This window comes from Primulina eburnea, chromosome 6 (genome assembly GCF_022965805.1).
Source record: "Primulina eburnea isolate SZY01 chromosome 6, ASM2296580v1, whole genome shotgun sequence".
Classification (NCBI taxonomy): Eukaryota; Viridiplantae; Streptophyta; class Magnoliopsida; order Lamiales; family Gesneriaceae; genus Primulina; species Primulina eburnea.
Genome location: NC_133106.1, coordinates 20412802 through 20484890, shown reverse-complemented (window position 1 = coordinate 20484890; position 72089 = coordinate 20412802). Strand labels below are relative to the sequence as shown.

The 72089-nt window shown below is 37.9% G+C and overlaps 2 protein-coding genes across 4 annotated transcripts; both read left to right on the top strand.

Annotated features, from left to right (window-relative positions):
• The first annotated feature begins 26470 nt into the window (after window positions 1-26470).
• Window positions 26471-34129, top strand: LOC140833856 (uncharacterized). 3 transcript variants are annotated; one of them, XM_073198314.1, is made up of 11 exons: window positions 26471-27187; window positions 28375-28639; window positions 28834-28996; window positions 29114-29855; window positions 30021-30447; window positions 30595-30776; window positions 31319-31478; window positions 31741-31965; window positions 32062-32412; window positions 32898-32999; window positions 33544-34129. In XM_073198314.1, exons 1-11 carry the CDS (start codon window positions 26676-26678, stop codon window positions 33757-33759), a joined length of 3345 nt encoding a protein of 1114 aa, XP_073054415.1. In that variant the 5' UTR covers window positions 26471-26675; the 3' UTR covers window positions 33760-34129. The 3 variants fall into 3 exon arrangements, with proteins under 3 accessions (XP_073054415.1, XP_073054416.1, XP_073054414.1); XM_073198315.1 differs by having other exon boundaries at window positions 26472-27187; window positions 28825-28963; XM_073198313.1 differs by having other exon boundaries at window positions 26472-27187; window positions 28825-28996.
• A 13282-nt stretch (window positions 34130-47411) lies between these two features.
• LOC140835371 (uncharacterized) lies at window positions 47412-49245 on the top strand. The gene is made up of 5 exons (XM_073200861.1): window positions 47412-47976; window positions 48024-48133; window positions 48341-48537; window positions 48932-49082; window positions 49213-49245. Exons 1-5 carry the CDS (start codon window positions 47412-47414, stop codon window positions 49243-49245), a joined length of 1056 nt encoding a protein of 351 aa, XP_073056962.1.
• Window positions 49246-72089: the final 22844 nt, after the last annotated feature.

Genomic DNA, 72089 nt, shown 5'->3' with positions numbered 1-72089 from the left:
TAATGGATTCTCTGCAAGCTATGTTTGGTCAGCAATCTAGTCAATCCAAGCATGAGGCCATTAAGAATGCCATGAATGCTAAGATGAAGAAAGGCCAATCAGTTGGAGCGCATGTTTTGAACATGGTTAACTACTTCACAGAAGCTGAGACACATGGTGCGACCATAGATGATGGCACACAAGTGAGCATAATTCTGGAATCATTGCCACCTACTTTCCTGCAATTCAAGAGTAACTATGTCATGAACAAGCTTAATTATAACATGACACAATTGCTCAACGAGTTGCAAACTTTTGAGGCCATTTCCATTGGAAAAGTCCAAGAAGGTGAGGCAAATGTTGTCAAAGTTAAGTCACCTTCCTCCAAAGCTAGTTTGAAAAGGAAAAATAAGGGGAAAGGAATGGGAGCTCCCAAAAAGCAAAAGAATTGGAATGGTTCCAATGGCAAAAAGAAGGGTGACACTGCAAAGCCTAAAGGAAAATGTTTTCACTGTGGGATCGATGGTCATTGGAAAAGAAACTGCCCCAAGTATCTCGCTGACCTAAAAGAAAAGAAGAAAGGTAAATATGATTTACTTGTTCTAGAATCTTGTTTAGTAACCATTGATTCTTCTATATGGATAGTTGATTCGGACACTACTAATCATGTTTGTTGTTCTTTGCAGCTACTTAGTTCTTCTGAAGATCTTGTTGATGGGTCCTTCACGATGAGAGTTGGCAATGGTGCAGTAGTTTCGGCAAGAGCAATGGGAGTTATTAAACTTAGATTTATGATAGACATTTGGTTTTTAACAATGTTTATTTTATTCCTAGTTTTCGTAGAAATTTGATTTCTGTTTCCAAGTTGCATGAACAATTTTATTCGCTTTCTTTTGATAATAATGAGATTGTTATTTTGAGAAATGGTCATATGATTTGTACTGCTTCAATCGAAAATGGACTATATATTCTAAGACCAAACGAATAACCACTGCTTAATGTCGAAATGTTTAAAGTAGAACATCCCAAACATAAAAAACAAAAGGTTTCTCATGAGGATAAAACATATCTATGGCACCTAAGGTTGGGGCATATATCCTTAGAAAGATTAAACAGACTTGTAAAGGATGGTCCTTTAAGAGAGCTAAGTGTTGGCACTCTTCCTGTTTGTGAATCTTGTTTAGAAGGAAAAATGACTAAGAGACCTTTCTCCGCAAAGGGCAATAGGGCCAAGGAACCACTAGAGCTTATACATAGTGTTGTATGTGGTCCTATGACTACACAAGCTAGAGGTGGTTATGAGTATTTTGTCACTTTTATTGATGATTACTCAAGGTATGGATATATTTATCTCATGCATAGAAAATCCGAGACTTTTGGAAAGTTCAAAGAATTTCATGCGGAAGCCGAAAGGCAACTAGGTAAATCTTTAAAGTGTCTTCGATCAGATCGAGGCGGCGAGTATCTTGATACCGAGTTATAAGATTATTTGCTAGAGCATGGTATTTTATACCAACTCACTGCACCAGGTACACCTCAGCAAAATGGTGTTACTGAAAGGAGAAATCGCACTTTGCTTGATATGGTGAGATCTATGATGAGCTACTCATCAGTGCCAATCTCGTTTTGGGGTTATGCAATAGAGACGGCCACTTACATTCTGAATGCAATGCCATCGAAGTCAATCCTTAATACACCTCTAGAGTTGTGGAATGGGAGAAAACCTAGTTTATCTCATTTTCGCATATGGGGATGCCCGACACATGTTCTGCAAGGAAAGACTAGAAAATTGCATCCACGTTCAAAAGTGTGTTTGTTCGTGGGATACGCCAAGGGAACGAGAGGAGGTTGGTTTTATGATCCTCAAGATAATAAGGTAATTGTATCGACAAATGCCATCTTTCTTGAAGATGATTATATGGCTAACTTCAAGCCTCGAAGTAAGACAGTACTCGAGGAGTTACTCAATGATGAGATCATTCGAATTCCAAGTAAAATTATTAAGGAAACCATTAATGATACCATTGAACCAAGTCAAGAAATCATACCACCTCGACGTAGTGGGAGGGTAGTTAAACCACCCCTCCGCTATCGTCAAGACGAAGAGGCAAATGTTGCTGTCACCGATGGGATGGAAGATGATCCATTGTTATTTCAACATGAAATGGAAGATCCTGACAAAGAAAGGTGGCTTGAAGCTATGAACCAAGAAATGGAGTCGATGTACTCTAATTCTGTCTGGATTCTTGTAGATACACCTGAAGAGGTTAGACCTATTGGGTGTAAATGGATCTATAAGAGAAAGAGAGGTGTAGATGGGAAAGTAGAGACTTTCAAAGCAAGATTGGTTGCAAAGGGTTATACCCAAAGAGAGGGAGTCGATTATGAAGAGACTTCCTCGCATGTAGCCATGCTTAAATCTATACGCATCTTACTTTCAATTGTTGCTCATTTTGACTATGAGATATGACAGATGGATGTCAAGACGGACTTTCTGAATGGTCATCTAGACGAGGAAATCTACATGAAGCAATTAGAGGGTTTTATAGTCCAGGCCAAGGCAAAAGGTTTGCAAATTGCTTAGATCCATTTATGGACTAAAGCAAGCCTCGAGATCATTGAACCATAGATTTGATGAAACAATCAAATCTCATGGCTTTGATCAAAGTGTTGATGAGCCTTGTGTATACAAGCACATCAAAGATGGAAAAGTGGTGTTCATTGTGCTTTACGTAGATGACATTCTTCTTATTGGGAATAATGTTGAAAAATTGTCTACAGTAAAAAGGTGGCTAGCCAAGCAATTCAAAATGAAAGATTTGGGAGAAGCAAATTATATTCTTGGAATTCGAATCGTTCAAGATCGTAAGAACAAATTGTTGGCATTGTCTCAAGCCACTTATATTGATAAGATGATATTGCGTTATAGAATGCAAGATTCCAAAAAAGGTTATCTACCAACCCGACATGGAATCGTCCTCTCTAAGGAGCAGTGTCCTAAGACACCGCAAGAAGTCGAGGACATGAGACGTGTTCCCTATGCCTCTGCAGTGGGCAGCCTTATGTACGCAATGATGTGCACTAGGCCAGACATATGTTATGCTGTGGGGATAGTCAGTCGTTCAGTCAAATCCTGGTTTGGATCATTGGATAGCGGTAAAGAATATTCTCAAGTATCTTCGAAGAACGAGAAATTATATGCTTGTCTATTCAGGTGGAGACCTTAAAATAGACGGTTACACTGATTCTGACTTTAAATCAGATAAAGATACTCGAAAATCGACGTCTGGATCAGTGTTTACTCTTGGTGGCGGTGCCATAGTCTGGAGAAGCATCAAGCAATCCAGCACAGCCGACTCGACCATGGAGGCCGAATACATAGCTGCTTCTGAAGCTGTGTGGCTTAAGAAATTCTTATCTGATTTGTAAGTTGTTCCAAATATGAATAATCCACTCAGTTTGTGGTGTGACAACAGTGGTGCAGTGGCTTATTCGAAGGAGCCTCGTAGTCACAAGAGATCGAAGCATATAGAAAGAAAGTACCACTTGATACGAGAGATAGTGCAAAGAGGTGACGCTTCTATTCTCAAGATTGTGTCTGCTGACAACATCGCTGATCCATTCATCAAGACACTGCCTACAAAATTGTTTGAGAGGCATATGCTAAATCTAGGACTTAGAGACATGTCTCACATGCTTTAGTGCAAGTGGGAGATTGTTGGAGATAGTGTCCTTAAAGCATTGTAATTAGATTATGTTTTTATTATTAATAAAAACGACATTTATTATTGAACATGTTTGCATGAAATATTATTGTCATGAATATCATAGTAAAATCCCTAGTTTATTGGATTTAACCATGATTTTAGTATATATAAAAGTTATATATACACGAGGATTAAAATTATGGATGATAAACTTAAATTAAGTCCGTGATGAAATTAATTAAAATATGGGATCTTTAATTAAAACATCACTAATGCGGCCCATGAATATTATGAATGTGACAGTCTTATCCGGAACGTCGATGTAAAGACAACTAGATGGGGGCATTTATATGTAATGAAATTATGTAGGACTAGGACCGATTTAATTAGATATTTCATAATAAATTCCGTTGTTAAATATGAAATTCTATTTAAATCATAAGATGATCATATATGGACAAATCTTAATCCTGGTGTGATTATAAACTCCTGTTCATTTCAATATGATTCTTAATTTGCTTGCTTAAAATTTGCAATTGTGCATTTTTCATTACTTGCATTTTAGATTTATATTTGAAATAAATGGCTGAGAATATGAATTCACAGACATGGAATTCATTCTTTCTTGCAAGAAGTAGAAAGACGATTCTCTCATTTGTTAATTCTGGAACTGAGTGTTGGGCCCAACTAATTTATAATTAAGTTATAAATTAAACCACTCACTAGTGAATTAATGGTAAATGAGGATAAAAAGTAATTGAAGAGGTAAGATATTTCATAATGAATGGTAATCCATATGTAATGATTATATCAATGGACTGCTCAATTTCGTAGAGTAAGATATTTCATAATGAAGAAGAATGCAATTCCATATTTTTCGTGGAGTAATTATGGAATTAATAAATTAGATAAATTAATTAAAGAGTTTAATTATTTATTTAATTTATTGAAGCTTCTAATTATGAATCCATGGTCCCTGGTACGCCTTTCAAATTAATGACGAATTAAAAATGCAATTTAGAAATCATGTATGGATATGGAAAAATGTTTCCATATCTCCAAAAGTTTGGAGATAAATATAATTGATAATGAGATATTAATTATATTAAATAATAATTATGAGATAATTATATATTTGGATTATTATGATAATATCCAAAAGTTGATTATAATATCTTTAATTTATTGTGAATAAATTATAGATATTATTTGCTATCTGAAAATAAGTAAGAATAAGATTCTAATTTATTTTGATAAGATCCTAGAAATCCTATTTAATATCTTTAATTTATTATGAATAAAATTTAGATATTATATCTAAATAAGTTAAAATAAGATTCTAATTTATCTTGATAATATCCTAAAAATCTTATTTAATATCTTTAATTTATTGTGAATAAAATTTAGATATTATTTAACATCTAAATAAGTTAGAATAAGATTCTAATTTATTTTTTATAAGATTTTAGAAATCTTATGATTTTTTAAAATAGTTTTAAAATACATAAAATATATTATTCAAACCAAATAAAATCTTGGCCTATCCTAGATGTGCCAGTCGATTTTTTTGGAGTCCAAATTGGGATAAGATATGGATTCTTGGTTTTGAATTAATTTAAATAGGATCCTAGGCGGTTTCAAGAAAAACAACATTTTCTCTACTTTTTCATGAGTTGAAAATAAAGTAGAGAACAAAATATAAAATTTTGATTTCTAGCATTTGCGTTTTTGAGAGCCCACACACTACCGTCGATAGGAAGGATCGTACTGGAAGGCAGTGGTTTCTACGCATTCGCGAAAAAAGAAAAACTACAAGAGGTTAATTTTTTAATAAATTTTTTTTAAAATTCGTTGTTAATTTATATTCATATGTTCGATTATAGTTTATGAAATTATATAATCGCTTCTGCTGTGTTTCGATTTGATCGAAAATAATTTTTTTGCCAGAATTGTTTCGGAGGCTATATAATTTCCAACAATTTACATATAATTTTTTTTTTTTTGAAAAAAATGAGCCACCCGAGCTAAATCTCGGGTATACTTGCATGTGGCTCCGCCACTGAGGACACCGCATTAATTAGGACAATTGTTCATGACGGAATCCTTAGCATCCACAATTCCACCTGGAGTTATCTGAAAAACTTGTTTCTGTCAAGGAAACGAGCAAAGAAATGTAACATTCTACATCCATGCCAATATTGGTGAGAAATATGCCTGAAAAAGGCTGCAACTTGAGATTGTTAAATGGAGAAACTGAACACGAACATCATAGACACAATCATCTAGAAAATGAAAGTAAAATTAACCAAAGAATATCAATAGAATTTTAAATTCCATCATAAAAATAAGATATCAGCATGTAAGGATTAAATTCAACTAAAACATATCAGACAACAAGTTCGACATTAAAAGTTTCATAGTTCAATAACCTGTGTGGAAACACGAGAGTAATAGAAGTTTACGAACAGCGAAACTTGCAGAACACAATTGAAATTCATTGTTTCACAAAGTTTTCAGTCATAATGGAACAATAGCTGGTCATCACCTGAATTCCCAAAAGTTTCTGTAATAACCAGAGTTTCGATCCCACCTCTATAAAGCGTGACAACTGGGGAGTTAACATGCTTGCATACTTAAAAAATTTTAATTTTGATGTTCGAAACGTTTCTTGAGTGTCATATGAATTAAAATATCCATATGGTATTTAGAATTGTTTATCTTGACATATTTAACATCGTCTTCGACTATTCCGGTTTTTAAGTGGATATAGCACTTCTTGTTAATCTTTTCAAAACGGGTCTCCTTTATTTTATCGTCAAATTAAGTCAACGATCAGAGAATTTGTTCTTTGTTTGGATCGCACTAGAGATCTCAAACAATTTCTGCGTTGAGAGCCCGAATATTAGAAATACGGAGGCTGTGCAGCGGCAACGGGGCAGAGGCGATGGGAAGCACGCGGCCGAATTCTTTTGATGAAAAAATCAAGTGGCCGAAATATTGAGAGGGAGGAGTGGAGAAATTTTGTTGTGTTGTGTATTTTGTAATCGTGTTAGGTATATTTTTATCAACCTTTGATAACATATTTATTAAATTACACATTGATAAGTGCAAGATTTGCACTTAAATTATATTAGAATCCATTTTGAATTATGCTTGTTTCGATCAGAATTATGCGTTTTTTGGTTTGTTTCTGTTGTCATTACAGGAATGGGGAAAATAGCGAAGACGAAGCCAAGTGGACCAAGAAGTGCACGACCATGAGCACGCCACCGGACAGATGTGTGCGCGCGGCCGCGCCACTTCACGCGCAGGCGCGTGTGCACCCATACAAAAACATGACCAGAGAGGCGCGCGACATCTCGTGCACCAGCGCGCGCACGATACAACTTGAAGACCCGAGAGGCGCGCGCCACCGCGCCACATCTCGCGCTAGGGCGCACACACAGCTGAAGCAAATGAGCAGAAGCTCGCGCGCGACCGCACGAGATCATGCGCAGCCGCGCGCGCACATGCACGGCCAGACACAGCAACTCGCACGCCACCGCGCGCGCGCCGCGTCCAGAAAAAGTATAAAAGCGCGATCGCTATGTCAGAAAAGGAGTTAGCCGCCGTGGGGAGAAATCACACGAAAATACACCATCTTGGGAAGGAAAAGAAGGGAGAAACGGAGCGCATACACGAGACGAAGATTCAGAGTGTGAAGAGCAGTTGCAAATACGAAGAACGACGGATCTGGGGACAGCGACGACGCTCCAGATTTGTTATCTTTTCATTTGTTTCTTTATTTTATTGCGTGACGATGTGTAGAATCACAAACATGTCTTGTTTTCTCTTGGATTTTGTGATGAACTAAATTTTCATTCTAGAGGTTGACGTAGCTTTGTCTTTACGATGATTTGACGTGGATATTTTTACGATTGGATTCCGTTTTATTTAATTGTGTTCTCCACTCTTATTTCATTGCAACTTACTGGTCATAAATTGTATGTTGTGATTAATTCTACAACTCGGGAGATGGACTAGGATTATAGATCACTAGAGGCACATCGTGGGATGTTTATATCGTTCGGAAGGCGTATAACTTTTGCGAGGCTTAGGTAAGAACATTGATTGCATCTATCAATTAAACTTAGATTTGTATTAGGAATAATTGGATCGAAGTTTGAATGATACAGTTATTCGTCACTTGGGAAAGGAGGAATAAAATACGCAAGTGTTCTTGGCCACTAAATAATAGGAATTCAAGAATTTAAATGCTACCAGGAAGAATAATCATAGAAACTTAGTGAAATCATTCCTCTAGATATTTTCTATCACTAATATTTCTCTGGTCGGTAATTCGATTTATTGCTTAGTCGCTTTTTAATTGTTTCAAACAAACCAACCTTTTATTTGATTTTTCTAAATAAAGTTGAGACTATTTTAATTACGAGCACTGATATACATTTTTACACACACTCCTCGTGGGATCGATATCTGTACTCTAACCAGTAATAAAACTTGACACCGTACACTTGCGGTAGTGAAGACACGCGACAAGTTTTTGGCGCCGTTGCCGGGGAGTGTCAAATTCGAATTTATATCAGTATTGTTACCAATTAGTCTAGATTTTAATTTAGAGTCTTTATTTTTGTTTTCTTTTATATTGATTGAGTTTTTCATTTTTTTCTGTTTGACAGTGTATGCTAAGATCACAAAGCCCTGACTTGCTTATTTTTTATCCGGAGATCGAAAGAACTGCTAGAAGATTAAGAAAAGCAAGAAGAGAAGAGATCCAAGCAATGGCTGAGAACAGAGAGAATGAGAGACACGCCAGCCAGAGGCGATTCCTATAAGAGATCACTTCCGACCAATGATCAACAATCATTACTCTGGTATTGCAAGAGGGACAATCAACGCCAATAATTTTGAATTGAAGCCTGCTCTAATCATTATGGTTCAGCAGAACCAGTTTGCTGGGACCGCCACTTCTGACCCTCAGGTTCACCTGAGAACCTTTTTGGAGATAACGGATACGGTAAAATTAATAATGTTCCTGATGATATTATTAGACTGCGTTTGTTTCCGTTTTCTCTCAGGGATCAAGCAAGATGATGGCTTCAGTCGCTTCCCTTAGGAAGTATCACTACTTGGCAGGAGCTGGCGACAAAATTTCTGGCAAAATACTTTCCCCCTGCAAAGTCTGCACAGTTGAAGATTGAGATTAGCACGTTCAGGCAGACTGATTTTGAACAATTGTATGAGGCATGGGAAAGATACAAGGAGCTGTTGAGAAAGTGCCCAAACCATGGCTTCGAAGACTGGGTGCAGATTGAGCTATTCTACAACGGTCTAAATGGTCAAACTAGAGGAACAGTGGATGCTGCAGCTGGTGGCACGATCTTTGCCAAATCTCCCGAGCAAGCTTATGACTTGCTTGAACAGATGACAATAAATAGCTACCAGTGGCCGTCTGAAAGGGCAGGAGTAAAAAGGAAAGCTGGAGTTTATGCTGTGGATCCCATTACGTCACTCACTGCACAGGTATCAGCACTGACCACACAACTCGCAGCTATGAACAAAGTGAGCATATCAGAAACTGAGATTCCATCAACTGTTGCTGAAGAACAATCTATTCCTGAAGAAGCTCAGTACGTCAACAACAGAAAATTTGGAGGATTTGGAGGATATCGAGGTAACCCTCCCCCTAATACTTATCATCCAGGATTAAAAAATCATGAAAATTTTTCTTATGCAAATAATAAGAATGTGTTGAATCCTCCACCGGGGTTCAATACATCAAAGGGGGAAGGAAAACCTTCGTTTGAGGATTTAGTAGGAACATTTGTTGCTGAGTCCGGCAAGAGGATGGCACGGACTGAATCTCGCCTTGACAATATGGAAACTCACATGGGAAATATGGGTGCCACAATGAAATCTTTGGAAACTCAAATTGGACAGTTGGCTACCGCATTAAGAGATCAGAATAGGGGTCAATTTCCTAGTAACACCGAAGTTAACCCGAAAGAGCAGTGCAAGGCAGTGACCCTGAGAAGTGGAAAGGAATTGGAGGTACAAATTCCTAAAGAGAGAGTGGAAAGTGAGAAGACAGTTGAAGAAAGCAAAAATGAGGAATCCAAGACAGAAGTGGAAGTTGAACAACCTCCAGTTTATAAACCGACCCTTCCATACCCTCATAGATTCAAAAAGAAGAAATTGGATGATCAGTTCGCAAAATTTTTGGAGATTTTTAAGAAGATACACATCAACATACCATTTGCTGATGCTTTGGAGCAAATGCCGAATTATGCAAAGTTTATCAAAGATGTGATGTCTAAGAAGAGGAAGCTGCAGGAGTTTGAGACTGTGAACCTTACCGAAGAGTGTAGTGCCATACTGCAGAAGAAGCTACCACAGAAATTAAAAGTTCCAGGGAGTTTTACTGTTCCTTGCTTTATCGGTGGTTCTAAATGTAGTAAAGCTTTATGTGATTTAGGAGCGAGTATTAATTTGATGTCATTTTCTATTTACAGGGAATTGGAGCTTGGAGAGGTTAAACCAACCACGATCACCTTGCAGCTTACGGACAGAAGTCTCACGTATCCACGTGGGATCGTCGAGGACGTACTGGTAAAAGTGGATAAATTTATTTTTCCTGCTGACTTCGTGATTTTAGATATGGAAGAGGATCATGATGCTCCATTAATTTTCGGGAGACCGTTTCTGGCAACCGGAAGGGCATTGATAGATGTGCATAAAGGTGAACTCACCTTGAGAGTTGGCGGAGAAGCTGTCATTTTCAATATCTACCACGCCATGAAGGAGTCAAATGAGGTAAGAACCTGTAAAAGCATTGATGTTTTAGACTCATGTATGTCCATTGATTGTGCAGGAACTAGGGATCCTTTGGAGAGCTGTTTGATAGGTGCTGCTGAAACTGCGGATGAAGAAACTTGGGAAGTGAAAGAGCAATGAGTGGCGCTTGAAGCACTGCAGAAGGACATGAGGAAAGATGCACCGCCTGAAGAGTTGGATATAAATGAGAGAATCGAGGTAAAAGCACCTTCGCCTGACTTGAAGGAACTGCCAAGTCACTTATGTTATGCATTTTTAGGTGACAAGTCGACATATCCGGTAATCATCTCTTCCTCACTTACTTGTACTGAAAAAGATAAATTATTGAGAGTATTGAGGAAATTTAGAACTGCTTTAGGATGGTCGATTTCTGATATTAGGGGAATTAGCCCCACTATATGCATGCATAAAATTTTGATGGAGGAGTCGTATACTCCTTATGTGGACCACCAGAGGAGGTTGAACCCAGCAATGAAGGAGGTTGAGAAAAACGAGGTACTGAAATTACTAAATGCTGGTGTGATTTATGCCATTTCTGATAGTAGTTGGGTGTCTCCTGTACAAGTTGTACCGAAAAAAGGTGGAATAACTGTGGTTAAAAACGAAAATGATGAACTGATTTCTACTCGTAACTGGCTGGCGGGTATGTATTGATTATAGAAAGTTAAATAATGCCACACGTAAAGATCATTTTCCATTGCCTTTTATTGATCAAATGCTTGATAGACTTGATGGCTATTGTCATTATTGTTTTTTAGATGGCTATTCAGGATATAACCAAATTGCTATAGCGCCAGAAGATCAGGAGAAGACTACTTTCACGTGTCCCTATGGCACGTTTGCTTTTCGGAGAATGCCGTTTGGGCTATGCAATGCACCTGCCACTTTCCAGAGGTGTATGATGGCCATTTTTGCAGATATGGTGGAGGAAATAATGGAAGTCTTCATGGACGACTTTTCGGTATTCGGTTCGTAGTTTGATCATTGTTTACATAACTTATCCCTCGTTTTGCAGAGATGCCAGGATAAGAACCTAGTTCTTAATTGGGAGAAGTGTCACTTTATGGTCCAAGAGGGTATTGTTCTCGGACATAAATTGTCGTCTAAGGGATTAGAGGTGGACCGAGCTAAAGTCGTCGCAATCGAAAAACTTCCCCCACCAAAGAGGATCAAAGGAATACGGAGTTTTCTCGGACATGCGGGGTTCTATCGTAGATTTATTAGAGAAATTTCCAAAATTACTAAACCCCTGTGTAACTTGCTTGAAAAAGAGTCGACTTTTATATTTGATGATGATTGTTTGCAGGCATTCGAGAAGATTAAATTGGCATTAGTGACTGCACCGATCATGATAGTGCCAGACTGGAAGGAGCCCTTTGAACTAATGTGTGATGCAAGTGATTATGCAGTGGGCGCTGTCTTAGGCCAAAGAAGGGACAAGATGTTTAGGGCGATCTAGTACGCAAGCCGCACAATGGATGCTGCTCAGCAGAATTACACTACGACCGAGAAAGAGATGCTTGCAGTAGTGTTTGCCTTCGAAAAATTCAGGACTTATTTGATTGGCACAAAGGTAATCATTTTCACTGACCATGCAGCTATTCGCTACCTTTTTGCCAAGAAAGATGCAAAACCACGCTTGATAAGGTGGATTTTGCTACTACAAGAATTTGACTTTGAGGTCAAGGATAAAAAAGGTAGTGAGAATCAGGTAGCTGATCATTTATCGAGGCTTGAGTTAGAGGAGAAGAAAGAAGAGGGAGCTATACAGGAAAATTTTCCGGATGAGCAACTATTTGAGGTAAACACTGTAATTCCTTGGTTTGCTGATATTGCAAATTTTTTGTCCTGTGGTACCCTTCCTCCAGATTTGAGCTATCATCAGAAGAAGAAGTTTGTCCATGATATCAAGTTTTATTATTGGGATGACCCATTTGTGTACAAGAGATGTGCTGACCAAGTGATTAGGAGATGCGTGGAGGGTCTCGAAGCCCAACAAATTTTGGAAAATGTCATTCTTCACCATATGGTGGACATTTTGGAGCATCACGAACAGCAGCTAAGGTATTACAATCTGGTTTTTACTGGCCTAGTTTGTTTAAGGATAGTTATACCTTAGTAAAATCATGTGATAGATGCCAAAGGCTAGGAAACATCTCTAGGCGTCACGAACTACCACTGACAAATGTTTTGGAAGTGGAACTTTTTGACGTTTTGGGGTATAGATTTCATGGGACCCTTTCCCCCGTCTTTTGGTAACTCTTATATTCTGTTAGGTGTTGATTATGTGCCGAAATGGGTAGAAGCAATCGCCACCAGTACTAATGACTCTCATGTTGTAGCGAAATTTGTGCATAAGAACATCTTCACCAGATTTGGAACACCGAGAGCCATCATAAGTGATGAAGGTACGCATTTTTGCAATAGAATTTTCAACTCATTTTTGGCTAAATACAGTGTGAAGCACAAAGTGGCACTAGCATATCACCCTCAATCGAATGGCCAAGCTGAAGTATCCAACCGGGAAATTAAGCAAATTCTGGAAAAGACTGTCAACACCAACCGGAGGGATTGGGCTATGAAGTTGGATGATGCGTTATGGGCTTATCGGACCGCATTCAAGACGCCTATTGGGATGTCTCCCTATAGGCTAGTTTTTGGGAAAGCATGCCACTTGCCACTAGAACTGGAGCACCGAGCATTTTGGGCAGTTAAAAAGTTGAACTTCGACCTGAAAGCTTCTGGCGATGTCAGAAAACTGCAGTTAAGTGAGATGGATGAATTCCGAAATGACGCATATGAAAATGCTAAAATCTACAAGGAGCAAACTAAGATGTGGCATGACAAAATCATTGTCCGAAGGGAGCTCAAACCAGGACAACAAGTACTTCTATTCAACTCTCGTATGAAATTGTTTCCTGGTAAATTGAAATCACGTTGGTCAGGGCCATTTGTAGTGGAAACAGTATATCCTCATGGGGCTATCGAGTTGAAATGCAGTGATGGACGAACTTTCAAGGTCAATGGACAGCGGGTTAAAGCATACTATGGAACTGAAGTGAGGAATATTGACAATTTCAGTCTGAGTGAACCTAATTGAGCAAAACTGGTAGTCAGGCTGATGACGTTAAACCAAGTGCTGTGTGGGAGGCAACCCGCATTTATTTAATTTCGCATTCGTTCTACTTTATTATTTTAACTCAATTTCTTAGTTAATATGTTTAATTTTCTATATTTAAGTATTAATTTGAATCGTTTTATTTTTGCAGGTTATTTTTTTTTCAAAAAAAGTGTGAAAATACAGATGCATGCGCGCCCCAGCGCCAACTCTCACGCGACCGCACGCATATCATTAACGAAGGAAACCCGAGACGTGCGCGCGGCTGCGCCATATTACGCGCGATGGCGCGCACTCAATTATTGGCAGGATCCAAAAGCTCGCGCGCGGCCGCGTCACATCTCGCGCCACCGCGCGAGCTCATTTATTTCTAGAATACAGTGGCACGCACGCGGCAGCGCCACATCATGCGCACCCACGCGGCGTAAAACTTTAAGCAAAAACAGAAGCGCGCGTGCGGCCGCGCCACTTCTCGCACGACCGCGCGCAGCGTACAGATTTTTTTTTTTTTTAAACAAAACCCTACCTCCCCATTTTATACAAAAACAAACTCTTATCCCACAACAAGCAGCCGCCTCCTCCATCACTCTCCTCTCCAAAATCCTCTCCTCCACAAATCCAACACCTAGCCTTGCCACAATTTCTCACCTCACAACCACAAACACTCCTCCCTCAACATAACTCATCTTTCCCATAACCAACAGCAGCCGCCGTCGCCGCTCAAGCACGCCGCCGTCGCCGCCGCCGCTCAGCACGCCGCCGCCGCTTTCTCTTGCCGCCGAGTGTCATCTACAGTAAATCTTCTTCACTTGTCTACACTCAAGGGTACCGTTTCTTTCACGTGTTATTGTTTGGGATACTTTTCAGATTTTAAGCATTTGTTGGCGGGTTTGTGCTTTATATTATTGATTATTGGAGTGGATACAAATTGAAAATTATGCCGCCAAGAAAAAGGTCAAAGGATGGGGCTTCCTCGTCTCGTTCCTACGATGCTAACAAATTTTGGAACGAGGAAGCCTTTCGGGTATATGAGAGCACCATGTCTCGATCTATCATTCCTGAAAGAAGGCTAGATATGAGCCACCTTGATTGTAATATAATTGAGGAAGTTGTGCGACGAGGATGGGTAGATATAGCACAATCTCCGCCAGACGCTGTTATATCCGTAGTCCGTGAATTTTATGCGAATTTGAGAATCAAGCATGAGGAATACGGAGTTTTGGTGCGAGGGCAACTCGTCTATTTTGATTCGGCCACCATTAATGCAATCTACAATCTGCCGGAGTTTGAAAATGACGGGTACACAGAGTTGATCACTGGGGATGTGAAATACGATCAGATTATCAGGACCTTATGCATCAACGGTGCAGAGTGGCGATTGAATCAGGGCTCCCCGGTTACGCTGAAGAAATCTGATTTACGCCGTGACCCACGCCACTGGGCATCTTTAATTCTCTCACGGATCATGCCTTCCTCCCATCAGACTGAAATTAAAAAAGATAAAGTGGCGTTGATTTACGCCATCATGACTGGGAAAACCATCGATCTTGGGAAGCTCATTCACAGTTATATCATGCGTGCTGGTACGGGACTCATGACCGTCAGCCTCCCTTGTGCACATACTATCACCGCCTTATGTCTTCATGTCGGTGTGCAATGGGGCGCCGATGAACATGTTTTGAAAGCCAAGGGCCCAATCACTGTATTTGAAGTAGACCGTTCACGCTTTGGATACGAAATAGACAACAAGAGGCCAGGGCAGAGTACAACAAGAGGGCCAGAGCACGCAATCCTCCACCACCACCCTCGGTCCCTCGATCAAGTTTGGGAGATCGCATGTTCCGACTGGAACAGGATATGCGGGTCGAACGACAGGAGCAAGCTGAACACCGACACACTACTGGTGTCTTCATGTATTTTATGATGGACTTCACATCAGTGCTTGCCCAGCGTTTCCCACCTACTGGACCCGCGGATGTTCCATATCCACCACATCCAGTCTGGTCACCACAGTACCCACCACCAATTCTATCACCACCGCAGCCCATGGATGATGATGATAAAGAGGCTTCGAACGATGACTCGAGCCCCGAGTTCTGACACTTGGGAGCGAGGTATGTGTTGTCATGTTCTTCATTTCTACACATTGAGGACAATGCATACTTTAAGTTTGGGGGGTTGGTGCAATTGCTTTGTTAGTTAGTTTTTTTTTAGTTAGTTTTTTTTTTAATTTATTTATTGCGTAGTATTAGTTAATTTGAATTTTTTATTGCATGTTAGAACTTGTTAGGTAGCGTCATGGATAAGAAAAATGTGCGACCAATGATGAAAACTGAATTGCGATCCTGAGATATATATGTGTTCATGATAACTTCGGAGTCACAATTATTTTGCACGGTCGTGTTGTTGATACTATCGTTGCTTAGAGACAAGTTGCATGCCTATGATGCTAAATAGATGAGGGAGATCCGATTCTTGGTAAAACTTGCATGACATTGATTGACACTTTTGCAAACTTAGAAATGATCTAGGCAGTCTTTCACAACATCCTTGGGCATGTGTTCTTTGTTTACTATCAATTGTAGCCCGTTGAGCTTCAAAGTTAATTGAGATGCTTAATTTTTCTTCGTGCACCTATTTCATATATCATTTTGATTGCAAATTGCATGTGACTGGTTTGTATGAGATGGTTAATGGATTGACGGTAATCTAGAACTTGTTTGAACACTTTTCAAGGCAAAATACGGATAATATGCGACATAGGAATGATTTAGGCGATCTTTGGAGCCGTTTTGAGCCTTCGAGCCTACCAACTGAACATGAAGTATCCCTAGTGTCCCATTTTGAGCCTATTAAAAAATCAAGTGGCGTATGTCAATGACATACAATTAGCCCCTACTTGTATCTATTCTATATCCCACATCAACTACCAAATGAAGCTTATACACTTAATTTCCTACCTGATTTTGAGAGAAATAAATTCAGTGATGTTGTAATGATTCAAATGCTCCTTGAAAAGAAAAAAGAAAAATTTAAAGCATGCAAAAAGGAGTTGGCAAAGAAAAGAAGAAGAAAAACAATGAAAAGAATGAATCAAAAGTGGTTAGCAAGAAAGAAAATACGGGAAATGGAGGATATGAATGAAAAGAAAACAATAAAGTGGGTGGTGGTTCAAAAGAAAATGAAAATGAGTGAAGTTGATGAAGTTCAAATATTTCTCTCAAATTTTGATTTCCATACCTTTATTGTAGCCGTGAGCCGTGGCCTAACGTTACAAGCCTACAAGACCTATTAACCTTGTCACATTTGTCCAATATACTAGTGAAGAAAAGTTGTTCAAGTCAAACCTATGGATACCTGAAAAACATAGTCATCAAGTATAAACTTTAATCACTTGCTTGCAAGCATCTCGTTGTGTGATTTCATCTTTGGTATAATTTCGTTGAATATTCATTGAGCCAATTAATCACCAATAAAGTCCTATGTGATCTATGAATGTGAATTTGTATTTTGATGAAGTGTGAGTTGAACTAAACTGAGGATTTCTCGATTCTGTAAGGCGAATGGGCATTATTACTCTATCTGAGCATTCATTTGGGTAAATAAACATTGACATATCACACATGCACGTGACTCTTGGGAAATCATGAATTACATTAAAATAGATAAGTCTGAGGCCAATATCACTTTTTGCGAATCCATGACTGCTAAGAGTTTCATTATTTGTTAATTGACTTCCGGTTTTTATTCTATTTTGCTCGGGACTAGCAAAAGTTCAAGTTTGGGGGGTTTGGTAAGTGCAAGATTTGCACTTAAATTATATTAGAATCCATTTTGAAATATGCTTGTTTCGAATAGAATTATGCGTTTTTTGGTTTGTTTATGTTGTCATTACATGAATGGGGAAAATAGCGAAGACGAAGCCAAGTGGACCAAGAAGTGCACGACCATGAGCACGCCACCGGACAGATGTGTGCGCGCGGCCGCGCCACTTCACGCACAGGCACGCGCGCACCAATACAAAAACATGACTAGAGAGGCGCGCGCCATCGCGCGACATCTCGCGCACCAGCGCGCGCACGATACAACTTGAAGACCCGAGAGACGCGCGCCACATCTCGCGCTACGGCGCGCACACAGCTGAAGCAAATGAGCAGAAGCTCGCGCGCGACCGTGCGAGATCACGCGCAGCCGCGCGCGCACATGCACGGCCAGACACAGCAACTCGCGCGCCACCGCGCGCGCGCTGCGTCCAGAAAAAGTATAAAAGCGCCATCGCTAGGTCAGAAAATGAGTTAGCCGCCGTGGGGAGAAATCACACGAAAATACACCATTTGGGAAGGAAAAGAAGGGAGAAACGGAGCGCATACACGAGACGAAGATTCAGAGTGTGAAGAGCAGTCACAAATACGAAGAACGACGGATCTGGGGACAGCGACGACGCTCCAGATTTGTTATCTTTTCCTTTGTTTCTTTATTTTACTGCGTGGCGATGTCTAGAATCACAAACATGTCTTGTTTTCTCTTGGATTTCGTGATGAACTAAATTTTCATTCTAGAGGTTGACGTAGCTTTGTCTTTACGATGATTTGACGTGGATATTTTTACGATTGGATTCGTTTTATTTAATTGTGTTATCTACTCTTATTTCATTGCAACTTACTATTCATAAATTGTATGTTGTGATTAATTCTGCAACTCGGGAGATGGACTAGGATTATAGATCACTAGAGGCACATCGTGGGATGTTTATATCGTTCGGAAGGCGTATAACTTTTGTGAGGCTTAGGTAAGAACATTGATTGCATCTATCAATTAAACTCAGATTTGTATTAGGAATAATTGGATCGAAGTTTGAATGATACAGTTATTCGTCACTTGGGAAAGGAGGAATAAAATACGTAAGTGTTCTTGGCCACTAAATAATAGGAATTCAAGAATTTAAATGCTACCAGGAAGAATAATCGTAGAAACTTAGTGAAATCATTCCTCTAGATATTTTCTATCACTGATATTTCTCCGGTCGGTAATTCGATTTATTGCTTAGTCGCTTTTTAATTGTTTCAAACAAACCAACCTTTTATTTGATTTTTCTAAATAAAGTTGAGACTATTTTAATTACGAGCACTGATATACATTTTTACACACACTCCTCGTGGGATCGATATCTGTACTCTAACCAGTACTAAAACTTGACACCGTACACTTGCGGTAGTGAAGACACGCAACACACATGTCCTATGTTACTAGGATTCCTAATCCTAGTGTGCTTAGAACCCTTAATTTTCATTAATTAAATTCTTATTTTATTTATATTAATACACTTATAATAAGAACCATTATTTAATTTTCTTAATTAACTTATTAGTTAATTAATTATAGACTCCTCAAGAATCTTTTTTGAGAATTTTGTACATATTAGTAGTCACTAATACTAATACTATTATTTAATTAGTAAATTCCAAATCCACTAAATAAATACTTGTGAAATCATTATAAGTGATAAACCCTCCCTCCGACTGTCCAAGTGGTTATCACTTACTAATTAAACATGACGTTATACTAGTCTCGAGCTCAAGCGATCTTCGTCATTATTTTAGGCGGCTGATTCGACTAAGAACCTGTTTAGAATACATGATACAATTCCTAATGAGTTTCATGATATTACATTGAAAAGCAGTCCCCATGTTCCCTATAATATATTCAAAGACTTTATCTATGCAACTTGTATGGATATACATATAAAATAAATATCATAGTTAGATAAAATCAAATAACTATTGTCACGTAAAACACTAACAACTATCTTCTCCACAGCCTCACATATCTTATCAACTTTTGCCTCAAATAGTACTTTGATTCCGGTAAAATTCTTCACCTTCTTGGTATTCATCATCAAGTCATTGCATGTATAGATTCCAGCATCCTTTAACTTTTCCACATCTCCGGCGTTGATTCTATGAGCTATTACTAAATCAACATAAAAAAATATTTCTTCAAAACAACAACCAGACATTTATCTCGTAACGTTGTTGAAGACTACCCTTGCCCACACATATTCTTGTAGCTATTGGAAGAATTTAAATTCAATGTGTATAAAAACAATTTCTCAGTATACTCTGGAAAAGTAAAACGAGACTTCCCAATTTTGTCTGTGTGGGCCGAGGAGAAAAGGGGCTCGAATGACTATTCATCTATTGAATTTTTAGGAATTATTGAAAGAATTTTTTATGTCGGAAGAAACTTTTCATACCGGCGGAGTATTCTTCTCTGAATTGAATGTACGAAAGAAGAAAATTTGGTATTTGGATATTATTTGTATCAATGATCTGGCGCTTTCGATTTATCTGAAGGAAAAGGAGATCACGACCATATTATTAAAAGCTCGTACTCTTTCACCATCTATAACACATCTATTTGATGGGTATAAGACCAATTATTTGTTGGGTTAATAAAATCAATTGAGTTTAGCACTATTGAGGTCCAAAATATTGATTATGATTGCAGAAGCTCAAGCCCATTAGATTCTCTTAAAAAATCTATAAATAGAGGAGTTTCCGGACAATTCAAGGTATGCTCTCATTTGTTGGTATAAATGAATTAAGAAGAGTGTTGAAAAGAAAAGTGAGTGGGACTTGTCCCACATCAAAAAATGAGACAAATTGGGTCCTCCTTATAAACTCTAAGTTTGAGTTAGGGGTTTGAGCCCCAAGGGGTACCAGAAGTTTTTAGAAGAGGGAAGACGCTAATAGGTTGTGTCTTGATGAAACACATGCGTGCTCGGCCTGGCCTGGTTCGGTGCGGTGCGGTGCGGTACGGTCTTTGACAAGTATTAATCTTTTTGGATCAAATTTATTTGGAGAATAAATTTTTCAGTCACTGGAGCCGCAAATTGATGCACTTGGACAGAGGTACGCGTGGGTGCGCCACATCCCGTGCAAATGCGCGCCTGTTGTTGTAACTCAGCCATCGGCCAGAACAGGGCGCGCGCCCGCGCGAGAAGGGAAAACAGAACGCTTCGCGTGGCTGCGCGTATTGTCGCGCGGTTGTGCGCGCATGTCTGGTCATGAACGCACCAAACGTTCTGCGCGGCTCTTGGCAGTCTAGGCATCCACTGAAGGCTGCTTTTGCCCCAACCAATGTGTCCTTTGACTAGAGTTGTGACTCTTCTTCGCATCCGGTCTGGAAAGACATGTCTTTTCTACGCAACTGTTGATCATTTATAAATAATGCCCATCAGTCATTTTCGAAAATTGCTGAAAAATTGGTTGCACTTCTTCTTGCAATTTTCTGCTCATAATCATATCATCTTACTGCACAATTTCGTTTGTCATTTGGAAGCTACTGCATATATATTGTTCGCTGCTATCAAGACTTTGTAGTGCTGCAAAGTTTTGACTTGAAGTCGTTGCATCTTGGGGACGATTGCCTGCAACATATATCACTTTATACGGGCAATTTCGTCTTGCGAAGAAATGAATGTCCTTGCCTCGACTTGCTGTTGTTGTTGCTACGTTTTGTTCCAGTTCAAGACATCCAGAGTAATATATCATCACTTCAATTTTATAAAATTTATCTTGTTTTCTGAGTTTTCTTTGAATTTCTTACTGACTTGAGTGTTGGATCTTTGAACTGCTTACTGACTTGAGCGTCGATGTATGTCAGGAACCCTCCCGACGCCCACTTGATGAGTGCTCGTGACGCAGGTGATGCCCAGCAAATTAATTGTGTATTGTCTACGTGGATCCGTTTACCAGGCAGGTGAGCTCATTTACAGGCCAAATGGACCCGTTTACTAATCAGTCAGATCTCGCGTGCGCAGTCTACGTGACTCATTTATTTTAGCTGCACCACTATTAATATACGGAAGCCGTGTATTAATTGGTGCTTGATTTAGCTGAAAATTCTAGAGCATTTATCATCACACCATATCAAGCATGAGCTTAAAATTAAAAGATACAGTGACAAGAGTCCAACTGATTTATTTCTGTTGGAAATCTTAATTCGGTAGTTTCAGTTTATTAACCATATCAAGCAAATGCTAAATCCAATGAAAATTTGTGTTTCATACAAAATCAACACAAACATTGAAAATCAGTATAAAATTAATTAACCCAAAAACAAGATGTATAGGATGAATATATCTAAATGATATGAAACTCACAAAAAGTATCAAACAGAAGAAACTATCAGTCAGATAGAGAACCACTGTGAACCAAGCGGCTTCTAAACCCTAAAAACTAAAGATATTTTAATATTTTGATCATGAATTTGAATTTCAACTTGATAAAATAGAACACATCGCAAAATCAAACAGAATTATTTAATCTGAAATCAAATCAACAATAAAATAAGTTTTATGTGGGTTCTTTCATTATTGTTGTAATAAAATTTTTTCGGTAGTTCTCCGGTCTCATAGATTTATATCCGTCAGACAGATCGACAAGTTTCATACATGGAGTGAAATAATAATTCGGCGTAAAAATTATTACTTTGAATGAGTCAGGTCTGTAAAAAGTACTTACAAAATTAACTAATGAGACAACCGGCCTGATATAAATTTTTATAATTTTAATAAATAGATTGGTTTACGCCTTTACGGGTAATATAGTATTTCTTAAATTTTGTAGAACCCGTAAATCAGACTACGTATAAGCCATGCATAATTTCTAGTATTTAAATTTAAAATGGCATGAGAATTTAAATTATTTCCTTTAAATTTAATTATTTTACGCAGTAGTTTAATTGTTATCTTTTCAGTTAAGTAAGTGAGGTCGGACTGGAGTTGGTGTAATGAGATAAAATTTAATATTAGAAAAACTTCTTAGAATTTATTTAAGATAAATAATGAGTTGATTTAAGGTAAAAGAATGTTTAAAAAATTATTTAAATAATTGGAGTTAAGTAGTAAATAAAGTTCAATAATTAATTTTTAATTCACTAAAATATTTAATGGATAGATAAAACACTAAAGATTTAAACTACCATATTTAACAATATTTCCCCCCTCCCCCATTTCATTCTAGATTTCGGCCACTTCATAATTGGATTTAAAATATTTGGCAAGTCACAATCTTGACATCTTTCTTTAATCCTTCTTAGCATAGATAATTCCCTAAATTTTGTTCACCACTAATTAATATTGAAGCAATATTCTACCATGTTTATCTAGCAATATTTCCCTTCTTTTTAAATGAAAAAATCGGTCACCCCATTAGGAGATTTAAAAATATTGTCAACTCTCCATCTTTAATTCTTTCCTTAACCTTTTCTTGGAGATAATTACCTCACCATTTATTCTTCAACAATTAATCAATTAAGCAATTTTTCTCTCTATTTTTAATCCTAGAAATCGGCCATCACTCTTTTCTAGATTTAAATAATTAACAACTAATTTTCCTTGATACTTTCCTTAACCATTTTTGATAGATACCAACAAATAATTAATTAAGCAATTTCTCCTTTGCTTCTAGGCTTAAATATCGACCAAGTTCACTCCTAAATACCCTTCAAATCTTTTGATATCAAACCATCTAACAAATTCTAGGATAGAAAGATTTATCTTGCCCTTTAATTCCCATTAATCTAGCAACCTTCCCTCATTTCTCCCTAGCCATTTCTCCCTCTCCATATCACCAAAATTCAGTTCCCTTTCAGTAGAGAAAATCGCGAGTCTTCATAAGAAAATAAGAGAGAAAAAGTGAGAAAGAAGAACACTCCGTCCCCTCCGCGCCGCGTCGTCCTTTCGTTTGTTTTTCTTTCAAAACAAACCAATGCATGTTTATATCTTCATTCACTTTTCAATCAAGCTATATAGGTATTTTTAAACATCACATGTACATGATTTAATTGCAAGAAAACCGAAATTTATGACAGCAACATTTCGAAGCATGTACAGATTTCGGCCCTCCCCCTTGTGCTTCACAGTTTCATTGTTTTTGATGGTTTCAGGTGGCTGGCTCGATCCTAGGCTCCCAAGGCTGCACCTAGACACGTACTAGGGTGTGTGAGGATCATGTTGGTCCATTAGTTCAAGCTCCAGTGCATGCTGGAATTGAGAAAATAGCAGCAACTCTTCCATTGAGTCATTTTGAGCCTCGAAATTTTCAGTTTGCTGTCAAGGGGGGATGATCTTGATCTTGGCTGCCCTAGGGGCTATAGCCATGGTTATAACATCTCCTTGTTATACCTAAGACGTGACCAAGTCGGCCTTTCAAGGCTTGGTCCATGGTTGCATTGGTTTCAAACAAAACAAGACAAGCCCCTTCGATCCCTTCACTTTTTTGCACAAGTTGGTTTTCGGTTTTGTGGGTTGGTGTTGATCTTTGTTGGCTTCTGGCCCTTAGCCATGGTTCATACCATAACTCATGATGTCTAGATCATGCCATGGGCAATCGAATGGCCACTATAATGATGCATGACAACAAGAACAATTGCAACGCCCCACGCGTGCATATGCATTCTCGGGTGGAGCTTCGAAGTTGTTGCTGGTGTTGCTAGGATTTTGGCTGGCCTAGGGCCCTTAGCCATGGTTCAAGCCACACCTTAGGATGTTGGGAAGAGGCTCTGGTCGGTGGTTCAAGCCTTGATAGCCATTAGCCTTGCAAACGACGCAAGGAAACGCACCAACAGCTGCTGTATTTTTTTGACAGCAACTGTACCCGCGGTTCAGAAGTGTGTTTCGAGTTCTTGATTGGCTTTTAGCCTATGGACTTGGACTGGACAGTACCTCATTGAGTTAGGAAGGTCATGTTTTTGGCCGTTCACGATTCGGTTAAGTTTCGAGGTCGTACGAGAATTTACGGTGCAATGTGCCAAAATGACTCTCGAAAGAGTGTTTTATGTTTTTGGCCTCCATTCACCAAAAATTCGAGTACTGTAATTTTAGGAGCATTATTTCATCATTTTAGGTGTATTTTAATCATGGCTAAACGATGGTTCGATAGTTGGTTCGGGTTGGTAAGAAGCCATGGTTAAATACTAAGTCATTGGGCGTAATTGTCTCGTTTTTGGATTCAATTACGATGTTTTGGTCAAGTTAAATCATTTGCATATTTTTCATGCTAGAATTAGGTCGCAGCGAGCTTGGGAACGATCCAAACCTTTCGATAAAATAATACAGGATATTTAATTATATTACGTGCATAAAAATATAAAATGTTCAATTTTGAAATACATGCGATATTGATTGTGGCCACTTCACGTTCATGGGATTGCAGCTTATCATGAGATTATTACTTCATCTGGTGGTCACTGACCGGTTCATGTTCATGTATTGGTAGATCTCTACCGCCCAGTATACTGTGGTTTAGTCTGATCAGGCGATTTATTTCACGTTATGGGCCACTAGCGTAGAACATATTCTCAACAGAAAATTATTATATGCTATTTCATGACAGGGCTCTATCGAGCAAACATTTCACTTACTATTTTCAGTTCAGTTATGCACGTATTTATAATTACTCATGACAAGATATTTTCACGTACACTTTACGATATGAGATCTTTACATGTCATGAAATTTTATGATATATTTACTTTTTATCTACGATATATGCATGCTGAGTTTTTAGGCTCACTAGACTTGATTGTTGTAGGTACTGATGGGGTCGGAGCCGAGGGCGGGAACCAGTGAGCCATCTTGGGTCGGCAGTAGTAGGAACCCGATGACCTCATTTTCAGCATTTACTATTTTATTTCAAACTCAGTTTTTATCTGTTGCTGAATTATTTTAAATTGTTATTTTGTAAACAATAATTACTTCTGCTGTGCTATTTTGAATATTAAACTTTACTTATCAGTTTATTTTATGAATAAGACATTTTAATTATTTAAAGAGAAATTTTTTAATTTCTCCACAAATTTTCAAATACGAAATACAGGCTCTCTAAAAATTTATTATTTACCATTGTTTAGTTTCGAAGTATATCAATGTGATCTATCCGGAATCTCATATGTGATCAACCATGACAATAAGTCGGGTTTAAACTCGACACCATAAACAAGTTGAAGGTGAGTCTAAACGCAATTAACCGATGTAGTAACACGTGTCGGGATGACTAACGAGTTTAATGAACCTATCCTGGTATATACATAATATTAATATTATATTTAAATTTTATATTAAGCAATGAAGGTCACAATTCTTAACCTTAATTTACATTACTGTTGTTCTTTGTTGATAATTTATTCTTAAAATTTTATAGTTGGGATCTCATTTTGATGAATGTATTAATTGTTAGAACTTTTTTATATGAATTTTACAAAATTAAAAACATGTCTGATATTTAATGGATTTGAAAATCAAACCCATATTGAATCCACCCAATTTTGGGTCCGAGCAGACGCGAGTTTAATTTTTTCTTGACTTGACAGATCTGAATTAGAGAAATTCGTCTCACAACCCATTATAATTTGACAAAAACTTGTGTGAGACGGTCTCACGGGTCGTATTTGTGAGACAGATCTCTTATTTGGGTCATCAATGAAAAAATATTATTTTTTTATGCTAAGAGTATTACTTTTTATTGTGAATATGAGTAGGGTTGACCCGTCTCACAGATTATGATCGGTGAGACGGTCTCACATGAGACACACTCTTATAATTTATTAACATATCTACATTTATTAGCTACACACTGTTTCAGGCCAAATTTATGTTACATAGAAGAATTTGAATGATTTTAGGCAATTTTTGTGCATTTTTGTTTTACAGGAAAGATTTTGTACAAATTTAAATTTGGCGATAACGAACACCGGATAGATAATTCACAGACGCCCCCCACATTACCCCAAAATTTCAAATCAACCACCACATTTAAATATCTCTTTTTTCCAGCGCCATCCTTCGTCTAGATTCTAGGGTTTCCATCTGTACTCTTCCCCTTCCCGCTCCTCCCCAAACTACGGAAATTTTGTACTCCTGCGGTTTATACAAGCGCCTATACTTACATGTATGCGTGATCAGTCTTAACTGATATCAAAATCCGTCCCTTATCTTCCTTTCCAAACTTAGTGTCTAGTTTTTGTGGAAAGGAATGACGCAGGTTCATGAATTAGAGACGATAGAAACTCCCGCTTTGAAGGAGCGTGAGAATTCCCGACTAGTCAAGGTAACGGAGACTCCGGAAGAAGATTGTGGCCAGAGTGATTTGAATTTGGACTCAACTATAGATGTTTCTGGGGAAATCTTGGATTTTCCCTTGATTAATGTCCGCCATAATGAGGTGGAGGAGGTGTATATGTATAAGAATGAGATGAATTTAATACCTAGAGTTGTGGGGAGGCTTCAGGGGTTGAAGACCCTGAAGTTTTTCGCGAATGAGATGAATTTGTTTCCCCGGGAGTTTAAGAACTTGGTTGAGCTGGAACGTTTGCAAGTGAAAGTTTCTATTCCCGGATTGAGTGGGTTGGAGTTGAGTGAATTGAAGAACTTGAAAGAATTGGAGCTTTCTAGAGTGCCACCTAGGCCATCAGCTTATCCAATTTTGAGTGAGATTGCCGGGCTTAAGTGCTTAACCAGGCTGTCTGTCTGTCATTTTTCGATCAGGTAATAAAGATGCTCATCATTGTTGAGAATAATATACGTACCCTGTCAAAGATTGCTGTTGTATGTGAACTGTATGTTATCTTCCTGCCAGTTTCAATTTTTATGTATGTTATACGTTGCCAACTGTATTCCATATGAGTGACTATGTTATGTTCAATATGCCTGTAAAAGTCATTTTGATTCGAATTGAAAGTTGTGTGACAGAACGTTGTGATTAATACCTGTTAGTTCTTTGAAAAGCAATTATAAAGTCACTTACTAGAAAAAGTGAGCGATTTTGCCTCCTATAGGTGCTATGAACTCTAAGGCAAGTTAATGAAAGCTATGCAGAGTACTGAAATACTTGAAAAAAATCTTAGGAGTAGTTTCTGTTAGTTGAGAACTTAAGATCACCTCTGCTGCATTTGAATTTTAGCTCTGTGTAACCACTGTAGGTGGCTCACAACCATGTTTAATTAATCAAACACGAATGTGGAGATTTATGCGGTACGATGGCTAATATAAATTTTATATTTAGTTGTTGGGAAAATCATGGGAGGCTTGGACAGGGGTAGGGGTAGGGGTAGGGGTAGGGGTAGGGGTAGGTATCCAAGTGTGGTAATGTATTCGATTTTATAATATCCGATTGAGGAGTATCAGTATATATTTTTCATTTTTCACAATACTTGAAGCATCAAACATGGATTGCATAGTTTTCAAGGTTTTAGACATCGATAATTTGGGTGATTTACACTCTGTTCCACAAAACTCCTCCCATTAATCCCTCTACCCCTCCCCTTTTTCTTCTGTGACAGTATTTTCATTTTTCAAACATTGGACCCAGAGAAGAACCACATCTTTGTTGGCCCATAATGACTGCCCAATATCAGTGCATCAGCTGAATCTTAAGGTCTATGCAACATACGACAAAACTAGTTAGCATGCGACAAAACTGTTGATTGAGCTTTTGTTGGTAAATAGTTTTCAATAGGTGGAACCTTTAAACGTCGTATAGATATATTTGCTCCATATGTAGTTGGTCGATATATGCAACGTTATCTATATAGATTCTATTTATGTAGTTTGACGATGGTGATTGTTATAAATGTTATTTCATCATTATGCATCAACAGTTATGTAAACTGTGCTATCAGTTGTGCTTATGCTGGTGATGCTTTATATTTCATGTGCATGTTATTTTCCTGCAGATACCTTCCTCCAGAAATTGGCTACCTTGAGAATTTAGAGTTTTTGGATATCTCGTTTAACAAGATGAGGAATTTACCGGATGAAATTGCTTCCTTGAACCTATTGGTATCACTTAAAGTCGCTAATAATAAATTAAACCAGCTTCCATCAGGACTTTCATATCTCCATAGATTGGAAAACCTTGACCTATCAAGTAACCGGTTGACATCTTTGGGGTCTCTTGAACTTGAATCAATGAGTACCCTTAAAAGTCTAAATCTTCAGGTGCGTACCCATAAGGATAACAGTTGATACAGATATTTGCTTGATGTGATCTCTCTCTTCCGTGGAGAAATCCTCATCATGATCTCTTTCTTCCGTGTTTTCAAATGTTAAACTGCCTATCTTTTTAGCCTTTGTTCGGAATGTTTTACAAAATTGGTTAATTTTTTTCTCAATACTCATTGAAGCACAATCAGCTATATGATTGTCGAATACCTTCATGGATATGCTGCAATTTGGAAGGGAATAGCAAAGACCTATCCACTGATGAATCTGCTGAGATGGATGTATATGAAGGTGTCATCCAGGAGATTCACGATAGTCCTTGTAATGAAGAGGCATCTCTATCTCTCTCTGATTGTATGGGTGCTTGTGTGCTGCCCCTCAAACACACACACACACAAAAACTGTCACTGTATGTTGTTTTTCCTTTTTAATCTTGCATTGGGTTAATGCTAGTGGTTCGATATGTTGCAGGCTCTTCTACTGTGCCATCAAGTCAATTAGTTGGATTATCTCCTAATAATCGATGTTTAGCTGCACGAAGGTCCAAGGGATGGAAGCGTAGGTATAATTTACGAACAAAAGCTCGACAAGAGAGATTGGACAACTGCAAGAAGTGGAAAGTTGATGCAACAATTCAAAGCTCGTCAGAGAAATGCACGATGTGCAAAGTCTCTGTTCATAGTGATGATGCCTTGTCAAAAGATTTATCTGTTGTTGCAGATGCAGAGCTTGATTGCAAAGATCTAATTATAGAAGGTGAGATGCATGTAGGTTCACCTATTATTCCTGGGGATGAGGATTTAAGTGTTACAAAAGAATCTGTAGATGGATGTTTATGTTCAGCAGTTGACTCCGATGAGATGCATAACGAGGCAGAACCTGATGGTTCTGGATATGATGCAGTTTTGGACTCTGTTTCAGATTCTTCTAAGGTTGTGGGTGAAGGTTCCTCTTCTGAAACATCTAATACTGTACAAAAGTCAAAAAGACATTATGAGAAGGATATTGACAATCCAAAGCCCACTAAATCACGGAGACCAACCGATGATCCATCTTTCTTGTCTTGCCAATATAGTGAAAGATCATTTTGTGGTGTTGGGGACTACCTACCTGATGGATTTTACGATGCAGGGCGAGATCGGCCATTTATGCCGCTTGATGGCTTTGAAAAAAATCTGCATATGAATTCTCGGGAAGTGATTCTTCTTGATAGGTAGTTATTGAGCTTAATTTTTATTTCTGTCCTCTATAAACGTGCTTTGTTTTAAATAATATTAGCCTGTCACCTATTGGATGTTCTCATCTAATCTGATTTAAAGCAGATTCTTATTAGGTTAGTAGCTGTAAAGGTTGTAATAATCTTAAATTGCTGATCCAGGGGAAGGGATGAGGAGTTAGATTCCATATTGTTGCGTGCTCGACAATTGGTGTATCGATTTAATCAGATGAAGCATTCTATCGACGGACATAGAGGAGTAGTAATTGATAATTTGCAAATTGCTTCATTGCTTGCTCTTTTTGTATCCGATCATTTTGGTGGAAGTGACAAATGTGTAGTTCAGAGGACACGAAAAGCTGTTTCTGGTTCAAACTGCAAGAAACCTTTTATTTGTACCTGTGCAACTGGAATGAGTGAAGCCAATAATAAATCCTCCAGGCAGGGTGTGGAATCTGTAGATGAGATTGTTTTCCATGATATCTGTGAAAAATCTCTTCGATTTATAAAAGAAAGACGTGATTCCACTGTAATTCCTATTGGGGATCTGCAATTTGGTGTTTGCAGACATAGGGCGTTGCTGCTTAAGGTACTTTTTGGCTCTTGAATATATATATATATATATATATATATATATATATATATATATATATATATATATATATAAATCAAATGTATGCGTCAAGTCAACAGTTTTGAAGTATTACTGAAAGGATGTCATTGTTATCTGCTGTAGTATCTATGTGATCGGATGAAGCCTCGAATCCCTTGTGAACTTGTCAGGGGCTACTTGGATTTTTTACCGCATGCCTGGAATGTAGTTGTCATAAAAAAGGGTCAGTCACTGGTTCGCATGATAGTCGATGCATGCCATCCACATGACATCCGGATAGAAAGTGACCCAGAGTATGCCTGCAGGTATGAAATTGAGTCTTCTACAGATTTATCACCCTAAAAGTTACATGTATATGTATATTTGTGTGGTAGTTATCGGCATGCTTACCTAATATGACATCTTTGTTTTAGATATGATTGAATATGTTTTCCTTGAGATTCAAGTCATGTTATTTTGTTGATTTGAATAAAATCTTAGCGACGTGTAACTTTGTCACTAGATGAATGTTTCACCTTGAAATACTACTGGTCTCATACTTTTAGAAGATTATACTTTTTTAGTTTTTTTGAGCCAACTCTAATTCTGAAGCCAACTTTAAATGATCTGTTAGCTTGTCACTTATTCTGAGTTGTTCAGATGTTTTTCATATGCTTTATTTTGTTTCAAATGTTTCAGTATTCCATGACATGTTTGAACAGTTTGGTGATCCATGTCAAATTATCTATTTGTGGTATTTGGTATACATGAAGGACTATGATTTTTGTGGCATTTTACATTTTAAAGTATTCAAATTGCTCTGTTGACTTGGTATTTTAAGTTAAAATGGACATGCTTTTTGTTTTAGGTATATTCCTTTAAGCCATGTCTATACACCTCTTGTTACTGACGAAGGTGCTAGCCCTATTAGTTCATTTCCATCTGTATCTGAATCTGATGAAATCGGGAGACTGGCATCCACTACTTTGATGCGCTGTAATTTTGGATCACTTGAGGCTGCAATGAAGGTATATTTTTCTATTTGTTCTAATGACGGACTACATACATTTCAGAATCTTTATCTTTTTGGTCTTTATATATATTTATTAATCAATTATATTTTAGCGGATTGCCCTTTTTTCCAGTGACTTCTATCAGGTTTTGCACTCGACTGTAGCCTTTTGCACGATCTGAATATCTTCAATACGCTTTTGGCTGTGACCATGTGACCTGATTTATAAAACAATTGTCTTTTGGGCATGTAGCATTTCTTAATTTATCATTATGCAGGTACGGACGATGGAAGTAAGTGGGGCTCCTGCTGATGAAGTCAGAAAATTTGAGTTATCTTGCTTAGGGGAAGTCAGATTGTTGCGTGTCTTGAAACATTCTTGCATAGTAGAATTTTACGGTCATCAGATATCTTCCAAGTGGTCTGCGACAGCAGAAAATTCTGGAGACCGTTCATTACAGTCTGCTATATTGATGGAGTACATAAAAGGAGGATCCTTAAAGGTGACTGTTTTTTTAAGTCGAATCATTTTGCACGGTCGTTCCTCGTCTTCCAAGTAGTTTTTATGCTTAATCTTCTACGCCGTCTGAAATCCACAGAGCTACGTGGAAAAACTATCAAGTTCTGGTGAGAAGCATGTTGATCTAGACTTGGCATTGTCTATTGCCAGGGATGTCTCCTTTGCATTGACTGAACTTCATTCTAAATACATAATTCACCGTGACATAAAAAGCGAGAATGTATTGATTGATCTGGAGAAAAGGAAGCATGATGGTTCGCCTATTGTGAAGATCTGTGATTTTGATAGGGCAATCCCTCTTCATTCTTACTTGCATACATGCTGCATTGCTCATGTTGGAGTACCTCCACCTAATATCTGTGTCGGTACTCCTCGGTGGATGGCTCCTGAGGTGTTTCGCTCGATGCATGAACATAACACATATGGATTGGTGAGTTACTGTTCATGGCAAGGTTTCGGTAACTGACTTGTGGTGATAATTGAATTGTTAAGTATATATAAGTTGTAATTCTTGCTTTATTGAATTTTCAGTTGGGTGTGCTGTGTAGTGTTATGAAAATATATTTGAATAGGTTGAATTGGTTTTCATAAATTATTTGCACATAGGAAATATCTATGTTGTTTGGTTAGTCTGTTTGGTAGGAGGGTGCTGGAACATTCATCAGAACTTCTTTTCAGATGCACAATTGTATCACTAAAAACATAGTTGCTTACCACTATAATGTATTCCTGTGCTCTTTGGTTTCCCGCAATTTGGAACATTAATATTGCTGTTTCTCACTGCAGTCCTTCACGCCCATTGCATGTTATTTAGCTGATCAATTGATAGAGTATCTTGTTTTCTGAATGTCTCTTGTTATCTCCAATCAGAGTTTTGTTGTCTTACAATTTTTCCCCCACTTGTACCTTTGACAGGAGGTGGATATCTGGTCGTTTGGATGTCTGCTTCTGGAATTGTTAACATTACAGGTCCCCTATTCTGGATTATCAGAATCTGAAATTCATAATTTTCTGCAGGTAAATTGTTATGTTATGTTCAGTTGATGCGTATATATTAAAGGGTATGAAAATTGTCGTGATAACTGAACTTGCTTCCGCCTGATTTCGGAAATTTGTCAAGTACCATTACAAAGCTACAAATTTTTTATGCTTAGTCCTAATATTTAACCTGTTCTTGAAACCTACTCGATGAATATGGAAAAGTTTTAAATCTTTTTTCATTTAGAACTTAACTGTTCTTAGAGACATCCTTACATTTGTTTTTTGAGCGCGAGAAAAGTTAAAATTTGGAATGATGATTGCACGAGGTTGTAGGTATTTTTGGAGTTATGAATTATTTTTGGAAAAAGATTTAAAAAATAATCTGGTCATTCTTGGATATGTTCCTTGGAGATGAAAATATTTTTGGCAGTTGAACAAATATAGTGTACATTTTTTTCCATTTCTTTTGGTTTTATATCTGTGGACGTAGGCTGCGTCTCCATTATATATCCATAAGACCATCGCTCATTTCTTTCCAGCACCAGTTTGTCATGACTGACGAAATTGTTTTTATGTGCAGACGGGAGAGCGGCCTATATTAACAGATGAACTCGAGGAATTGGCTCAATCTGGTAAGGAACTCGAGACCAAGTCTGAAACCCTCTGGTTTCTCGTGAAACTGTACCGTCAATGCACCGAAAACGATCCAGATGATCGTCCATCAGCTGATAAAATCTATACTTTGTTACTCGATCACATAAGCTCAATTAGTTCAAGAAGCCCTGAACAAGACTAACATTCTTTCCTGCTGGTATTTCTATACCCGATTCAAGAATTTAGGGACATTTGAATGTTTTTATTGTTACATCAGCATTAGTATAGATCCCTATAGAGCAATTATTTGAGTCTTTTAGCCTGATCACAGAAGTGTCCAAGTGTGGAAATTCTATCCTCACACACCTGGGAAGTGAGGATTAGATCCATAAAGCCGATAGATGATTTTTATTTCTACGTAGAAAAATACGGAGTACAAGAATTTGCGATTTCATTCTTGTACAGGGTTAGGTGTCTGAACGTTTTCTACTATGCAATTCTGTGGTTGATGTAATTTATTCTTGAAGTAAGAACGTTAAAATACGAATTAATCAGATTGGGGTTTCAATTCATTCTGTCGGATCTTTGGTCTCATCAGGTGCTTGAGCCAGCAAAGGAATGTTTTGATCTGGAAGAGCTCTGATTTATGACGAACATTTGGATTAAAGAAATTCTTCTATGGTTTTGAAAATTGGTTGTTCAACGTTGCAGGCTTTGTGGGTCTTTCGCAATAGATGAGTTTTAAAAATGGTTTTATTCCCCATAGAATATTTTCTTATAAAATCCAACTTTTACATGTTGAATCCAGTTTAAAAAGTGTGGAAAAAAGTAGTGCGTTGAAGATATATGAATCTCGAACATGTTAAAACGAAGTTACCTCAAACCTCTCTATTTTTCCCATTTCAGCAAATTAACTTAAAAACCATCAATACACAAAATATCTGTATAAGTGGTAAGTAGGGGTTAACATATCCGTAGGGGTGGTATATCGTAACGTAATTTCGGTATAAGAAAATTCATACCGATATCGTACCAAAATAGATATACCGAAAATTTCGGTAAATATAATAGTATACCGATTATACCAAAATTGTACGATATACCAAGATTTCGGTACGGTATCGGTATATACTATTTTATATCAAAAAAACATTACATTTTAAAATTTTAATGAATTTATTGTTTTAAAATATTATATATTTTATATTTTTTTTTATATTTTTTCGGTATTCCGGTATATACTAAAATTTTCACATTGCATATTGTTACCGTACCGAAAAATTCGGTATTATTACCGTACCGTACCGAAATATTCGGTATACCAAAAATTCGGTAAATTCGACATTTTTTCGGTACGCTAATCTCGGTATACCGAAAATTTGGTATTTTTTTCCACACTTAAACATGAGAATTCGTACGAGAAGAACAAGACTGGTCATGATCATCAAGGTGGCCCATCGCTCTCTTTAGCTGTCAAAATCTTAATTGGCACATTTTTAACATGGAAATGGAGACAAAATTAAACCAGCAATTCGAGAATTCACGAGGTCTACATATCCTACGTTTCTACGTATCATAATCGTATATCTACGTTGGAACATAAAATTTAAAATGCTTGGTAGGTAGGCATAATATCGACGCCCTTACTAACCTGACACATAGAAGACCGTCATATTGTATTTGGATGGATAAATTTGAAAACAAATGAATTATGATTATATTTTTATTGTTAACAATGAAATAATACATGTAATCTTAAATTTATAACTTACCTATTTACTTACACAAAGTATAATGAATTTCAAATGTCTTCATTTATTAGGTGAATTTGAAATACATCGTAACTAACATGAAACTTTATATAAACATGGAAGGAGTGAATTTGAAGTTTATGTTCTTGCTTTTTTAAAACTACATAAATACTGTTGAGGATCGAAGTTGAGTTTAGAGGGAGGGGGGGGGGGGGTGAATAAACTCTACTCGCTTTTCTTTCTATTCTGATCAGGTACTAAAATCCTGTTAGGGATAGTAGTTTATCTTGTGCGTATAATTTCACCTGATTACAATAAAACGTACGGAAACAATCTGATGAAGTAGTTGAAAGACAATAAAACAGTAGGCAGCAGTTGTTTATGGAAGTTCGAAGATAAACTCTTCTACGTCTCCCCTTCTCCTGTTTCCAGAAGGTATAACTAAAATACTTTGGATATTACAGTACAGCTCTTGTACACACCCACTTCAGAAGGACTTACACCTCAGCCTACTGAAACTCTTAGTTACTCAACTCACAAAAGTGCGAAACACAAAGTTCTGAAAAGACTCTTTTCAGATTACAAACTCTTCTTGATAAGTATAAGTGATGTAAAGATTATGAAGAGTGTAAGAATCAGTAGCACAAGATGATCTCCAAAAGATCAGATAAAAGCTATGAAGCGTGTGCTACTTTTCTTTGTGTTGAACTCTAAGTATTCAAGGAATATCGAGATTGTCTTATCAGTGAAAAATAGCTTTGATCCTTGAAGAATAATGTTAAGCGAAGAGTCGTGTCGTATAAGGATTTGATCCATGTATATATAATCGACTGAGTTCAACGTTCACAATCAGAGGATGTCTTCAGATAGCTGATACAATCAGCTTTATTACCAAAAGAGGTTCCTGCAGAAAAGCTATAAAACAATCAGTCTTGTTTTATACTTAATTGGGTAAAAGTGCATTAAATGACTCCGTATAGTATTTAATGCTGCAATTAATACTAGTACTAGGAACTCTTTAACTGTAACAATAAAGGTAGCAACGTTAGGAAACGTCCTCTACTGGTTTTGTATTACTATCCTTTCTACTGGTTTAGTTTTATTAAAGCAGTAGCTTCTGATAAGTTAGTCTACTGTTCTGGTCTGCTGGTTTTAGTTAATCATCGCCACAATAAAATTCATGTCTAACAAATACATTTGAATATATCAATATATGGGCAACCTAAAAGTGTTTTAGGCTTAATTCTAACTGCCAAAATTATCAAGAAACTGTTTTTATTTGCAAATAATCAATATCAAAGATAAATCTATGTACAAGAGCTATTTGCCCGACCAGATGAAAAGGTAGACTGATATAGTTTTTTTTTTTTTAAAAAAAACTTATATTTTGTTAAAATGACCAGCCATATGATCCACTAACATCAAAGTCAAGATAAAGTGTTTGATTATTTGATGGGTTTTATAAATTTTAGTGGTAAAAATCTTGAATTTGGGAATTGATCATCAGCAACCAGTCACTTTTCATTGTGAAAATCAAAGTAGCAAGGCAACCAGTCACATTTCATTGTGAAAATCAAGTAGCAAGGCACATTGCTGTCAATTTAGTTTTTCATAAAGAACAAAACACATTGAAATGAATTGTCACGTTATGTGGGAAAAAATCGATAAAGAGAAAATTAAGACGGTTTATGTGTCAAGTGAAAATCATATTGCTGATATATTCGCCAAGGCACTCGGCCTATCTTGACTTCATACACTTGTTGGCAAGTTAGGTGTTCTCGACATTGAAGCTCTAACTTGAGGCGGAGTGTTAAAAGGAAAAATTATATTTGATAGACACAATTGATTTGATGAGATGCGGTTTCCATATAATATTTTGTATAATTGAACACGATCAATTTAGAACTAGTTTCCTTTTATGGTGTAATCAATTGTAATAATTAGGAGCATAACTTTGTTGGAAAAATGCTAACAACAGTAGTGTAAAATTGAACTCGTAAAGATAAAGCAGTAACAGAAACAAGCGTGTTGTTTACAGTATGAGTATCGTGTAAAAGAGACAAAGCCAAACCGAGTTCTGTAGCTTGTACAGTTTCCTTAAAACAGATTCGCCTCCTCTGATATGTGCTCTGAGGTTCCAGCGGACGTATGTTTCCCAGGATACAATGGGCAGACTAGCAGAGTTGCAGCACAAAGCACTATGCTACCGAAAAAAATCAGTACCTGAACTTTATCATTGGAGGAAGCAAAAGCAGAAGTCCAGCAGAACGCAGTAGTTCAACGAGCATAAATTAAAGTGCAGCAGAACGTAGAAGCAATAGTTCAGCAGAACGAGGAGAAAGTGGATTTCGGTATGTCTGTCTAGGCTAGGCACATCCCCTATTTATACATGTCAATATCATCCATATGAAAGGCCAAAGGTTGCCTTAAAGATGGTCGATGAAGTACCAAGAGTTGGGGAAATGAAGCACCAACAGCCAGGCCATGCGAAAGGTCTCAAGGGCATGTGAAAGTTCTCAACCGGAAAAAAAAATACAAAAGATGGCATAGACTGCTAGGCGATTTTTGCCTTGATCGGTCCGACATTCGATGCACCCAATTCATGCTCGTACGCTTGCACACAAGTCAAGCCTTTTTCCACTGCAAATCGGGCCCATGATTTGCCTTTCACCAATCTTTGTTACACCTCCATAAAGTGTAACACAATATAAACTTAACTATGCCACTTTATTTTTTTGATGTGAGACAAACACACCTTTCCAAATTTCCATTCACTCACATGGAAAGCCCATAAGCACCCATACCTTTAATCCAACAATACCCCACATGAATGGAAATTGAAAGTTATACGAAAGGATTTTATGATAAAGTTCAATAGTTGAGTCTTGCATAGGATAGGTAGGTGTTACCCTTCGAACCTTCCTTTTTGAAAGCATATTAATTCACTGGTTGACAATAGACATGATGTCTTTGAACTGTACATCCGTTTGTGTAAATTGTGATATGTTTCACACAAGACTCTCTCAGATACTATTAAATTATCATGATTGTGTTTTATTTTGGCCACGAACACACTCCTAGTTCTGCAAGAGGGTCTAGAATTGAACCCTGCAATTCCTTCGAAGCGGCCCCATTTTTCTCTCACATAGGTGATTCTATATTGCTTCTCATCAGAATCATTAAAAGCCGTAAGCTTTTCCTCAATATTCACTGTTTCATAATAGGAATGCACTAGGGATAAAACCCCACAGTGATTCTCCAAATTAGTGCGATTAGGTTGTCCCATTGAACCTAGTTCTTGGGATCTCCAGTCGGCGTAGGTTGGGTTTTCCTTTGCACCAACTTATTCTATAGGCTTGAGACCCATTCCCCTTGACGATTTCGTAACTAACTCTCTGTTTAATCCTTTGGTTAGCGGATCTGCTATATTATCCTTTGAATTTACATAGTCAACAGAGTTAACTCCAGTTGAGAGTAGTTTTCTAATGGTATTGTGTCTACGACGTACATGCCTAGACTTACCATTATACATTTTATTTTGTGCCTTTCCAATTGTAGATTGGCTATCACAATGTATGCATATAGCCGACACTGGTTTTTCCCATCCTGGAACATCTTCTAAGAAGTGACGCAACCATTCAGCCTCTTCAGCACACTTGTCAAGAGCTATAAACTCAGATTCCATAGTGGATCTGGCTATTACAGTTTGTTTAGAATATTTCCACGTAATTGCTGCATCTCCTAAATTGAATACAAATCCACTTGTAGATTTTGAGTCTTTCATACCAGATATCTAATTTTCATCACTGTATCCTTCAATAACAACAGGATATCTGGTATAGTGCAGCCCATGATCGCGAGTGAATCTTAAGTATCTTAGCAATCTGATAATTGCATTTCAGTGTTCAACTCATGGATTACTCGTGAATCTACTCAATTTGCTTACTGCATAAGCTATGTATGTTCTTGTACAATTCATTAAGTACGTCAGACTTCCAATGACTCGAGAGTATTCTAATTGAGACATACTCTCACATCGATTCTTTGATAAATGCTGAATGGTATCTATCGGGGTTCTAGCCAATGCAGAGTCATCAATATTGAATTTCTCAAGTATTTTGTCAACATAATACGACTGACTTAGGACTAGCCCTTCTGATTTTCTATGGATTTTAATTCCAAGGATTACATCGGCTAAGCCCAAATCTTTCATGTCAAATCTTGAGTTCAATAACTTCTTGGTGGATTTGATCATCTTATCATTACTACCAATGATAAGTATGTCATCTACGTAAAGACATAAAATGACATATCCATTTTCAGTGTTTTTTATGTATACACATTTGTCACATTCAATGAATTTAAATTCGCTTTCCATCATGGCTTTATCAAATTTTTCGTGCAATTGCTTTGGTGCTTGTTTTAAGCCATATGGAGACTTCACCAGTTTATAAACCTTATTTTATTGCTCAGTCGCAGAAAATCCTTCAGGTTGTTCCATGTAAATTTCCTCTTCTAAATCTCCATTTAGAAGAGTTGTCTTTAAGTCCATTTGGTGTACTTCAAGATTTCGCAAGGCGGCGATCGCAAGTATCACACGAATAGAGGTTATTCTCGATACAGGAGAATATGTGTCAAAGTAATCAATCCCTTCACGTTGATGGTAACCTTTAATTACCAATCTGGCTTTATACTTATCTATGGTTTCATCTGATTTAATTTTCCTTTTGAAAACCCATTTACAGTCTAGTGGTTTGCTTCCCAGAGGAAGATTTACTAATTCCCGCGTATTGTTTTGTAAAATGGATTCCATTTCGGAATTGATAGCCTCTTTCCATAGAGGTCCCTCAGATCAACTCATTGCTTCATTGAAGCTTTGAGGTTCACTTTCCATCATGAAAGTGATGAAATCTAGACCAAAGGATTTCTAAGTCCTAGCTCTCTTGCTATGTCTAGGTTCCATGTTTTGATCAAGCTCTTGTTCTTCATCAATTGTCTCATATAATCTTTTGGATGAAACTGTCTCTTCCTTAGATTTGTATGGAAACATGTGTTCAAAGAACAAAACATTTCTTGATTCCATTATCGTATTCTTGTGAATATCAAGTATTTGAGATTCATGTATAAGAAAACGATACGCGCTACTGTTTTGAGCATATCCAATGAAAATGCAATCAACAGTTTTGGGTTCTATCTTTACTTTCTTTGGAGTGGGTACTGCTACCTTGGAAAGACACCCCCACACTCGCAAATATTGGTAGGAAGGACTTCTACCTTTTCATAACTCATATGGACTTTTATCTTGCTTCTTTCGGGGCACCTTATTTAAAAGGTAGTTTGTTGTTAGAACAGCTTCCCCCCAAAAGTTTTGTGATAAACCAGAACTTAATAACAACACATTCATCATTTCGTTCAAGGTGCGATTCTTTTTCTCTGTAATGCCATTTTGCTGAGGAGAATAAGGTGCGGTTCTTTCATGTTTGATACCTTGTTGAGCACAAATCTCAGCAAATGGTGATTCATATTTCACCTACACGATCACTTCTTAGCACCTTAATTTTCTTGCTAATTTGGTTTTTAACTTCACTCTTATATTGGACAAATTTGTCAAAACTTTATCGTTACTTTTAAGAAGATACACATAAAAATATTTTGTGCTATCGTCAACAAAAGTAATGAAATATTTATTTCCACCACGAGTTTGTACACCTTTTAAATAACATATATCACTATGAATTAGATCAAGTGGTTTATTATTTCTTTCAATAGTTCGAAGGATGATCTCGTTAGTTTTGCCTCAACACAAGTTTCACAATTGTGTTGTTTATCAATTTGAAATGCAGGAATGCTTTTCATGTTAATTAATCTACGAAAGTAAGCTAATGTATTAACTTTATTCATTACGGGCTTAATAGCCATTACATTGAGTTTGAATAACCCATTACAAACATAACCTTTGCCAACAAACATTCCACTTTTCGCAAAACAACTTTATTTGACTCAAAGACAATGCGGAAACCATGATTATTAAGAAGCGACTCGGACACCAAGTTCTTGCGGATGTCAGGTACATACATCACATTGTTAAGAGTCAGTTCTTTTCCAGATATCATCTTTAGGACAACTTTTCCTTGATCCTTGATTTCAGAAGTGGCGGAATTTCTCATGAATAGTTTTTCCCCATTCTCATATTCCTCAAAAGTTGCAAACATCTCCTTGTCCGAGCAAACATGGCGAGTGGCACCACTGTCAATCCACCACTCTTTTGGGTTAGAACCCACCAGATTAACTTATGATATTACAGCACAAAGATTCATGTTCGAAACCTCTTGAGATATGTCCTCTGCCACATTCACCTCTCGGTTTCTCTTTGGCTTCTTACATTCAGATGCCTTGTGACCCATGCCATCACAGTTATAGAATTTTCCAGAGAACTTCTTCTTTGAAACACCTCATTTGGGTCCTATCTTCAACCTTTTGTTGGAGGAGGAAAAGGTTACCTTTTTCGAGCTTTGCCATGCTCGATAATATTTGCCTTAGCGGCAACAGGAGAAAACAATCGTCTTTCCGAATTCTCGTTGTCTTCCTCGATACGAAGTCGAACAATGAGCTCTTCAACATCCATCTCCTTTCGCTTGTGCTTCAAGTAATTTTTGAAATCCTCCCAAACTGGCGCTAGCTTCTCAAAAATAGCAGCCACTTGGAATGAGTCGCTCAAAGTCATCCCCTCACCATGAATCTCATGAATAATCACTTGGAGTTCTTGAAATGGCTAATAATCGGCTTTGAACCCACCATTTTAAAGTCCAAAAAGCGGCCAACAAGAAACTTCTTGGCTCCGACATCCTCGGTTTAGTACTTTCTGTCAAGGGATTCCCATAACTCTTTAGCAATTTTCTTTTCGCAAAACACGTTGTTGAGCGAATCGGCCAATCCGTTTCTTACATAGTTTCGGCATAAGAAATCAAAATGATTCCATTCCTCCATCGCACTAACAGATTCAATATCTCCCTTACCCTCTTGGAGTTTAGGAGCATCCTCAGAGAGGAATCTGACAAGGTTCAACATCGTCAAGTAAAACATCATCTTCTGCTGCTATCTTTTGAAATCCACACCAATGAACTTCTCAGGTTTTTCACCATTACTGGCTGAGACAGCAACCGCAGCAGCACGTGGGGTAGCATGAGGGACAAGTGAGGCATAGTAGGGACAACATGACCAGTTTCCTTTTGCATGCTGGTTTCAGTAGCCATATTTGAACAAACCACGTAATGAGTAAATATGTTTTAAGCTTGTTGGAAAAATGCTAACAACAGTAGCGTAAAATTGAACTCGTAAAGAGAAAGCAGTAACAGAAACAAGCGTGTTGTTTACAGTATGAGTATCATGTAAAATAAACAAAAACCAAACCGAGGCCTGTAGATTGTACATTTTCCTTCAGATTCTCCCCCTCCGGTATGTGCTCTGAGATTCCAGCGGACGTCTGTTTCACAGGATAAAACGGACAAACTAGCAGAGTTTCGGCACAAAGCACTATGCTAGCGAACAAAAGCAATACCTGTGGGGACCCGGACACTAATCATCTTCTTAATCGTTATTAATATCAAATGAAACAATTAAGAAATGTGGGACTTAATTTTTTTTTAAAAATAAAAATACGGAAACGAATGTAAATCAATCTGATATACATGTTAAACATAAACGTACAAGTCTTGTACTGTCTACAAAATCAACTAGGTTCAACTACGTATCAATGCTGAATCCTAATCTACTTCTGAGCTCGGATCTCCACGCTAATCTTGAATCATCTCTCATCCTCTGTCTGACCCTAATCATGTCCCACCTGTTGTCATGCACACATACAAAACAAGACAACAGCCGGATAACTCCGGTGAGAATTATATTCCCAGTATAAACAATGTAAACATGCAGCCATATAAAAGCATATATAAAAGCATGAAACACATATCAATAACAAATATCAAATCTGAACAACATGTATCAAAACAAACTCTGAATCACACTCTGTGACTCCTAAACTCTGACTCGACTCATCCTAATCTAGGGATCCCGATCTGAATAAAAACACAACGTTCTCTCATCTACTTTACCACATCTAGATGATGGTACGTTCTTAGTCCCAGACTTTGGCGGTCTATATTGAAGATCTGCAATAGGAGTTGGTCTTCTCCCCAGTCTATCAATATATATCCAAAAGTCCAGTGACTTGGCGGTTCTGTCATGGCGGTTCTGCCAAATACTAAGCGGATCTGCCCAACTCTAACTCATGCTTTGCTATAAATCAATAGAGTAAGCATATCAATATCAAACATTGCAAATATCAAATGCAATAATCATTCAGTATGTGATTTTGGGAAACTCAAGTCAAATCTAACTCGAGTTGTGCAATCCCGAATCAACATTTATTTATACCTTTCTCTTCTCGGTCTGACGAAGTCGAAGTCTCGAAGTCAAATCTGTCCATATTCAATCTGAAATGACAATATGAATTGACTGTGTCAATATACAGCTCAATTCAAATCCTGTTCTGATCAATACTCAATTCAAGACATAATCTGATCAATGTCAACGATATAACAATATAATCTATCAATACTGAATCTGATCAATACCAATCTACTGATGTTTCGACGACATAACAATATAATCTCAATAACCCCGTCAATCTCAACATCACCGATATAATATCACAACTTATAATCGATATTACTACAAATCATAATCTTCAATAGTAACGGATTATAATCTCAAATCTGTACAATCTCGTAATACCGGCAATACAATATCAGTATATACGAATCAAAAACTCATCTGATCCAAGTCTGAATAATATCAATATACCCAGCGATACAGTATAAATCGGATATCAATTCCAACACCTCATAATCAATAACAACATAATTCTGATATCGAATCGGTATAACCACAATCGAATCAACTCTGAAAATTCATAACAATTGTATAAACAGTCTGTTCTTCGATCTGATTTCAATTATACAATGTCTAATATCGCAAGAACAACATATATGGATCACATCTGATTCTGGCAGTACCATAATTCCAAGACATATCAAAACGTAGTAAAAAAACTTACGTCCAGTTGAAGCTCTCGTCGATAAAACACGGTACCGAAGTCGGATTGAAGTTTGAACGGACGGATTGTTCGTAAATCAATTTCTGGAATTAAAACCTGAAACTCCAGAGCTTCCTCGGTTTTCCTTCTTAAATTTATCCGAAGGATTGCATGTTTATATACATATATATATATATATATATATATAAATATATATTTATATATATATATATATATATATATATATATATATATATATATATATATAAATATATATATAAATATATATTGCATGTTCAAGAGGCAAGTGGCTAATCTCTTTGAGCAGCACGTCTCGCGCATATGCGCGACACTATTCGGCGCATATGTGCGAGACCTTATGTCCCAGCGCATAGCATCACGGTAACTCGCGCATATGCACGCCCCCTCGCCGCGCATATGCGCGAGACCTACTGTCTCGGCATACCACCACTCGCGCATATGCGCGCCTCAATCGTCGCATATGCGCCCACTTCTCTGGACATCACATTTAGCTACTGGACATCTCGCGCATATGCACGCACACATATCACGCATATGCGGAAGGTCTTCTGCCACTGCCGCGCATATGCACGGCTCCTTGTCGCGCATATGCGCGAGGTGTTCTGTCCTCGCCCATATTTCGTGTTTTTTTCCGTCTTTTCCGGTCTAATTCTTTCCGTCTATAATTAGCTCAATTATCATTAAATCGTTTCAGATTACGATAATAGAATTCTCGGGTCTTACAGTACCTGAACTTTATCAGTAGATGTAGCAAAAGCAGAAGTCCAGCAGAACGAGCAGAAGCAGAAATTTAGCAGAACGCAGTAGTTCAACGAGCAGAAGAAGAAGTGCAGCAGAACGTAGAAGCAGTAGTTCATCGGAACGAGGAGAAAGTGGATTTTGGTGCGTCTTTCTAGGCTAGGCACATCCCCTATTTATACAAGTCAATACCATCCATACGAAAGGCCAAAGGTTGCCTTAAAGATGGTAGATGAAGCACCAAGAGTTGGGGAGATAAACCACCAACATCTAGGCCATGCGAAAGGTCTCAAGGGCATGTGAAAGGTCTCCACCGAAAAAAAACAAAAGATGGCATAGACTGCTAGGCAATTTTTGCCTTGATCGGTCCGACATTCGACGTACTCAGGTCGCGCTCGTACGCTTGCATACAAGTCAAGCATTTTTCCATTGCAAATGGGGCCCATGATTTGCACCCCCTGCATCGGCATGCACGAGAGAGAGCCTCTTGACCAATCTTTGTTACACTTCCATAAAGTGTAACACAATATAAACTTAACTATGTCACTTTATTTTTTTGATGTGGGACAAACCCACATTTTCAAATTTCCATTCACTCTTATGGAAAGTCCATAAACCTAAAAGCTCATACCTTTAGTTTTATATATTGATTGTAAATGGTTATTGATTAATAGATACAAAAATTTTCAAACTTATCTATTTTATATTTAAGATTTTCACAGAGCCTAATATAGCCCAGGGAAAGGTAGCGGGTGATTAATATTTGGATTCAAATTGAAAATCAATTGTCCGAGACTTCGTCAATCCAAAAAAAAGATGATAACCCACAACTAGTATCTCGAATTTCGACCACTCAACATTGGTAATTTTTGTAGCAAATCGAGTAAATTTTACTATATTAAACTTCTAAGTAATGACATATACAAATTGAAGGGAAATAATGTTTCCGAATTTAAATTGATATATTATTTGAGATTAAATTATTTCCCTAATATCAATTTCTCTTATTGATTTAATTGAGTATATATTTAATGTGATTTTGTCTTTCTATGACAATGAGATAATTATGGAAATATGCTAGATATGATATTTATTAGAATGATTTAATGAGATATTATATCAATGTTTAAAAAGAGTTACTTCCCTTGTGTATTAAGTTTCCTTGTGGAGATAAAAATCTTCATCTATAAATAAGGGGTTAAGGAAATTCGTAAAAGAGCTTCAATATCGATCATACATACATACACGAAGTGGAGATTTTTAGAGCAAAATCATTCTCGAAGCCGTCGCTGTTGAAGAGTGGTGATCGCGTGTTGCCTTAAATGTTTGGAACATCTACAGACAACATCCGTAAAGAAGTTTGCTGAAGATCGTTTTCGTGGATTCCCTTTTGGCATCACGTTTTTGCTTTTTTGTTAAAGTTTTATTCTGATTATTTGTTTTTAGAAAGCATTTATTTTCTCAAAATGTTGAAGAAATTGATTTTTGTGAAAATCACTAGTGATAGGTTTTTGTAAACGGTTTGGTTTTCTAGTGATTAATTTTTGTCATAAGGCATACTCGTGCAAAATTAATCTTGTCCATCAATTTATTTAAAGTTAATTTGTGTTACAAAATATAATTTTTCGCTGCATGTTGTCTTAGATGTTATAACATTTGACACAACACTTAATTCTGATAAAGCACAAATTCCCGATTTACACTATTATTTGATTTATTTATATATTTACCCACGACTGTCGAACAACATAACTCTTACAAGTGGTATCAGAGCCTTCTCTTGATATACTAAGTGTTGATTCTGGTTTTTGTTTTTTTTGACAGAATTAATCAAATGGACACATCACTTGCAAGCGCAACACTTCGACCACCAGTCCTAGATGGTACCAATTACAGCCTATAGAAGGTCAAAATCAGATACTACATAAAATCCATAGATGAACGGGCATGGCAGCGTGTCATCAATGGATGGACTTAACCAAGCGTGACATATCAAGATGGCGACAGCTTGCCAAAACCTGAAACTGATTGGACTGCTGATGAAGTGCAAAGTTTGAACTACAACTCAAAGGCCTTGAATGCAATATTTACGTCGGTTGACATGAACATGTTTAGTTTGATCACAAACTGTACGTCTGCTAAAAGTGCGTAGGTATCCTCCAAAGACACTGTGAAGGTTCTGAGAGTGTGCGACGAACCAGATTGAGGATGCTCACTTCCAAATTCGAGATGATGATGATGGAAGAATATGAAAATATACTAGACTATGATCGTCGCCTATGGGAAATTGCTAATGAGGCGTTTAGTCTTGGAGAATCTATCTCCAATGAGCGTTTAGTTAGTAAGGTACTTCGTTCTTTGCCCGAGAGATTTAACATAAAAATTTGTGCAATAGATGAGGCTAAAGACACTTCTCAGATGGCTTTGGAAGATCCTATCAGTTCACTTCGGACCTTCAAGATGAACATGGATATGCAGAAGAAAGATAATGGGAAGACTATAGCATTCCAAGTCTCTAATGACTCTTATGATGATCTTCTTCAAATATCGAAAGAAGTGAATGAATCTGACGGTGAGGATTCCATCGCCTATATCACAAAGAAATTTGGGGATTATTTGAAAAGAATCAGAGATAAGATAGCTGGACAACCATCAAAATTTCCTAGTCTTCCAGCACCTGAAAGGCAACAAAAGTTCTCTGCCAAGCAACAATTTCAACCAAGGAATGAAGGCAAGGGACAATTCAATTCGAAGAAGTATGATTCATTGCGGTGTAGAGAATGCAAAGGCTTTGGTAACTATGCCAATGAATGTGCTAACAAATTACACAAGACTCTAAAGGCTACAATGTGTCCCTAAGCGGTGAAGAATCTGATGTGGAGGAGAAGTCTACTGATGAAGAAAATCACACCTCTTTGACTGTATTATTGACAGAAAAATGCTGGCTGCAGGTGAATCCCTTAGATGTTGCCCTAGGTGTTGTCACTCCTAGCCGCAACATCTGCAAAAAATCAGTACGCTTGTTTTTCTGGAAATTTAAATGAAGATGATGGGGAAGCTGATGCTGAAGAAATACTCTTGAAAGTGTACAAAAACTTTATGAAGAGTTGTTTGAAGATTGGACCAAAAGAAACAAGCTGAACTCTACTCTTATGAAGGAGAACATCGATCTAAGAGCTGTGGTTGTCAAACTTGAAGTAATCCGGAGCAAAAAGGATTTGGAACTAGGTAAGACCAAGGATGAACTTCAAAAGGCAGCTGAAATCTTGTCCAAGTTTAATTCAAGCACATCCAAGCTTGATTCCATACTTTTGATGGGAAGAGATGACAAAAAAAAGCTTAGGCTTCAAAGACAGTGTGTTTGAAATTGGTGAATCTTCAAAATCTACCGTGTTTGTGAAAGGAAAAACTGAAACATTCACACCATCACAAACTACATCTTCAACCAAAAGTTCTCCACCAAAAAGACTACATACTACACATGTCCCTAAGAGAAGAAAACGAAGGTATGTATGTCATTACCGCTTGAAGTCTGGTCATATCAGGCCCTACTGTTTTTAACTCATGGATGACCGCATGAACCAAAAGTCGAGTCGGATGTTGCCCTGAATGTTACCCAACATTTCCCACAACACCTCCCATCATCGACATACAGTAAAACAAATTTGGATTTCAAAGGTAAAAACTAATTGTAATGTTGTTTATACTTCATTAAAAACTAACACTGTAAGTCATTGGTACTTTGATAGTGGAAGCTCACGTCACATGACGGGATCACGAGAATATCTCTTCGATTATGTTGAAAAAAAATGTGGTAGAGTGACCTATGGAGGGAGAGCTAAAGGAAAAATTGTTGGAAAGGGTACTTTGAATGTTAAAAGACTATCTCAGCTCCACAATGTGCTTCATGTTGAAGGATTAAATTCAAATCTTATAAGCATAATCCAATTGTGTGATGATAATTTTCTTGTCAAGTTTGATAAACATTCTTGTGAAGTTTTTGATGAAACTAACGTATGCATTATGACAGGTACAAGGTCCTCAGACAATTGCTACCAAATAGGTGAAGAACTTTCATGCAAACATGTGCAAATCACCGAACTTAACCTTTGGCATCAAAAACTCATACATGAAAATTTCAAAACCTTGAAAAACTTGAGTAAGTACGATACAGTTAGAGGTATGCCTAATCTCTCTTCTGGTATACCGTATGTGTGCGGATATTGTCAAAAAGTTAACCAGACTCGCGTGTCGCATCCAGTGTTGCCAACATCTGGGACAACATGCTGTCTGTAGTTACTACACATGGACCTTATGGGTCCTATGGAAGTTGAAAGCCTCGGAGGTAAGAAATATTCTTTTGTGTGTGTTGATGATTTCTCACGTTTTTCATGGGTTAGTTTTATTAGAGAGAAATCAGATACTTTCGACGTATTCAAAAATTTGATCACAAGAATCACCAACTTCCATAACCTGATGGTAAGAAGGATCAGAACTGATCGCGGTAAAGAATTCGAAAACACTTTGTTCTCATCCTTCTGTGACAGGAAAGGTATTTCGCACGAATTTTCTGCACCAAAAACTCCACAACAAAATGGCATTTTCGAACGCAAGAACAGGACTTTGCAAGAATGGCAAGAGTAATTATAACTTCAAAAAACATTGCAAAGCGTTTTGGGGCATAAGCCCTTAACACGGCGTGTCATATTTCAAATAGGGCGTATTTAAGAAGTGGATCAACCATGAATAATCATGGGAAAGAAGCCTAACCGTAAATATTTTCATGTTTTTGGCTGTGTGTGTTACATTTTGAATGACAGGGATCAACTTGCTAAGTTCGATTCAAAGAGTGATAAATGTTTGTTTTTGGGATATGCCACTAATACTCGAACTTATCGCATGTTTAACTTAAGAACTAGGACTATTATGGAATCCATTAATGTTGTCTTTGATGACTGTGTAGATCTGAAAAGGAAGACAGCTGAAGATAATGTGAAAGACCTTATGGAAATTCCAATCGCACTGGAAAATGCAGGTGCTGCCCTAGATGTTTCAACACCTAGCACAACACGTGACACTGAAGTCACTGAAACTGAGGACGAACCTAACAGCGATGATGATGCAGTAGATGAGGGATAGAATATTCCAAGCAAGATTCACAAAAACCATCCATCATCTCAAATAATCGGAAATATGAGCGAAGATGTTCAAACTCGAAAGAAAGAGAAAGTTGACTACCGAAAAATGGCTGGACTTATATGTATGAGCTCAATGCACTCACAGTTTAGATTTTCATGTTTTATATCCAATTTTAAACCCAAGAATGTTGATGAGGCGTTGAAGAATGAATTTGAGATTAATGCAATGCATGATAAGCTAGAGCAATTTATTCGAAATGATGTTTGGACTTTGGTTCCACCCCTGACCATGGTAATATTATTGGTACTAAATGGATTTTCAAATACAAAACTGATGAGTCGAGAAACATCATTCGAAACAAAGCATGGTTGGTTGCTCAAGGGTACACACAGGTTGAGGGGGTTGACTTTGATGAGACTTTTGCTCCTGTAGCCCGTATTGAGTCAGTCAGACTATTGCTAGCCATTGCATGCTACATGATAATCAAACATTTTCAAATGGATGTTAAAAGTACATTTTTAAATGAGATTTTGAGTGAGGAAGTGTATGTTATACAACCTAAGGGTTTTGAGCATCCACACCATTTAGATCACATCTACAAATTGAAGAATACACTTTATGATTTGAAGCAAGCACCACGTGCGTGGTATGGGAGATTGACAGAATAGCTGCTTGAAATTGGCTTCAAACAAGGTGAGGTAGACAAAACTCTTTTTATTCAAAAGTCCAAAGGTGAGATTCTTATTTTTCAAGTCTATGTTGATGATATAATCTTTGGTTCTTCTTCTCAGAAACATGCTAATGATTTTTGTATGTCATCCACTTTTGAAATGATCATGGTTGGTGAATTGAGTTATTTTCTTGGTTTGCAAATTAAACAAATGAATGATGGCATCTTTCTGTGTCAAAGTAAGTATGCTAAGAACTTGATTAAGAAATTTGCAAATGAGAACACCAAACACATGAGAACTCCTATAGGCTCGAGTGAAAAATTGTGCAAAGACGATGTTGCCAAAAATGTTGACAACCCTTTATACCGCAGCATCATAGGTAGCCTCCTGTATTTGACAGCCAGTCGCCTTGATATCATGTCTAGTGTATGATTATGTGCTAGATATCAATCTAATCCTAAAATTTCTCATTTGAAAGCTGTGAAGCGCCTTTTACGTTACATAGCAGGAACTATTGACCTAGGATTATGGTATACTCAGGAAACCAATTCGAATTTGGTGGGATTTTCTGATGCAGATTGGGCTGGTGATTTAGATGATAGAAAAAGTACATCTGGAGGTTGTTTTTATCTTGACAATAATTTGATCTCATGGCATAGTGATACGAGTCTTCGTACGAATGAAAGGCAAGAACGAATATAGAAATTGCACCCTCAATTCAATAACAAACAAGGAACGATTATGTTGTCCCGATCTTTTGAAACAAGTAATGATTTTGTGATATTCACCTCTAAGCAATTATAACTTAGCACCAAATATCAACGATAAAACAATTGAATTTCAAACGAACCTTTAAAGAACTTGTTTTGACAATCCGTGTGAAGAACAATCGACAAACGCCACAAAGATTAAAATCTTTGATAAGTTTGATTTTTAATAAACACAAAGCACAAGCCTTGCAAATTGAGAGAAATCTCCAATAATTTGTTATAATTTGAATTGGTTCGTTCTTCAGTCATATACATTGAATATATAATAATCAATACATGAAAAGTGGTGCACAAAGTCATAAAGAAAATTGTGGAAAAATTCTACACGGAAGAAGATCGCGGGTGCGCTGCAGACTGGACCGCGGGTGCGGTCAGGCTTCGGGAAAAAAAATAAAAATAAAAATAATTTTTTTTTTCATGACCGCTGGTGCGGCCCTGTTTTTAGCACGGGTGCACTAGACCTTCGGCAATTGGACCGCGGGTGCGATCTCTATTTTAGCGCGGGTGCGCTGGACCTTCGGCAATTGCACTTGAATAACATTCCAAAGACCTCCAATATTATTCCAATGATTCCCAACCTCTTCTAATTCAGACATCTAACTTGTAGGACTTCCTTGATAGCTCATCATGAGTCCTTGAAGTGCATCTTTAAACTTCTTGCTTCTTCCCCTTGTTATAGGTCCTTCGAGCAACTCCAACGACTCCCAAGCTTTCTTTGGTGCTTTATCAACCACGTTTGCATCATTCTCCCCTTCTTGAAAAGGATTTGTCCTCAAATCTTAATATTCTCCTACATCAAACAACGAAATATCACTAACATTAAAAGTAGAACTGACATTATACTCACCTGGTAGGTCTAATTTGTAGGCATTGTCGTTGATCTTTTCAAGCACTTGAAATGGTCCATCACCCCTAGGTAAGAGTTTTGAACGTCGCTTTTCTGGAAATTTTTCTTTCCTTAAGTGCAACCACACCCAATCTCCCTTTTCAAAAACCATCTTTTTCCTTCCCTTGTTGGCTTGCTTCGTGTATTGTAAATTCTTCCTCTCGATGTTATCCTTGACCTTCTCATGCAAACTTCTAACGAATTCAACTTTCTTTTTGCCATCCATGTTCAACCTTTCACTCACAGGTAAAGGCATCAAATCCAACGGAGTCAAAGGATTAAAACCATATACAATTTCAAATGGTGAATAATTTGTAGTAGAATGCACGTAACGATTATAAGCAAATTCAACAAATGGTAAGCAATCCTCCCAATTCTTTAAGTTCTTCTTAATAATAGCACGCAAAAGTGTTCTTAATGTTCGGTTAACAACCTCAGTTTGTCCATCCGTTTGAGGATGACATGTAGTAGAAAACATCAGTTTCATGCCAAGTTTAGCCCACAAGGTTTTCCAAAAGTAACTCAAGAATTTAACATCACGATCAGACACAATAGTCCTAGGAATACCATGCAACCTAACAACTTCTTTAAAGAACAAATCTGCAATGTTGGATGCATCATCAGTTTTGTGACAAGCAATAAAATGTGCCATCTTAGAAAATCTATCCACAACAACAAATATAGAATCCCTCCCCTTCTTTGTCCTAGGCAACCCCAAAACAAAGTCCATAGTAATATCAACCCAAGGTTCACTAGGGACGGGAAGTGGTGTATACAAGCCATGTGGTTGTGTTTTAGATTTAGCTTGCCTACAAGTAATGCACTTATCACAAGCACGCTCAACGTCACGTTTCATGTGTGGCCAATAGAAATGTTCATGTAATGCACTTAAAGTTTTAGCCACACCAAAATGCCCCATTAAGCCACCCCCATGTGCCTCCCTAACAAGTAATTCACGAATGGATGATCTAGGGACGAACAACCTATCTTCCTTAAACAAGAAACCATGATGCAAATAAAACTTTTCATGTGGAACATGCATTCATGTTTCAAATACATTCTTAAAATCCTCATCTAACACATATAATTCCTTCACATGCCCAAACCCCAAAACTTTAGACTCCAAAGTAGAGATTAGTACATACCTCCGTGATAGTGCGTCAGCCACTACGTTTTCCTTACCTTGTTTGTACTTGATGATGTAGGAAATGTACCTATGAATGCCACCCACTTGGCATGCCGCTTGTTCAACTTCTGCTGCCCCTTAAGGTGCTTAAGAGACTCATGATCCGTGTGAATCACAAACTCTTTAGGCCTCAAGTAGTGTTGCCACGCCTCCAAAGTCCTCACAAGCGCGTACAACTCCTTGTCATCGTTGGATAGTTCAGCGCTGCTCCATTGAGTTTATCACTAAAGTATGCCACTGGCCGTCCTCCTTGCATCAAAACACCACCAATACCTACACCTGAAGCATCACATTCAATTTCAAAAGTATTAGAAAAATCAGGTAAAACAAGTAAAGGGCATTTATTAATTTTTGTTTAATAATATTAAAAGACTTCTCTTGCTCCTCGCCCCAATGGAATGGAACGTTCTTCTTAATCACCGCCGTCATCGGTGGCGCCAGTGTTCTAAAATCTTTTACAAACCTCCTATAGAAGCTTGCAAGACCATGAAAGCTTCGAACTTGACTAACATTAGCAGGAGTTGGCCAATCTCGAATAGCACTTACCTTGTCCTCATCCACTTGTATCCCCTGCGAACTTACCACAAAACCAAGAAAGACAAGTTTGCTTATACAAAAATCACATTTCTTTAAATTAGCATATAAATTTTCAGCCCTTAGTGTGATTAGCACAAGTCTCAAGTGATTAACATGCTCATCCAAGTCATTGCTATATACTAGGATATCATCAAAGTAAACAACAACAAATTTTCCTATGTATGCACGCAAGACATGGTTCATTAACCTCATAAAGGTGCTAGGAGCATTAGTTAAGCCACAAGGCATGACCATTCACTCATATAACTCATACTTGGTTTTAAAAGCCATCTTCCACTCTACACCTTCCCTCATCCTAATTTGGTGATAACCACTTTTCAAATCAATCTTACTAAAAATACATGCACCATGCAACTCATCTAACATATCATCTAGTCTAGGTATGGGATGCCTATACTTGATGGTTATGTTATTAATTGCCCTACAATCCACACACATACGTCATGAGCCATCTTTCTTAGGAACAAGTAAAACTGGTACAACACAAGGAGACATGGACTCACGCACAAAACCCCTATCTAACAACTCACTTACCTGTAGTTGTAGCTCCTTAGTCTTCTCCGGATTGCTTCTGTAAGCTGGACGATTTGGCAATACACTTCCGGGTACAAATCAATTTGGTGCTCAATCCCCCTCAATGGTGGTAATCCTTGAGGTAGCTCATCCGGAAATATATCATCAAACTCCTGCAAAAGGGAAACAACAATGCTCGGAAGATTTCCGGCTATATCACTTGTGTTAAAGAGAATCTCTTTGTAAAGAATCAACACAAGTGTATCATGTGTGTGCAACAATTGTTTCATGTCACTCTTTTGGACCATATATATTTTCTTTTTGGTCTCTTTCCTCACATTTTGTTTTTCCTCATTTTTCTTTTGTATGGCTATCTCAATTTTTTTATCACTTTTGTTTTTACCCATTTCATTTTTCTTTTCAAATGTCATCTCACTTTTTAATTCACTCTTTTTTTCGGCCTCATCTCTCTTCTTTTTTTTCAATTGGTCCTCCAACACTTGCTTTGGGGACAAAGGAAGTAAAACAATGGGTTCTTTCTTGAGTACAAAAGAATATTTATTTCTAAACTCATCATGTGTCACTTGCCTATCATATTGCCATGGTCTTCCTAACAAAATATGACAAGCATGCATTGGCACCACATCACATAACACCTCATCAATATACTTCCCAATCGAAAACGCAACCAAAACTTGTTTGTTCACCTTCACTTCGGCACAGTCATTCAACCACTGTAGCCTATATGGTTGAGGATGTTTTAAAGTAGGCAAGCTTGTAATGCCCGAGATTTTATATCGTGTTCAATTACGATTATAGATTTTTAATCGAGACGATTATGAAAGGGCTAACCGAGACACAAAATGAGATCGCGTGTGAATTGATAATGTGCCAAGACAGTAGTATTGGCGCACATGCGCGATGATATGTGCGCACATGCGCGAGGACTCCAGGAAGGGTGGCGCACATGCGCGGATTGAGCACGCGCACATGCGCGCAGCATCCAGAGGAGTTGGCGCACATGCGCCGAGGAATTCGCGCACATGCGCGAGCCTGCCGAGGAGTGATGTGCGATGACCAGTAGGTCTCGCGCATATGCGCCGGTAGTGTCGCGCATATGCGCGAGACATGCAGAAGGAAAAATCGACATTTGGCATTTTCATGTACGTTGGTATATATATATATATATATATATATATATATATATATATATATATACATGCAAACCGTACTCAGAAGAAAGAAAATCGAAAATAGAGAGAAACTTTTGATCTTTGAATTTAGAATTCGATTTGTGAGGAATCTGTCCGTTAGATTTTAAATCAGACTTCGGTACCGAGCTCCTATCGACGTAGGCTACGATTGGACGTAAGTTTTATTACGTTTTGACATATTTTGAAAATATGATGTTGTTAGAATTGAATACACGTCATATATGTTGTTCTTGACATGTTAGACAACGTAGAATCGAAGTCAGATTAAGAAACGGACTGAATATGGAATTGTTATGAATTTCAGAATGAAATTGACTAGAATTGATATCAGATTGGTACAGTGGTTAATTGTAAATGATTGGAATTGATATAGACTGATATAATATTATCAGTATCGCGAGATTGTACTGTTGTACCGTCAGAATGTGATTAAACAGAGATGTTGTGATTTGATTAGAATATTGATACAGAATATTGATATTGTCATTGCCAGATTGAACAGTGACAGATTTCGATTGTATCAGATCGACAGCAAGAAAGGTATAAATAAATGTTGAGTTGGGATTGCACAACTCAAGTTAAGTTTGACTTGAGTTTCCCTAAATCACATACTTTACTTTATTGCATTGATATTTGCAGATTATCAGATTGATATGTGCATGTATTGACTTAGAACAGGGTCAGAGTCCGAGTCTAGGGCTGACAGCCTAGCTAGGGCAGAACCGCCGAGTCTTTCTCAGAACCGATAAGACTCTAGACTTACGGTGTATCGAAGAGCTTTAGATGTAGATCGACTTCTATCTCAGACACTCGATACAGAATACCAAAGTCTAAATTAGATTGGGATCCCTAGATTTGAGATAAGATAAGATTAGATCACGAGTCATTGATTCATGTAGTCAGACTAGATACATGTTTTGATGTTTGTTTATGCTTTTATATATGATTTATATGATTGTATTTAATACATTATTTATACTGGGATATTTATATCTCACCGGAGTTATCCGGCTGTTGTCTTGTTTGTATGTGTGCATGACAACAGGTGGGACAGGTACAGGGTCACAGAGATGAAGACAGACTGAGATTAGAGTGGTGATACCGGACTTGGACTAGAGCTAGGGTTTGAACACTTGATAGTAGTTGTTGAACCTGAGTTTGTATGATTGTATATTTTATCAGATTTATACTTTTATACTGATATGTATAGGAGTTTGATTCCATTACCTTCCGCATTTTTAAAAAAAAAAAATTATTTAGACCCTGTTTATTATAATTGATTAATTAGTCCCAATCATGATTGAAAAGATGATTAGCGTCCGGGTCCCCACAACAGGTGGTATCAGAGCGATAGATCCTTTAGATTGAGATAGAAGAGGCTAGTGAGCGGGGTAGATTGAGGTTTTCTTTCCTGCTTTTGAATGCTAGCATGTCTTACTGCTTTATTACATGTTACTTCTTTATCTGATTTGATATAGTAATATGTTTTATTGAGATTGGATCAGTACTGATTCTAGATCAGCAGTAAGATGATCAGAGGAGGATTGAAACAGAATTGTGGTATCTGTTACTAATCTATTTGATTATTAGATATGCCTCCGAGACGAGTACCAGAACAGGGAAGTACATCAAATACTCCAATGGATGTCACACCGACTCCAATGGAAACGTTATTGAAACGTTTTCAGTCATTTCATCCGCCGACCTTGAAAGGCACAGAGAACGCTGTGGAATGTGAGAGTTGGCTTGATGATATAGAGATGTTGTTCGAATCCTTGGAGTATACAGATGAGAAGAGGGTGAAATTAATTGGACATCAGCTGCACGATGTTGCCAAGGACTGGTGGATCACGAGAAAGAGAGCCATGGAGCATAGAGGTACGATTATCACCTGGAATATATTTAGAACTGAATTTTATCAACGATTCTTTCCAGTGTCGTACCGGAAGGATAAGGGGGCGGAGTTTGCCAACCTCAAGCAAGGACAGATGAACATAGAGGAGTACGTGTCAAAGTTCTCCTCCTTGCTGAAATTTGCTCCACATGTGGCTGATAGCGAAGAAGCTACTGCTGACCAGTTCATCAATGGCCTGAACCCCGACATTTTCACATTGGTGAACACAGGACGACCGGATAATTTTACTGATGCCCTTAACAGAGCCAAGGGAGCAGAAGCCGATCTGATGAGACAAAAAAGGGCTTCATTTGTGCCTCCAGCATCGAGACCACAGCAACCACCTCCCAGATTCGAGAGTAGCAGCAGTAGTGGAGGAAAGAAAGAATTTTTGAAAGCCAGGGGAAAACAATTCAAGAAATCGGGGAGTTCTTCCAGCTCCGGTGGTTCCAGACTGAGCCAGAGTTACACTGGAGTTTATTGCAAGACTTGCGGAGGAAGACATGCTACCGAGCAATGCCAGGGAGTGACTGGTAGTTGCAATGTCTGTAAACAGCCGGGACACTTTGCTAAAGTGTGTCCCCAGAGGTGTTCCCAAAGAACTCAGGGGGCCGAGTCATAGGGATCAGCAGCACAGACTGAGAGACGATCCGCTGCTGTTCATACATTCCAGCCAGCGCCAGCTCAGTCACAGCAGAGGCCAGGAGGAAGCCAGACAGTTGGTCAGCCTCCGAGACAGCAGGCCAGAGTCTTCGCTTTGACAGAGGAGCAGGCCCAGGAAGCACCAGATGACGTTGTGGCAGGTAACTGTTCTTTATGTGGTTATCCTGCTTACGTATTAATTGATACGGGTGCTTCACACACATTTATTTCTGAACGATTTGCATTGAGTCATGCATTGCCTGTAGAGTCGTTAGCTACTGTAGTGTCTGTCTCTTCTCCGTTGGGGATGGGTTTGATATCCGTGAATTCGGTTAACCATTGTGTACTACAGTATGACGGGCAGGAGATTGAGTTAGATTGCATCGTACTTGGGTTGTCAGATTTTGATTGTATTATCGGTGTTGATATGCTAACCAAGTACAGAGCGATAGTTGATTGTTTCCACAAGATAGTGAGATTCAGACCAGATATGGCTGAAGAGTGGAAATTTTACGGTAAGGGTTCTAGATCGAGAATTCCTTTAGTATCCGTATTATCTATGACTCGATTGTTACAGAAAGGAGCAGAAGGGTTCCTTGTATATTCAGTAGATTTACTGAAGTCGAGTCCAGCATTGGCAGATCTGCTAGTGGTACGTGAGTTTGCTGACGTCTTCCCAGATGAGATCCCGGGATTACCTCCAGTTAGAGAGATAGACTTCAGCATTGAACTGATGCCAGGTACAGTACCGATTTCTAGAGCTCCGTACAGAATGGCACCAGTGGAACTGAAAGAATTGAAGGATCAGCTGGAAGATTTACTGGCCAAGGGGTACATCAGACCGAGTGTGTCTCCTTGGGGTGCTCCAGTATTGTTTGTAAGGAAGAAAGATGGTTCGATGAGACTCTATATCGACTATCGGCAACTGAACAAGGCAACGATAAAGAATAAATATCCTTTGCCTCGTATAGATGATTTATTCGATCAGTTGCAGGGTTCTTCAGTATATTCCAAGATCGATTTGAGATCGGGATATCATCAGCTGAGAGTCAGAGATTCTGATATCTCAAAGACAGCATTCAGAACCAGGTATGGGCACTATGAATTTATTGTCATGCCGTTTGGTCTGACGAATGCTCCAGCTGTATTCATGGGATTGATGAACCGTATCTTCCAGAAATATCTCGATGATTTTGTGATTATTTTCATCGATGATATTTTGATTTATTCAAAGAATATAAGTGAGCATGCTGAGCATTTAAGAACTGTGTTGCGAATTCTAAGGGCGGAGAAGTTATATGCTAAATTGTCGAAATGTGAGTTTTGGCTAAGACAGGTAGTATTTCTGGGTCATATTATATCAGGAGATGGTATATCAGTTGATCCCAGTAAAGTGGAAGCCGTAATTTCTTGGCCAAGACCGACATCAGTACCTGAAATTCGCAGTTTTATGGGTTTAGCGGGATACTACCGTCGTTTCATTAAAGATTTCTCGAGTATAGCTAAACCAATTACTCAGCTGACTCAGAAGAATGCTCCATTTGTTTGGTCTGAAGAATGTGAGACCGGGTTTTTGGAGTTGAAGAAGAGGTTGACCAGTGCACCGGTGTTGACTATTCCATCCGGTACTGGTGATTTTGTGGTTTATTGCGACGCTTCTCATAGAGGGTTGGGATGTGTGCTGATGCAACGAGGGCATGTTATTGCTTATGCCTCAAGACAACTTAAACCACATGAGACTCGTTATCCAATTCACGATCTAGAATTGGCAGCCATTGTCTTTGCATTAAAGATATGGCGACATTACCTTTACGGGGAGAAGTTTGAGATATATTCTGATCATAAGAGTTTGAAATATCTGTTTTCACAATCTGAATTGAATATGAGACAGTGAAGATGGCTTGATTTGCTTAAAGATTTTGATTGTGAAATCAAATACTATCCAGGAAAGTCTAATGCAGCAGCTGATGCACTAAGTCGAAAGGTATGTTCTTTATCCTTATCGACGATTGGTGTTTCAAATTTGATCGAAGACTGCTGTTTGTCTGGATTAGAATTTGAAACGGATTATAGACCGTTGAGACTCTATACGGTGCAAGTAGAACCAGAGCTGATTATGAGAATTAAGGCAGCTCAGCAAAGTGATCAGAATGTACAGAAATCAGTATCGATGGTTAGAGCAGGACATCGATCAGAGTATCAGGTACGTGATAACGTTTTGTATGTGAATAATCGTCTGGTTGTGCTGAATGTTTCAGATTTGAGACAACAGATACTGTCAGAAGCGCACAACAGTCGATTCAGTATTCATCCTGGTGGCAGAAAGATGTATAACGATTTGAAAAGACAGTTCTGGTGGAAACAAATGAAGACTGACATTGCCGAATTTGTTTCCAAATGTCTGAATTGCCAACAGGTGAAAGCAGAAAGAAAGAAACCAGGAGGTTTATTACAGAGCTTGTCCATTCCTGAATGGAAATGGGATCACATTTCCATGGACTTTGTGACGCAGTTGCCACGTTCCTCCAAAGGTTGTGATGTGATTTGGGTCGTGATTGACAGATTGACCAAATCCGCATGTTTTATTCAGTACAAGATGACGTACAGATTTGACCAGATGGCAGAGATCTATGCCAGAGAAGTAGTCAGATTGCATGGAGTGCCGAAGTCGATTGTATCAGATCGTGATCCTCGATTTACTTCGCACTTCTGGCAGAGTTTGCAGCAAGCTCTCGGTACGAAGTTACATCTGAGTACCGCATATCATCCACAGACCGACGGACAGTCAGAGCGGACTATCCAGACATTGGAAGATATGCTGAGAGCTGTAGTGCTGGATTTTAGCACTAATTGGCAAGATGCATTGCCTCTTTGTGAGTTTTCGTACAACAATAGCTATCAGACGAGTATTGAGATGGCACCATTTGAAGCGTTGTACGGAAAGAAATGCAGATCCCCGCTCTATTGGGATGATATCTCTGAAGTGCCTGAGATTGGACCAGATATGATCAGAGATATGACAGAAAAAGTGAAGTTGATACGAAAGAAAATGAAGGCAGCGCAAGACAGACAGGCCAAATATGCCAATGTGCGACGTAGACCATTGGTATTTGAGATTGGAGACCGAGTATTTTTAAAGATTTCACCTTTCAGAGGAGTTGTCAGATTTGGCAAGAAAGGGAAACTGTCTCCACGATACATTGGGCCTTATGAAATTCTCGAGAAGATAGGAGATCGTGCCTATCGACTCGCCTTACCACCTTCATTATCTGGGATACATGATGTCTTTCATGTATCGTTATTAAGGAAGTACCTTCCTGATGCTTCACATGCTATACAACCAGACGAGGCCGAGCTGGATGAATCATTGAGCTATGTCGAAAAACCGATCCAGATTATTGATCGCAAAGCAAAACAGCTCAGAACGAAAATGATTCCACTTGTGAAAGTGCAATGGACTCGTCATGGTGTAGAAGAAGCAACTTAGGAGACTGAATCAGATATGAGACAAGAATTCCCAGAGTTATTTAGATGATGTAAATTTCTTATACAGTTTTGTATATATACTCCTTGTTGATACGAATAAAATGCCTATGATTTCGAGGACGAAATCGTATCTTAGGGGGGGAGAAATGTAATGCCCGAGATTTTATATCGTGTTCAATTACGATTATAGATTTTTAATCGAGACGATTATGAAATGGCTAACCGAGACACAAAATGAGATCGCGTGTGAATTGATAATGTGCCAAGACAGTAGTATTGGCGCACAGGCGCGATGATATGTGCGCACATGCGCGAGGACTCCAGGAAGGGTGGCGCACATGCGCGGATTGAGCACGCGCACATGCGCGCAGCATCCAGAGGAGTCGGCGCACATGCGCCGAGGAATTCGCGCACATGCGCGAGCCTGCCGAGGAGTGATGTGCGATGACCAGTAGGTCTCGCGCATATGCGCCGGTAGTGTCGCGCATATGCGCGAGACATGCAGAAGGAAAAATCAACATTTGGCGTTTTCATGTACGTTGGTATATATATATATATATATATATATATATATATATATATATATATATATATATACATGCAAACCGTACTCAGAAGAAAGAAAATCGAAAATAGAGAGAAACTTTTGATCTTTGAATTTAGAATTCGATTTGTGAGGAATCTGTCCGTTAGATTTTAAATCCGACTTGGGTACCGAGCTCCTATCGACGTAGGCTACGATTGGACGTAAGTTTTATTACGTTTTTACATATTTTGAAAATATGATGTTGTTAGAATTGAATACACGTCATATATGTTGTTCTTGACATGTTAGACAACGTAGAATCGAAGTCAGATTAAGAAACAGACTGAATATGGAATTGTTATGAATTTCAGAATGAAATTGACTAGAATTGATATCAGATTGGTACAGTGGTTAATTGTAAATGATTGGAATTGATATAGACTGATATAATATTATCAGTATCGCGAGATTTTACTGTTGTACCGTCAGAATGTGATTAAACAGAGATGTTGTGATTTGATTAGAATATTGATACAGAATATTGATATTGTCATTGCCAGATTGAACAGTGACAGACTTCGATTGTATCAGATCGATAGCAAGAAAGGTATAAATAAATGTTGAGTTGGGATTGCACAACTCAAGTTAAGTTTGACTTGAGTTTCCCTAAATCACATACTTTACTTTATTGCATTGATATTTGCAGATTATCATATTGATATGTGCATATATTGACTTAGAACAGGGTCAGAGTCCGAGTCTAGGGCTGACAGCCTAGCTAGGGCAGAACCGCCGAGTCTTTCTCAGAACCGATAAGACTCTAGACTTACGGTGTATCGAAGAGCTTTAGATGTAGATCGACTTCTATCTCAGACACTCGATACAGAATACCAAAGTCTAAATTAGATTGGGATCCCTAGATTTGAGATAAGATAAGATTAGATCACGAGTCATTGATTCATGTAGTCAGACTAGATACATGTTTTGATGTTTGTTTATGCTTTTATATATGATTTATATGATTGCATTTAATACATTGTTTATACTGGGATATTTATATCTCACCGGAGTTATCCAGCTGTTGTCTTGTTTGTATGTGTGCATGACAACAGGTGGGACAGGTACAGGGTCACAGAGATGAAGACAGACTGAGATTAGAGTGGTGATACCGGACTTGGACTAGAGCTAGGGTTTGAACACTTGATAGTAGTTGTTGAACCTGAGTTTGTATGATTGTATATTTTATCAGATTTATACTTTTATACTGATATGTATAGTAGTTTGATTCTATTACCTTCCGCATTTAAAAAAAAAAAAAATTTAGACCCTGTTTATTATAATTGATTAATTAGTCCCAATCATGATTGAAAAAATGATTAGCGTCCGGGTCCCCACAAAGTTCAATTTTTCAACCATCTCAAGACTAGCAACATTGGTACAACTTTCTCCATCTATAATAATGTTGCAAACTTTTCCACTGACAAAACATCTAGTATGGAACAAGTTTTCCCGCTGATTCGTCTCCTCTTCTTTGACTTGGGCACTCATGATACGCCTAGTCACTAATGCCTCACCCACAACTGCTTCATATCCCTCATCAGGATCCTCTAATGCAGGCATCTCATCTTCATCCTCGCCATCATCTCCCTCACTACGAGATTCATACTCCCCATAATTATTCAACACCATCACCCTTTTATTGGGACATTGGCTAGCAATATGTCCAACTCCTTGACACCTAAAACATTTAATATCTCTAGAACGATTAATAGGAGTTTCAGGTTTACCTTGCACTCCCTGCTTAGGCGCCTCCTGTTTAATGTCAACTTTGGGCTTGACCACTACCTTGCTTTCTTCACGTTTAACAACATTGGAACGCCAAGGTGTTGATGTATTCCCAGCTTGTGTAGTACGACCAAATCCTCTCCTCTTGAGTTTTTGCTCCACTTTTATCGCCATTTGCACCATTTCATCTAGATCCAAGTAATGTCTAAGCTCCACTTGGTCTTGAATTTCCCTGTTCAACCCACATAGAAAACGAGCCATAGTAGCCTCTCTATCCTCATCTATGTTTGATCTAATCATGACTACTTCCAATTCTTTATAGTAGTCCTCAACACTCTTCACACCTTGTCTCAAAGTTTGTAACTTCTTAAACATTTCTCTATAATAGTGATTTGGTACAAACCTCTTCCTCATTACGCTTTTCATTTCCGCCCAAGTTTCTATAGGCCTCTCATTGCATCTTCTCTTAGTGGTCACTAATTGATCCCACCAAATAAGTGCATAATCAACAAATTCAACAACGGCCAACCTAACCTTATTTTGTTCGGAATAATGGTGACAATAAAACACGAATTCAACTGGCTTTTCCCATTCTAAATAAGCCTCTGGATCCGATTTACCATGGAACGACGGAATTTTCATCTTAATGCTACCTATGTTATTATCTTCCTTATTCCCATCATCGCACCTCCCACGTAAGGCTTCTCTTCTTCCCCTACCAAACCCTCTACCTCTTCCGCTTCTTTCCCAATTCTCGTTTTGGCTCTCCTCTTCTCCTTCCAAATCATAATCATTCTCTTCTTCATCCAATCTACCCAAACCTTTAGGCTTAGATTTATTTTCACTCGTACTAACTTCAAGCCTATCCAACCTCTCATATAAAGGATCCAACTCGGTCCTCAACATTCTATTAAAATGCCCAAATAACGCCTCCATTTGAACCTTAGATAACCCCTGGTTCGAACTATCTCCTACTTCCCTCTCCATTTTAATTTCAGATTTTGTACCTGCAATAAAATGTTAGTAGAAATAAAAGATTTTTCTCACCCAAATTTTCACGATCACTCCAAAGAAATAACACTCGCACTCAAATGTTTTTCACTCGAATTTGATAGTTCTCTCAAAGGTGTGCTCAATCTTTATATTTTCTTTTTATCAAACTAACAAGATTCAACTTGTGAACACTTGCAACTGTCTCACTTGGATTGCACTAAAACAAGAACGACAGAATAATCACAGAACAAATTTTTTTTTCGAAAATTCTGGATTATCAAATAACAAAGGATGATAGAAAATAACACAGCTCTTGAAATAGAACAAAGGATAACACAAATCTGATAACAGAAACGAAAGGATATGTTTTTCTTTTTGGTAGATATGACAATAGAAACAAAAGGATACCACAGATCTGATAACAGAACGGATATTTATATTTTTATTTGATTTTTAGACAGATCTGAAAATGAAGAAAAAGATACTTACTTGATTTCAATGAGCCAAAGCTCTGATACCAAATGATACGAGTCCTCGTACGAATGAAAGGCAAGCACGAATATAGAAATTGTACCCTCAATTCAATAACAAACAAGGAACGATTATGTTGTCCCGATCTTTTGAAACAAGTAACGATTTTGTGATATTCACCTCTAAGCAATTATAACTTAGCAACAAATATCAACGATAAAACAATTGAATTTCAAACGAACCTTCAAAGAACTTGTTTTGACAATCCGTGCGAAGAACAATCTACAAACGCCACAAAGATTAAAATCTTTGATAAGTTTGATTTTTAATAAACACAAAGCACAAGCCTTGCAAATTGAGAAAAATCTCCAATAATTTGTTATAATCTGAATTGGTCCGTTCTTCATTCATATGCATTGAATATATAATAATCAATACATGAAAAGTGGTGCACAAAGTCATAAAGAAAATTGTGGAAAAATTATACACGGAAGAAGACCGCGGGTGCGCTGCAGACTGGACCGCGGGTGCGGTCAGGCTTCGGGAAAAAAAATAATTTTTTTTTCATGACCGTGGGTGCGGCCCTATTTTTAGAGCGAGTGCGCTAGACCTTCGGCAATTGGACCGCGGGTGCGGTCTCTATTTTAGCGCGGGTGCGCTGGACCTTCGGCAATTGCACTTGAATAACATTCCAAAGACCTCCAATATTATTCCAATGATTCCCAACCTCTTCTAATTCAGACATCCAACTTGTAGGACTTCCTTGATAACTCATTATGAGTCCTTGAAGTGCATCTTTAAACTTCTTGCTTCTTCCCCTTGTTATAGGTCCTTCGGGCAACTCCAACGACTCCCAAGCTTTCTTTGGTGCTTTATGAACCACGTTTGCATCACATAGTAGGAAACAAACTTGTGTGTCACTTTCAACTGTTGAATCTGAATATGGGCAGCTAGAAGTTGTTGTTCCAAACTTTTGTTTATGAACCGAATGATAGATGATTATGGACTTAAGAGTGAAACTTTGGTTGTTTATTGTGATAATTCTAGTGCAATTAATATTTCAAAAAATCTAGTACAACACTCTCGAACTAAAAACATTGACATTCGACACCACTTTATTCGAGATTTAGTAGAAAAAAGATTGATTCAAATTGAATTTGTTGGTACAAATAACCAACTGGCTGACGTATTCACAAAGCATTAGACTTTGAGAGGTTATCCAACCTTAGGAAATCTCTCAGCATGTGTTCTGCCTGATCATTCATAGATGTTGTCTCAGATGTCACACCATCTCGGACAACATCTTACATGCATGTGCATTGTTAGGATTTAGGCATACTGCATTGCATTTATACTTTGATATGTTGTGTTGAATTCGTGTAGCATAAGTTTCTGATGCACTTACAATTCCTTGTTATCTTTTATAACTTCACACATTTACATGTGAACCTAAATATTTGAAGAATGCTCAATTGACTTTAATCAATGAGACAAGTAACCCGAGAGATTAAAATATAATCATTAAAAATTTTGAGTCTGTGATTAGAAGGCAAGATAGAAAAAGCTACCTAAAGTAGCCCAATGAAGGCTGGACTTTATGTGTGGGAGCTACCCCTTCTAAAGATTAACACAGAAATAGGAGAAAATGAAAAAAGCTACCCAGGGAAGTCCAATGAAGACTGTTCTTCTAGTGTGGGATCTACCACTCCTATGGTCAGAAAATTGGTAAAACGTTCAGTGTGAAGAAAATTAAAATTGCTTTTCTGGAATTGTGCGTGTTGTCGGAAGATGTTGCCAACATTGTTGACAACACTTCATCTGTAAACATATCTTATATGTGTTTTCGTGCTTTTATTTCTGTTACATTCTGTTATTAGGCATAAATAGGTCATGCATAAACACATCATTGTGAATATTGTTAAGTCATAAGGATATGAGTATTTCAACAAAAGAAAAATTCGATGAAAATTCAAACTTTGCTAAAATTCGAATTTCAATGATCTTTCATGTCTAGTGGAGTGTAAGTTCGATGTGGGTTTATTTCTGGAATTTTTGAAATAATGTTGTGCGAAAATAATCTCAGTAATTGCCTGATAGGTTTAACGGATAGATTTCACCGTTTCATTTTTTTACCGTTAGAATTCGGCAGTTTCAGATCTCTTTGTTACCGTTGTACTGATTGTGCATGATTATTCTTTAATTCACTTACGTTACTCATAATCCCATCCTCGGCATTTCCTTCTCCCAGCAAATCCTCGAAAAATTCTGTGCAGAATCTGCTCTCTGGAATTTCCATTTTTATATCCATCTTAGTGAAATTGCTCTTTCTCTGCAATCTACTTGACTCACGTTTTTACTGATAATCTAATCAATGGCAGGAAAGGGTTTTGATCGCCATGATATTAGCAGCGAAATGGGTCATACAGAGGATGTTGCCCCAACTCCGGCAACATCCGATGCAACACCCACGGCTTCAAACCTCCAGATCATCCCCGCAGTCCTAACTCCATAACCGTTGGAGGTTATTGAGCCCGGAGAGCCAGGGAACCCTGCTGACCTCGAGGATCCTCCAATGTTCAGGTTTCCCAATCCATCGCGACCACCGATGCGACACTCCAAAAGACAGGCTGAGTATAACCCAGACCTCACCCCTGGCAAGCGATTTCGGTACAAGGACCAGCCATCCACTCGCCCATCGCTACTGATCCTTCTGAAACGTCAGGCAATGACTCAAATGATGGTGAATACGAATTTGTGGCTCGCAAGAAGCCTGCTCATATATTGAAGGACCGCAATGCATCATCCATTACAAGCACTGAATTTGATGAGACCGCACCCCATGTTCCTCCTCCAAAGCCCTCACCATCTACAAAAGAAGAAATCATGTTGGCCCAATTTATGGCCAACATGAGAAATCAAAAAGCTGACACTTCTGCTGTTCCTGTTTCTACTGAATCCAGCAGTCCTATTGACAAGCCTGCTGAGGAATATATCATCTCTGAAAAACATGGGTATGATGAACAGGATGTCGCTGAGGATGTTGCCAACACTGAGGACAACACGGACCTCGGTGACTACGACTTGAGCACCACCTTCTCTACAAAATTCTATACTGAGCACTCAATTGCTCAGTGGCATATTTATGGGAACCGTGACGTCATCGAGGAGAAGAACATCGACACTGATGCTTTTGAGAGGCATAATCTGGTTGCCTTCCTGAAACACTGCTCTCTGTTATCCACAGTCTCAGCAGTCTCACCGTTCAGCCGACGGCCTGTGCTGGAGTTTTACTCGAACCTCTCACCTGGTGTAGGTGATGAACGATCTGCTAAATATGGGAGAGTTTTTGTTCGGAACAAAGTTTTTGAGTTCAGCCCTAAAGCCATTAACTCTCACGATCAGACTCCTGCAGAGGATGAGGATGGTCTTGCCCCAGACATTCATCTCGTCACATCCACAATCACCGGGGACCTTGTCACTCACTTTCCAACTCATCCACAGAAGTTATCCGCAGCAAATTTAACTTTTTTTACTCAGTGCTTAACAAGCTGTCTGTTAGGAATTGGACACCCTCCACCATCACCACTGTTGTGACGCGACACCAAGAATTAGTGCTCTACTCCATTGGAACAAATGGGGTCTTCAACTTTGGGAAGCTCGTGTTCAACACAGTCCTTCAATTTGCTGAGGGTGGTCTGAAATCATCGAAGTTATCTTTTCCCAGTCTGATCTATGGGCTTCTTATCTCACAAGGTTTTGTTAGAGATGTCAGTGAGCTCCTATCTGACCTTGGTGAACCATTCAAGGTTGCTCATGTATTCTTCAAGGGAAATAGGAAGGTTGATCTTCCTTGGTCTGCCACTGTAATGCCTCTGCAGCACCTACTGGGCCGCGATGCCATCATGCTCATCCACCGACCACTGATTACATCATGATCTCTGTGTCAGACATACACGCCCACATTGATCATACTATGGAAAAGGTTGAGCAAGCCAAGGCTGCTATTGATCATTCTTTGAAGACGGTTGAACAAGCCAAGGCTGATATTGCCTACTATGAAGCTGTGGCTAGGAACTTTCGGCTATTTTTGGATGTTGTTGTCTTTCCAGGACAAAAATGGGGAGATGGTGATCAAAAAGAAGCTGGTCCATCGAGGACCAAGGATGATGAAGATGAGGAGGATGATGATGATGATGATGAGGAGGATGAGGATGATTGAATGTGTTTGTTTTTTTGGTCCTGTCTCTAATTTTTGGTTTTAGTTTTTTGTTTTGGTTAGGTCCCTAAGCTTTTTAGTGTGTTATTATGTTCCTAATGGAAATAACAAACAATTTGTGCAGGTATTGTTCCGAATGTTGCCAACTCTACTAACAACACTTTTGATATCTGTAGTTTCTTCAGGGGGAGAAAAATGCTTTAACTCAGGGGGATAAAATGTGAGATAAACAAGGATAAATGAGTTTGATCTTATTTTGTCCAAGAAAGGCAAAAAGTGGGAGATTGAAGTTAAATAATGTTTCCGAATTTAAATTGATTTATTCCTTGAGATTTAAATTATTTCCCTAATATCAATTTCCCTTATTGATTTAATTGAGTATAATATTTAATGTGATTTTTCATTTCTATGACAATGAAACAAGTATGAAAATATGCTAGATATAATAATTATTAGAATGATTTAATGAGATATGATATCAATGTTTAAAAAGAGTTTATTCCTAATAAAACTCTGATTTCCCTTGTATATTAGGTTATCTTGTGGAGATAAAAGTCTTCATCTATAAATAAGGGGTTAAACACATTGGTCAAAGAGCTTCAATATCGATCATACATACATACACGAAGTAGAGATTTTCAGAGCAAAATAATTCTCGAAGCCGTCGCTGTTGAAGAGTGGTGATCGCGTGTTGCCTTGAATGTTGGGAACGTTTGCAGACAACATCCGTAAAGAAGTTGGCTGAAGATCGTTTTCGTAGACTCTCTTTTGGCATCACATTTTTTCTTTCTTGTTAAAGTTTCATTCTGATTTTTTTTAGAAAGCATTTATTTTCTCAAAGTGTTGAGGAAATTGATTTTTGTGAAAATCACTAGTGATAGGTTTTTGTAAACGGTTTGGTTTTCTAGTGATTAATTTTTGTCATAAGGCACCGCACAAGTATATACTTGTGCAAATTTAATCTTGTCCATCAATTTATTTAAAGTTAACTTGTGTTACAAAATATAATTTTCCATATACTTGTGCAAATTTAATCTTGTCCATCAATTTATTTAAAGTTAACTTGTGTTACAAAATATAAATTTCCGCTGTATGTAATCTCAGATGTTGTAACATTTGACACAACACTTAATTTTGATAAAACACAAATTCCCGATTTACGTTTTTATTTGATTTATTTATATATTTACCCAGGACTGGCAAACAACATAACTTTTACATAAACCAATCAATCAAACATATACATTATAGCATTTGAAAAAATAGTATTAATTTGTACATTAAACTAGAGCTCGTACAGCAACATATAACGTGCAGAGGACCACTGTACAAGCTACAATATAACATTTATAATTATAATAATAAATTAGCGTAGCTACTAGCTAGCTGGCTGCGTATCCCTTTCTGCCACCCTGTTACTGTTTTCAAGGACCACGATTTTTTTGTTTATATATATGTAGACTATATATTAGGGTTTTCTATCCGTGTTATAGGGTGAACATGATTACACACACTTAATTTTATATATATATATATATATATATATATATATATATATACATATGTGTGTTATGTATATATTTGTGTGTGTGTGTTTGAATCTTTTGTGACTCGATTAGTTATGGGATTAACTTTAATAAATTGCAGGTCACATGTGATGATCTGCAACGAGCATGCGAGAAAGATAAACAAATATAGAATAAAATTGATAGTTTAGTTTGGTTCTTTGCTACAATTAATTGGTTTTCTTCTTAATTATATTATATATCCATGATACCTTGGGTAAGAACCAAGGTCATGTTATGGATGACCCGAGATATCAAGGTAATTTTGCAGAAGGAGTTCTTCATAAACCAGACAGATGAATGCCGAAAACATTTTCTCTCCAGGCTACCAGAAGACCGGGCTTTCATACAAG

Bases quoted from the DNA above. Each gene is read 5' to 3' on its own strand.
- LOC140833856 (XM_073198313.1), top strand. From the start codon at position 26,676: ATGACGCAGGTTCATGAATTAGAGACGATAGAAACTCCCGCTTTGAAG. The intron at 27,188-28,374 runs GTAATAAAGATG...ATTTTCCTGCAG, and splicing joins GTCTGTCATTTTTCGATCAG to ATACCTTCCTCCAGAAATTG. The intron at 28,997-29,113 runs GTATGGGTGCTT...GATATGTTGCAG, and splicing joins ATCTCTATCTCTCTCTGATT to GCTCTTCTACTGTGCCATCA.
- LOC140835371 (XM_073200861.1), top strand. From the start codon at position 47,412: ATGATGATGATGGAAGAATATGAAAATATACTAGACTATGATCGTCGC. The intron at 47,977-48,023 runs GTAACTATGCCA...AAGACTCTAAAG, and splicing joins TAGAGAATGCAAAGGCTTTG to GCTACAATGTGTCCCTAAGC. The intron at 48,134-48,340 runs GTGAATCCCTTA...ACTCTTATGAAG, and splicing joins CAGAAAAATGCTGGCTGCAG to GAGAACATCGATCTAAGAGC.